Source organism: Rhamphochromis longiceps, linkage group LG18 (genome assembly GCF_057381845.1).
Source record: "Rhamphochromis longiceps isolate RC_006_pf linkage group LG18, R_longiceps_female_GT1.1, whole genome shotgun sequence".
Lineage (NCBI taxonomy): Eukaryota > Metazoa > Chordata > Actinopteri > Cichliformes > Cichlidae > Rhamphochromis > Rhamphochromis longiceps.
The window spans coordinates 25,795,291-25,867,379 of record NC_140574.1 but is presented as its reverse complement, the minus strand read 5'-3'; the positions used below and the strand labels follow the sequence as shown (position 1 = coordinate 25,867,379).

Genomic DNA, 72,089 nt, shown 5'->3' with positions numbered 1-72,089 from the left:
GTCCAGCCTTAGGTTCTAATCTGCATCACAGGCAGTGTTGCTTCAGAAAAACAAGAACAACAAAAAAACCCTCACAGCCTGTAGTAGGTTTTCCCGCTCACATTACATTCTGCCATGTAGTTTCCCCAGCTGTCACGCTGACAGGAACCTGCACCGTGTACCTGAAGAACAGCAAACATGCTGGAACAAACCCGATTTGTGATTCTGCCGCCGTTTGCATATCTCTGCTGTACAACGGCAGCGTGAAGTGTCGTACATAACGGTGTACACGGTGCAGTTGCTACTGCGAGGAACGTCAAGGCAAACCCTCGTGTGTGAGGCGACAGGGACGTGAAGGAGCCCGCGGTGGCTGATGGCAGCGCGCAGTGTGACATTTCCTCCGTGTCGCCGCGGTTTTGTTCGCAGCACCGAATTTAAATGGATATCAAGAGGATTTTTGTCAAGAGCATTTATTTCAACCTTAGGCAGCTTTTCCAAGGCTGTGCCAGTGGAGAGAGAAGAGAAAACAAAGTGAAGTAGTGTAGTGTCTCCAACTGACATGGTGGTTTAACCTGAATTTGAGTCATAACAACTGTGAACTCTGTACATAAAATAAACTGAGTGAGCTCTTCTTGTGCACGTTCATTTTAATGCAGTTATGACAAAGCTGCAGTTGCACTGAAATCGCTACCTTGGAAATCAAGTCAAAGGGTTCATTTTCTTGTTAAAAATGTCCTTTTCCATATTTAGCTGTATAGCACAGTAAATGCAGCTCCTTTTAAACAAATGTGAAAGTTAAGAGCACTCTGGGTGTTCTCTAATTGCATCTTTGCCGTGCATCTGCAACTGTGTGCGAGTTTAAGTACGTGTGTGTGGACTGTTCAATGAGCCGATGCATTAAAGAAAACAGCGGCGATGCTCTCTGTCTCTTAAATCCCAGCTGCGAGTTTGCACAGTCCCAGCAGCACACCTTCATCGCAGCGTCCACTGATGGAGACACGGTTGGAGAGGCGGCTGGAGCGTGCCCTGTTTCACACAGAGAGAAGTGGCTCCTCAGAGGCGCAGCTGCTGAGCAGAGCACGGAGAATAATGTGCACACAAAAAACAGGTTTGTGACTATTCTCAGGGCTTTGGGCTGTTTTGCACTGATTTAAATGGTTGTTCATATACAGCTGATTGTGAATGCCAGTGTACTGATAGCAAAGAGCTTAATCATGTCTTTTTTTTTCTTGTAAGACCCGATAGGACACACGGGGCTCTGGTTCCTACTTTTTAATTTTTTATGCTTTTCTTTGTTGCTTTGTTGCAATTCATTTAAACGTTGAAGGTAAAGATGAGAAGGAAGTTCAGAATTTTTGTCAACATTTTTGAAAAAGTTTTTTAACAACAGACGGGATTTTCAAAATTTCAAAATGACCAGGGTCAGTATTATTAGCCCCCTGAAAAACCATCCATTTTATTGAGCCATAGCACGAGCCACTGCTGTGCTTTTGCTTTGTAATGCTTGCAATTTCAAGTCAATTTCAAACTGTGGTTTATCTCCCAATTTACACACAGTATAAAACCTTTGGTGAGGATTTGAGCTTCACTTGAGAAAACATCACGACACATGCAAAAGACATCAATTTAAAGTTGAGAAAAAGAATTGTCGATGTTCACAAAGCAGGAAATGGATATTCAAAGTTATCACTGTGTTTCTAAGTGTCAAGAACTGGAGTGAGAAGTAGCATCGAGAAATTCAAAGAGCCAAACAGAACAGAACAAGCCCGGCAGAGGTAGGAAGTGAAAGATTTCAACGCCTCTGGAAAGAAAACTGGTGAGAGATGTGTCTGAAGACCCCAGAACAACTGCCAAGACACAAGTGCATGACTTAGCCAAGACAAACCAAGAGAAGACAATCACTGGGACCCACTTCTGGAGAAGAGGCAACTTCAAGCATCTTCATTTTGCACAACCTGGAGAATGAGTACACATACTCATGTGCTTTGAACAGATGAGATAAGACCGGAGCTTTTTGGCTGAAGAGATGCTGCTTATGTTTGAGTAAAGAACGGAGAGGCGTACAACCCGCAGGTGGAAGTTTTATGCTGTGGGGATTCTTCAGTGTGTCTGGATCTGGGATTTTCGTCAAAGTGGAGGGAATAAAGAAGAAGGGAAGATGTGTGGATACATTGAAAGAAAACCTCAAGCCATACTAAATGATGAACTTGGTCTGGGTCAACATCAGGAGGCCGAACAATTGTGTTCTCTTCTGTATTGTTGTGTTAAGCTAAAAAAAAAAAAAAAGCACATTAAGAGCAAGTTAATATCCGAGAGCTGAGGGACGCATAAAGGTTTGTAAATGCATCATCAGAAGAAGCTGAAAAATGGTTTACTGGTTTGAGTAATTATGATGTGCAGCAGTTTATGATTTCAGAGATCACTAAAGTCCCTGTTGGACGTACAGTGCGTGGGGGGCTCAGGGCAGCGGTAGAGGATTTTTCTAACCAATAACAACAACGTGCAACAGAGTCATAAGCAACAACCACAATTCATTGCGCCTCACCTACAGTCAGTTATTACAGCTGATTCAATAAAGCTGGAGGATTCACGAGAGAGAGAATTAGTCAGAATTAGTGTGGTGTAACATCATACATTTCCCCCTAATGCACGTTGATAGCATCTTTAATTAAAGTCCCTTGCCTCCTGAACTTGTTTCAAACGCATCCAGTATTAAATGCAGGCTTTCTATTAAAATGTAGAACGCTCGAGTGAAACGGCACCACGAGCGCATTGTTATGGCTCTATTTTTCAAACTTTGGAAAGCTTCTCCAGAGCTACAGAAGATATCTGTTTTTAACAGGCCAACACTCCCTGCGAGGGGTAAATTGAACATCTTTCATGAACTCAGATTGGGAATTCTGCACAATCACTCAACGCTACCGGTTTCATAGCAAACATTACCATGTTGACCCAAAAGTATTATTTATAGACTGGTAGCTACATAAGACTAGGAGGGAAGTTCCAGGGAAGTGACGAAAGCTTTCCTCTTCGTGAGATTCTCCGGGTACTGGTTTTACTGGTTTCCCTTTTCACTTCTCTCAAAGCACAGCTCACATCTGCTTACATGACGAGAAGCACTTTGTAGTGTGTAAATGTTTCATAAAGAAGGCCGCCCGGCGATCGTGAGGCTCGCTGAAAAACAGCAACAACGCGAATGCTGCACGTCAGCCCAACAACAACAATAACAGGCATATTATAAATAATGCGTCCGCTTTCAAGCTGATGGGGCTGCTCGTCTGACAGTTAAATAAATTCGCTGCTGGCTCATTAAGCTGAGAGAAACCAGCGAAGAACACGTCGGAGGAAGAACACTGCGTGACAGTGAACAGGCCGATTCCAGGCTGACCTCACGTAACCCCGGCATCGCTCAGGATAAATGCTGGAGATAAATGACTCGGTGGGGCGAGACTGGTGGTGCGGTTCAGATATCTGTCTGCGTCAACAGCTCAGAACGGTGTAATCCATAATTATGTTTATCCCCTCTTCTGCAGAGGTTGTTAGACTTTATGTCATCGCTGCTGACTTAATGGAAAGGACAGCTGCAGCACTGCCTCCCCAAACTTGGGTGTAGGCTTTTTTTTAGGCTCAGCTGCAGTTTATATACAGTTTATAGTACATAGCAATGGTGCCAGCGATATCACTGCATTGTCAAACACTCTAAGGACTGTAAAGGAATTCTTCAAAGGTCTGTCCAGGATCACTTATAAGAGAGAGACGACCGGGCCGTTTGTGGGCCTGCCCGCTCCCATCTGTGCTAGAGCGGCATCGTAAAAGCTCGGGATAAACAACAGCATGATAAACTATGTGCTGACATCATTACAAATAATCACAGTGTGGGGAACAGCCAAACACATTTCCCGTTGCCAACAGGAGAAAATTGGATAAGACAGAACTCTGGTTAATATGGTAAAATGCTACGGCTCGGGTAACTACAGGGTTAATCTACACTTTGCTCCATCATATTGCAAAAATCTTCTTTTTAGAAAAAGCTCGGCATTCTTCTGCAAACTTCTCGGATCAGGGTTCAGCAGTCTTCAAATCCAGCCATCATATAACATTACGGCTTGTTTTTGAAGCTTTATTTATTAAAGTAAAGTGAAACTCTTGAGATTAATATGTTTGCAAGAGTGTCACCACAGGTGGGAGACGATCCTTGCAAGCAGGAGGAGAACATGCAGATTCCATTTAGGACTTCTTATAAATATGGCTGCGCTTCCAGTTTCTATGGAGGAACTTTACTGACCAGACAGAGAGAAACAAACAGCAATGAAAAACAGTCAAACGAATTCAAATGCATGGGAGTGGGGTGAGGGGCTTTCACGGTGAAGTGAAGGTTTCTAAAGCTTCATTTAACACTGGAGCTTTTTGAGTATGTATCAGAACCACTGAAATGTGGCTCCTGGGGTGGGGTTTGCTACTCCATCTTTCAGAGACAGCCTCCACCCTCTGGTTTGAGTCTTTATAGAGAGATTAATACTGGAGCAGGATAATGAGTAAAGTAAATATTTCCATGAACTACTCGAGGACCAAAGAGGACCCAGGAGTGGAGACAGCCTGAGATTTTCCTCCAGAGTCTCGCGACCTCAGCGTGACTGAACATTTCTGGGGGCACTTTAAGGAAGAGGAAGACGAGCAGACTCTTTGAAACATTGTCCAATGAGATAATGTGGGTAATGAGGGTTGAATAAACTTGCAGAGTCCCTGCAGCTCGAGTGGAGCTGCCATTAAAGCAAATAAGGAGGCAAACACATACTAATATCTCCATAAATTCATGCACATTTTCCAGACACTCAAATTAAGCTGATATTTAGTGTTTGATTTGTGTCATTTTTAGGGATAATTGCATTAGTCTAAGTGTGCCAGATTTAGCCAAATGGATAATTTTCAACTGGTGTCACCTGGTCTGGTGTTTAATTAGATCTTAAAACATCAGAAAGAAAGAAAAGCAGGGGAAAGGCAAGCATATAGCCACTGGATAATAAAGTTTTGTGACTACATGCAAAGGAATGGTGAGAGTCACTGAATCTGTATATCTTTACTGAAGTATGTTCCAAAAGTGGCACGCTTTTATTGTGAAAGATCTTGAACCAAAGGATGCTTTCTTCCTCATTAAACAAATACAAGCGTCGCCTCTTTTTCTGCATGTTGATCTATCGCCAACATTTCTCTGAAACTCATTCTTTGCAATTAAAAGATTTTGCAGTAAAGGGGAAACAATCCAAAATCGAAGCATCTGCACAGGTGGCCTCCAGTTCCATTATTCCATTGTATAAATCATTTTGTGAAGACGTTTAGAAAAAATGCTGTTAGTCAGTAAGTACTCTGGCAGCACTGCTTTCTTAGCTGGACAGCAGAAATGTGGAGAGAGGACGGGAAACATGGTGAAGAGTGACATCTATAATCCCCGGCCAAGACATAATACAACAATCCTGCAGTTCCCGGTCAGCACCTCGACCCCACTGCACTCAGCTTCCCCTGAAGTTAAGTTCAACTTTTATTTTTTTTTATCGTGACTCTATACATCTTCTGCTTTCACGTCATTCTAGTGGAAAATTCTGCTTATTTTATGAGATTCGTATCTTCGTCCTGTAAAATGCCAGCCCAGTGCCGTGTTTGTGCACTTGTAGAAAGCTCACGCCTCTTTCTGTCTGTATAAATGTCTCCATTTCCAAAACTGAAACAGAAAACCCAATAAATTCAGCATCCTTCATATTAGCTGCAGGCCTGTGCTGCTGATCGTTTATGCATCGTTGCATGCGTAAAATCATATCTCTGTGACTGTTGATGAAAAAACAAACTAAACTGGAACCTTGGAAAGTCACAGTGTGACAATACTCAAAAAAATCAAGTGGGGCTTAGTATCCAAAGTTGTTATTTCATGGCAATTTTTCGACTGTGAAAAGGCTTAGCTCTGAAAGACCTGCTCAGAATAAACAGGGGTTTCTTTTTCTGTAATTGCACTTCAACTTTCGGGCACTAGGAGGCACTCACGTTCTGTGTGAATGGTCCCACCCTGAAGGCATAAGGCAGATACCTACTGGAGCATACAGCAGGTTGCATCATGATGTAATATTTTTCATGTATTCTCATGCCACATGGAATTACTGAGTCCCCAACCCAAACCTCAGTCTGTGTAGCAATGAGGTTTTCTTCCCTGCCTCTTGCTCCGTGACACCACCAGGCACGGGTGAGAAGGAGTGGAGGGGGTTGAAGGGAGGAGACGGTCACAAGTGCTCATCGTCATCACCACTACCTTTAAGTAAGACTGTTTTTTTGTGGGGGGGGGGGGGGGGGGGGGGGTTTCACTGTTACTGTTACAGTTGGAGCAGCATGCAGCCCCCCGAGGGTCTCAGCTATATGGCTCAAGCACGAGCTAAATTTGACTCCGGGCGCTCGGTTTGACTCACACACTCACAGGGCACGCAGCATCACCCTGACCTCATTATGAAAAGGTTTCTCAGAGCCTTCGACCCAAAATTGACTTTTCTGCTTTTTTTTGCTTTTTTTTGCTCCGAGCCTCATGAGGTCATGCTATGTGGGTCTTCAGGGGATAGGAGTGTCTGATGGACAGCTTCAACCATTAGAAGAGGAAGTTGGAGTATTATGTGGGAACAAACTATGTCGAAGTTTGAGAGAAAATGCAGAAAAAGACTCTTCAGTCAACAAAAAGTTTAGTTTTACAGTTTGAAATGATGAACGACATGAACAACATCTGGTATTAGATCAGGAAATGAATAAAAACAGTGCTGTAAAGACGTATCCTCTACAATTTAATGCTACTTGAGCATCAATTATAGTCTTCTATGCTTCCTTTTCAGTCAATCTCAGAGGGAGATGTTTCAATTTAATTTTCAAAAACAGGAAAAAATAGATTTCTTTTAAGTAGTAGGCTTTCAGCAGCAACGTGTTAGCAAACAGCTGCGTTTCACACTCCTGCAGTTACAGTACATCCCTGCAGTCATCCCTGCAATGTAAAACCATATTCAGTCACCTTTTGTCTCTGTTTTGGCCCTGCAACCGACTCCTGATGTCAACGGGCTTTTTCCTGAGCTAGTTGCCAACTGTGTCTGTCTTGGAGCTGGGAAGTCATCATGCAGTAGTTTGCAGTAGGAGGCTGAAACATGCAGGAAAGCATGCCAGAAAACCAAAACCAGTCACTAAAAGAACCTAAAATGCTCAGTTAGCTGCAGACTCTGTGAGACGTCTCCATGTTCTATATATATATGAAATATTCTGCACTTCAGTGTGTGTGTGCATCTAAATGCTTGTTAAGTCACTTTCGGTTGCTGTTCATTCAGGTAACGCGGAGGCGACTGAGCTGACTGCCCTGTGATTAAAATACTGAGCACAGTCCTGGAAAAAGTCTCAAGTAAACAAAACACATCCTGCTGTTGAAAGGTTCTCACTGTGTTACTGTGAGATCGTTCATCAGGAGACGGTTTTCAGCGTGAGTTTACACACAGTCACAGAAGATGAGGAAGCAGTTACACTTTCAGGTCCACTGCTCCCTGCTGTTTGTAGACCTGTGCCGATAATAAAAGTGTACAGGTGCTTAGGTAAGATCAAAGTGAAGGTCAGGTTGGAGGATGGGAATGGCTTGATCCGTTAGTACTGAGTAAGAGTGCCAGGAAAAACCAAGCTAAGGAGGCTATTTACTTCTTATTAAGAGCTTTTTAGCCTTTATTGAGGCAGAACAAGAGGAAAACACAGTAAATGGGCTTGGGTGCCCATTGGGTGCTGGGTTTAGTTACTCACTCAACCCAGCTCCCCATTAAGGGGCCCACTGCTGCATTCTTTTTAATTTGGATAGTCTCCTTTTTAACTTCCAATGTGAGGTATCATTTATCTTTTACTATGTGGCCCACAATCACATAACACGGGAGACTGAGAAATCTCCAGCACTGCAGGTGCTGTGGTCCCATCACAAGATGCTTCTCCACTTCATTTGAAATCTTGTTTGTGTGCAATATTTAGCTTTCTGCTGTGTTCTTGATCTCGCCCAAACTCCCAAGGGAAATATCAGACTCATTACTTGCTAAATACTCCGCAGTTCACCAGCTAGTATCTATGTCTGGATGTGCGGCCAGCAGGTAATGAGCAGCTTCCCTAAATACAGCTAAACGGTGCAGTAAAAATGGATGATTTAGAAACGCACAGTAATAATGATTGAGTTGAGCCTTCTCCGTACGTTAATTGGTATGAGCAACACCTTTCATATTGTCTGTCAAGGATTTTGATTATCAGTCGTTGTGATATTTTATTAATTTTACCGGAAATATTCATCAGTGCTCTCACAGTGACCAAAACAAACCCATGGGACTGATGATACTGGAAGTTTCTGGAGCATTTTGGGAGTCGACCTGTTCATCAGGTGTCCAGGATTTAGAGTAAGTAGTAGAGTTTTGCACTGGTTTCCTGCAGCAGTAAGCTGCTCAGCTCGTAGGTGATTTTCATGCTTGAGCAGAACCTGAAGAGTGGAGGATGCTGCCGCCTGACTGAAATCAGTTTGCAGTCCACGACGGGTGATGAAATGCTGTTAAAGTGTGGCCCTTTAGCTGGAATGACTGCCAAGCCAGGCAGGTTTTCTTTTTTTCCCCCCTCCAAATGAGAAGTGTAAGAAGCAAAACTGTCTGACACCAATTACTCCACCTATGGGGGCGGAGGAGCTTGCAGGAGAGTGTGGCAGACAGCGCTTACCTGGACACTTGTCAGGGAAAATCATATATGACAAAGAGGCCAAACGCCCCGAGGTTTCCTAGATCCAGAACACTGGTGTTAATAATAGATGTAGAAAAAGCCTCCGAATGTCACATTTCTTAACTTCTGTCAACTCAGGGTTGTAGTATGACCGGAAAGTTAATTTTGCGATGAAAGGGCTCTCCTTAAGGCATTTGCATTTAGTGAGTAAACGCAAAAATGGAGATTTAAAGGCCGCGAACTCACGCGGGGAACCGCCACTCTGAACAGATATCGCTGCAAATAGTGAAACCTGTTTCTCCAGCTGAAGCTATGGGGAGGGAAGAGGGGGCACAACAAAAAAAAACACCATTAAGAGCCAGCTCATGGTTAAAACTACAAATACGTTTACAAGACAGAGCAGTGATGGGAACAGCAGGCACGGCTGTCTTTCAGTCTCCTTCCTCTGTTATCTAATTTGTCTCAGTCCCGTTTGATCGTGTCCCTGCTCCATCTCAGCTGATGAAAAACAATTGTCTGTATTCATTTTCTGCCTCCGCTATTCCCCCCGTCCTCTCCTCTGCCTTCCTGTGGGAGCCCGGTTGGCTGCGCTCTAGGCTGCTGAGGGATGTGAACACAGAAAATTAGTAAGCACGCCAAAGCCAGTAATTGTTAAATTGCAGCAAATGGACCCCATGTGGACCAGACGAATAAACTCAGAAATCAACATAGCCTACCAGGACCCAGTTTATCTAAATTCCAATAGTATGCTCAGTAATGGAAAAACACTGTGGAAATGCCATTTCAAATAGACCCCAATGTAATCCCCCAGCCCACTGGGGTCCATTTAATCAATGCTACAGACATGAGCATAGAGGAGGAACAGTCTGCAAATGGAAGTGGAGTTCTGAGTCAGCTCACAGGAGATTAAAAAGTAGAGGTGGATGAATAATGGAGGAGGAGAATGGTGGGAAAATTGCCGAATGTGGCGAATCATCAATAACGCCTCCTGTGAATAATTCTGAAGGAAAAAGACTTCTGCTGAAAAACTGTCTGTACCCACTAAAATGAAATTGTTCTTAATTAGTTTTTGCTGTGTATTGCCTCACTCTCCGCGTGAGCACTCATTATTTCACAATTTCGGCGGCTTAGATTACCTGCGGTCCTGAAATCTCCCACTGAAGTTGTAGTCATTTTGAACATCCTATAAAATAACTGACAGATTTCCACTCATTATCTCGGGAAGTTCGGGAGACGGAGGGAGTGCGGCGGGCGTTTGGCAGAGCCCCGTGCCCTAACCCGGAGCAGTGACAGCTCCGAGAGTTGATTCAGGAGCTGTTTTTGTGAGACAAACACGCCAAGCGCCCCAAACAGAACACCGATTCATAATCAATCAGTGGTGCACACAACCACACGCTGACAGCAGTTTGTGAAAAGCCCAGCAGTGCTCGTGCCCTTAAGCGCCAGCTAACAGCCAGATCCCTGTCTGAACATAATCATGTATCATTACTTCTCCAATCAATGAAGCAAAATGCCCCTCCTGCTCTGTTTCATGTCTTGTTTCAGCGGTGCTCTTGAGGCCTCTGAGCTCTTTATTTTGGTCTTGTTAGCAAACAAGCTCAGACAGACAATGACAGATATTCAAATATATGCAGAATTATGTGCGATCTCTTCGGGCGAGGTCTTTTCCTGATTGTTTTCCCCCTCATTATCTGTCAGTGTCGTCTCCCAACATTTGTTGACAGATTATTTTCTGTTTTTTTCTCACATCAGCAGCCTTAAAGAAAATAGATTATCTACAGGTTTTTCGGTCCTGGGGAGAAAAAAAGTGACATTTGTGTGTTTACTCAGCGCCTTTGCAACAGTTCTGCTAATGTTTCCGCTGGGACCCGCAGACCCCAGTTGAGAAATGAAATAGAAATTGTATTTCGAGACATACTCTCTTGCCAAGAATGGGATGAGGAAAAATGGCGACCACAGCTGCCATAGCTACAGCTCTGTTAGCCTGTTAGCTTAGCTAAGTTTGAAAAAAACAAAACTAACAAAAAACAAGTTCTAGTATTACTTACCACGCAAAGCTACAACCTTTAGCTATTTAAGGACAAATGCTAAAAAAATATATGTTTTTATTATTATATTTAGTCTATTTATTGCTGGGTACTGTGACTTTCTGTTAAGCTAAGATTAAGCTAATGCTAACAGCTCTAAAACTATGCTCGTCCTTTAGGTTTTACTTTCAGAAAGCTACAGTTATATACAGTTACAGTATGTAACAGTCTTGAGCTACCGAGCTTTTCTTTATATATAGTGGCCACACTTTCTTGTAAATGTGAAGTCTTGTCCTTTTACTTGTACCTTATTTGGTAAGCCACTTAAAACTGACCTATGAATCATTCAAGCATAAAAAGGCATCTACCTCAAGGGATGGATCAGTGTTTTGCCTACACATAATAGCAAACTGCAAAAAATGCCAAAGATAACACAGTTTGACAGGAATAAAACATTTATTTTTAAACCAACAGGGTGATTCCCAGGCAGGTATTAGTCTAAAACTTGGAATATCTCAGCATGATGTGCAGTGTTCTTAAAATTTTGAGGAAACAGTACAGGCCAAAGACAAAAGAAGATGTGTAAGCCCTACAAAAGTATCTATGGTGAACGGTATCTGAAAGTCCTTAACCCTTGGAGGGTCCTTAAAAAATACAGAAAATTCCAGCAAAGATGTGATACAGAACCTGAGAGATGGATCTGCTCCTTCACTTGATCCATCTACTGTTTGGAAATTGTCTCGGTGGAAAGGTGGCTGCCAACAAGCCATTCTTAAGGAAGGGAAGCAGAGGGGAAAGGTTGATGTATGCCAAATTACACAAGAACAGGAGTGAAAATCAGTGGAAACAGGTTTGATGGAGTAATTAATCCAAATTTAAAATGTATGGTTCAATTCATTTTCAGTATGTACGGAGGAAGTCAGAAGAGAGGTACAACAGTGAGTGTCTATAGCACGGTGGAACCGCAGTCATGGTTGGCGCTCCATTTCAGCCAGTGGTGTTGGAGATCTTGTCAAAATTGTTGAAATTATAAACACAGAAAAGTCAGATTTCGTTCCACCATACAATAACATCTGGAAAGAATCTAATTGACAAAGGCTAATCCCAAACACACTGCCCATGCAGTGCGAGCATATTATTGGTAGCTATATTTATATGACAGTATTAGCACAACAGGGGCAAACTGGCTAAAAAGTCCACTCGTGACAACTATGCCCGCTCTTATGACACCGTTTAAGATGAAGGCCAGATTTAATGATTTGCTACAAGCTTAACTACACTTTAATGCTCAGCTGAGGTTTATTCTTTCCTAGTTGTAAAACAGTCTAAGCACATGGTCACTTTACTGGGCCTTCTGAAGATTACACACAATCTTCATCATTAGTTTCCATCAAGTGATTAAAAAAAAAGCATCTAGAGGGAAAAAATTATGTTTGATGACAGTTCTTTACATCTCTACAAACTCTTCAGATCAAGAGTATGAGACTAGATTAAAGCGTCCTTCAGCTACAGCCTAATGATGGCGATACCGTGGGCGTGGGTTGAGCATTTGGATCCAGGGGGCAGATTTAAGCACCGGACACATCATTTCCTGCATTTTGGTGATTTTTTTTAAATGCACCAGCTAACATCTTCATTTATTTAAATCTGACTGGCAAGAAGAAGGATAGGCAGCATTATCTGAAGATTCATTAGCATGCTGGCATCAAAAACTTACACATAACTCTGCTTTCAGAGCTCCTTCTTTTTTCCTGACTGATAACACAACACTCTGCCTGTGTGTGTGTGTGTGTGTGTGTGTGTGTGTGTGCGTGTGTGTGTGTGTGTGTGTGTGTGTGTGTGTGTGTGTGTGTGTGTGTGTCACCAGTGAAGTTCCAGTAGTTGTCTTGAAGTCAGACTTTAAATTCAGATTCCTTTTGGGATCAAAAAGAAGCCCTCCCTGCAGAAGCAGAAGAAGAAGAAGAAAAAGAAGAAGAAGATGAAGAAAACAATTGCTCCTTGCTGGGTAATGTTCTTCTTCTCCCTCGTATTTGCCGCGTGTCTGCATTCCTTGAGCATCTGTTCTGTTATGGATCGAAAAGAATGTATTGGAAGGATCCCCAAGGTTAACTTACATAAACCATTTGCTCCCCACTGTTTGATGCTATTAATTATGCATCGTAAGTATGAATATAAATCTGAGTCGTTTTTATCATTTGCATTTTTTTATTCTCATGATAGAAGAAAAAAACACACAAAAAAGCTGGAAGATAAGCGTGCAAGACATCTCAAGAATTTGCCGCATTCATGTAAATTTTATTTGGAAGCCAAAGTAAAAAAAACAAACATCTACATGTGTCTGACATAAATCCCTGAGTGCACACGAAGCTCTGTGTGCACATGCCTGTTTTGTTACACACACACACACAGAGTGAGCCGAGCTGGACAGACTCCATAATTCACGAGTAGTTCACAGGAGACAGTCTGGCTTTGTGGAGATGTTCTGTCATCCCTTCTTGTCAACTTAACACTGCTGTCCCACAGAGCTCGTTTCCATCCCCTCCTCCTCCTCCTCCATCCTCGGCTCTTCATGTCTTCACTCCATGCTCTGTAAAATATATATTTTCTCCCCTGAGTCTGAGAGCTGATTTCTCATCTGCGAGGGGATAGGAATCCTCTCCAGAGCGGCAATTCTTTACTCCACCTGCAACAAGTGAAGCACGCACAATCCAAATCCAGCCAGCGACTCTAAAGACTTTGCCTGCCAGTTCATCATGTCAGAGTGGGGAGGGAGGGCGAGAGGTTGCTCTGAAACAACACCTGAAGGTATCACGCGGATGAACTTTTTTTCCACGAGCCTTTTTTTGCAAGTCAAAGACATACAACTAGAACCGCTGCAGATTAAAAGCAAAATGGGTTTGGCACACTCTGCAATCGCCATCAGTCTTATGCGGGCTTGTCAGGATATTTCAAAATAAGAGGAAGAATGAGCACCGCGATTATATTGGATTTTTCCTGCCCGTTAATAGATTGAAATTCCTCCCCGCACTGTGTACTTTAAGATACCGTGGAGAATTCAAGGACTGTGGCAAAGCTGAATTCAAAAGCAGATTTGTAAATTTTCGTCCAAAACTCTCTCAGTCTCTTGGGAGCCTCTTAGAAAACACACACACACACACACCACAAACAAACAACAAGCAATCTGCAGCCGATGAAGGATGTCAAAAACAAGAAGAGAAATTAAAAAGAGAAGCAGCAGCAGTTAAATTCTGCACTGCCACATTTCATTATTTATATCCTCCTCTCATCATGACTCCAGTGATGCTGCCGGAAGCGACAGTGTCCTTTGTCGTCGTCATTGTCGTTTTCTTAGTTTGAATATAACTAGTTAAAAAAGGCTGTCTGTCACTGGTTTCTGTAGTGGAAGCTGACCCGAGCCTGCTGGGAACTGAACTGTAGTTAATTAGTACACAAAGCCTGAGGGACAAAGAAAGTTTAAGGGAGCTGAGGGCGGATTGGAAGTGGTGGGTGAGGATTTGGGATGGGGGAGTCTTAAGTGTGTGGCACAGAGGGACTTATTGGGGGGGGATGCTTTGTGTGTGTGGGTGTGTTCCTGTGTGGGGTACAGCAGGGGTGGGTGGAGGCGGAGGGATGAAGCAGAGGGAGCTGAGGCGCACAGACGGATGAATTGGCATCGTGAAGGGGAGCCTTGTCCCTAAGCTGAGAGCTTCTGCGAGCCAGCACACAGACACACACACACACACTCTCCCTGCTGGAGCCCGTCAAGAAACAAAAGGCCGGGTGGGTCTGGTGGGAAAGGACCTAAAAGGAGAGACTGCAAGACAGAGACTGCAAAAGGTCAAAGTATGGCATGAACTAATGAGGGCAGGCAGTTTGTCACGACGCCGCTTTGCTCTGGAGATGACACTTTGATGAGCGGTAAACTGTATCGTCTTTCTGAAAGCCTCACAGGGAAACAATTATATGTCCCAGCAGTATTTCCCAAGAGGCCTCAGTAACTCTCCCTGCACAGCCCCACTTTTATAGTAGGATTGATCAATTGATGCATTAGGTAAAGATGAACTGGGCTGATGGGACCAAGTAAAACTGTCTCATGCAGCTCAAATCACTTCTGGTTATTATTGCAGTGTATCAGCCTCAAAGGCTGCTCAATAACCCACGAGAGGCGCTCTCTATCCATTGTTATCAAAGCTCATATTGACGTCCTCCAACCAGTACGACCACAGTACACTTAATGCCACAATTGATCGCCACTTAACGGCAATGAGCGGGGAGTCCGGGCTGGTATTACCTGCTGCCAGCGCGGACAAACACTTTGGGCCAGTGGCTGCTGGCAAACCAGCTTCCTCCTCCTCCTCCATCTCCTCCCACCTCCTCCCTCCAACCCGCCAGCTGCGTTAAACCACACGAAAACGTCCAGGTGAAAAACGGAAATGTGGATGTTTTGCCTTCAAAATAAAAGGCCCCATAGGTAAAACGCCAGTAAAGCAGGAGCTAACGCTGATCTAGCCTGTGCAGTGGTTAATTTAGCTGATGTCACTTATTAATGTTTATACCGAGAATAAAAATAATTAAACAACAACAACAACAAAAAAGCGGCCCCTTATTTACAAAAAGGATGTCCACAATACAGAAATGGATCAGCATATTTAATTTAACATAAATTTTACATTAGATACAACCCCTCCCACTTACCCAAGCATTACTGGGAGTACTGTGTCCACTGAGGTCGGGTTCATCCCTCCTTTCAGTCTTGAACCGGTGACAGTGATATATAAGGAAACTGTAATAAGTACTAGACCACGGAGGAATAGAAGTGGCTTAAATAAATAAAGTTTTGTGAACACAGGTTGTTGTAACTACATGATATAAAATAAACTACAAATTCAAGAATTTCTATTAGTAATAACACACTACATCACAGCTTTTGCTGCTTCTTTGACAATAATAACAAAAACAAAAATAATAATTTATTTTGTGCTATTCATTTATTATTTATTGTAGAGTGTAGTATTTTAATTATTTATCCTGCTGCTGCTGCTTTGGGATTAATAAGGTATCTATCTATCTATTTATCGATTCATCGATTTTTATGTCTATCCAGTTGTCTTTAAAGACATGCTCTTGTTTTGAAAGTGCCTACCAGAAGCTGAGGGTTCACGGAGTCTGCCTTGACGCCACCTTGAGCTCCCAGCCCCCCTCTGTGTGTGTGTCTGTGTGTGTGTCTGTGCCCCTGTGTTGCCATTCCGACGCACATCTCTCGCAGAGGAGCAACAGCCGCACGGAGTTGGTCAGAGCGGACTTCACAGATTCCTCTGCGGGCGGAGAGCGCTTCACACTCCGGGCTTCCACCCTCTTCTCCCGCGGGGGGCAGCAGCACAGAGATGCGCCCCTGGACCGAGGCTCCGTATCGGTAAAGTCAGAGAAAGAGAATGAGACTGAGAAAAGGGCGCAGCGTAGCGGTCCTGTAAGCACCGCATCCACAACTACACTCCGGGGAGGATCTGGGGAGCTGGGTGAATGCAAACATACAGACGCGCTCGGCTACCTCTTGTTCTTTTGAGGATTTGGGTTGAATGGGGCGGCGAGAGCCCTCATCACAGCTGAAGACATGAGAATGTGGAGGGGAACAAAAAGCTCGGCTGCGGTGCTCCGTGGTTGAGTCTCCATCCATCCATCCATCCACTCCACTCCACTCCAGGTCTACACACCTTTATTCATGTTGCAAAAGCCTGGTTTATGACAATGGATTACTTGCTGTGGGTGTGCAGCCTCGTTGTCCCTGTGGTCCTGGCTGTAGAAGGTAGGTCGTTTGATATTTTTCATCACTACTTTTTTGCTCCCCGCGGATGAACAATGGGCTGTTTGTAGGCGCTATAAACTGACAGCGAACCATGTTATTGTCAGGCAGAGGGATACAAAAATCAAAAACATACAATTACACACACTGTGCCTCCTTTTCATGACAGTGTGAATCACGCTGAGGTCAGTTTGAACACCACATCAGTGATGCACGCTGTCTACACCGGAGAGATTACATGCAACACGGCATCCGTGTGTTCCGTAATTACGGCTGTAAATATAAGGCGGGCTCCTGGGCTGAGCGTCAGTCTGCAATTCATGCACACATGCATCAGAACGCCCCAGTCCGTGTGTGTGTGTGTGTGTGTGTGTGTGTGTGTGTGTGTGTGTGTGTGTGTGTGTGTGTATGATTACTCCCCTGTGTTTCCATTGCGGCTGAAGGACTGCCCTGTTGCTATTGTCCTTGTTGTCACACCCACGAGCCCGGTGAGGATGCCCCCCTTCCCCACCTTTCTTCCCCCCCCACAGCTCCACAGAGGTTAGAGACGGACTCCACGGAGGAGAAAAAGAAAGGGCTCCTCCTGTGATGCGTGCGAGAGGTGCAGACATGCTGTGGGTCCTGTTAAGCGGGGCTGCTTTAACAAGTCCCGGTGTGGCTCAATCTCTGGCCCCCGGACAATGCCGCTGGGACGCTCATGTGAAACGTTTTCAGATGACAAGTGTGAGTTAAAGGTCAGCGGCTTAACAAGTGCGCTGCGAGCCCACCCCGGAGCCCCACCTCCCCCGGGGGGAGAAGCCCACCATCGCCCACATCCCTTGCTCCCTCGCCCGTGGGCTCTTCTCTCCGAGCTGTAGCTACATTTCTCTGCTCTGCCTCGCCTCCCTCTCTCCCCTCCCCGTCCAATCTGCCTCTCCTGGACCGTGGCCAGCCCCTGATCCCTCATCAATTCTGGTGTCAGCAAGTAAATCAATGCAGCGGCAGCAGCACTCCCCGAGTCCCAGTGGGCTCTGACGCCAAAGGTGATCAGCCCCGCTTTCCCCCCTCAGCCCGACCACTAAGTGTTACTCAAAGCACGGGGGTTAACTAATGTTTGTCCTCTGAGGGTAAACATGAAGGGCAGATCATCACTCGGGTTTAAATGAGAAGTCGTGGTGATGATGGTGTGGGCGGGATTACATGTGCCTTGAACAGTGGGGTCTCTTGTTGTTGTTGGATCCACCTTGGCAACTTGAAAGTGTGCGCTTTAATTGCCAAAGTGATCAGGATGACTTATCTCCGGTTCGCGCCAGCAGATTGCAGTAAAAGCCTGGGCCAGCTGTGACGTTTTTACGTTCTAATGCTCTCATTTACAGTCGGCGTTTACTGTACTCTTTTTAAAAAAAACTCGTAAACGAGATGGATGAGCGCTCAGAAAGCGTTTTACAAACGCGCCCTGCAAGACTGCGGTGCAAAACGCTCGAAGGGAGGACCGGGGGGGGGGGGGGGATTTTCATATTAAAAGCGAGCCTCATTCACATTTGTTTTTCCTTCCCTACTTCCTACACACACGAATGTCAACAAGAATCGTTATTTGTTGACCTGTAAAAGCAGCTGCATGTGTTTAAATTAGGTCAGCAGCACAAAAAGGTGCTCATCATCAGGCGTCAAACTGAGCGTCGCACTCAGCTGTGAGCCTGTAGAGAGAGAGAGAGAGAGAGAGAGAGAGGTGCACTGTGAGTGAAGTTCTTATTATTAACACCTGCAGCATTTACAGATCTTCACGGCGACGACGACGATGATGATGTTTTGGGCTTTTAATATTTCATGTGTTTGCTTGTCGGCAGTGTCTTGTGTAGTACAAGGGGGAGGGGGGGGGGGTCTCTTTCATGATGCGGCCGTTCGTACAAAGTGAATAAAACATCAGCGTGTGTGAGCTCCCAGAGCGCAGAGCTGTGTGGCATTTTGGCGATTATAAAAAATACAAAAAAAGGGAGAAAGAAAGAGCCTCAAATGCCACGGGGGTGGTGGTGCTCTAAAGTTCCCACTGCAGAGCATTGTTTTTTTACCCCTGGGGGCAGAACGACTCCACTGCTGCTGTAGTTTTATGGGAGAGGTGGTGGTAACGGTGGTGGAGGGGAAGAGATTTCTGGATTTGAGTTATAGCAGTTAGGGGATCTCAGAGGCATTGTAAATTTAACGGGAGAAGGGGTGGGGTGAGGAGGGGGAAGAGGTGTGGAACAAATGGGATCTTTTTCAGCGGGTTTCTGGGAGTCAGTGGTTTGATGATGAGGAGGAGGAGGAGGACGTTGACACACTCCGGTGAGGAACGAAAACCGTGTTCACGCTGCAGCTTTACTGTTTCGAGCAGCACGTGAGCCCAGACTGCACAGGAGTCCACGTCTTTAAGATCTCGGTAGACATATTGTCTTCCTCCTGCTCCGCATGGAGGTCAAAGGTCCACCCACTCCCCTCTTAACCCCCCCTCCCTCACATCAGCTGGGTGCAGTCCTTGCCTTCACAGAGGGGGTTTTTACAGATATGAGCTGGTCACCTTGCTGCCCCTGCTTGTTGCGCCGTGTGAGGTGAAGCCTGTTTTAAAGAGGCATGAGCTCGAGGCTGTGGTTAGCTGAGGCTGAGCGGATCTGTCTCCTGTTGCCTCTGGGTACAGGGGATAGAGGGAAGGGGAGGTGTGGGGGGTGGATCAGACACTCTGGAGACGGGCCTGCATCCACGGATCAGCAGCGAGCCGTCCAGTGCTCACTTGGCTGTGCGCCGCGAGGGCCCGCGTGTAGCCAAGCAAAGACAACAGGCGCTGATTTCACTGATTAGTCCCTCCTCTCTCTGGCTCGAGTCGTGCTAATCAGTAAAACAACCTTGTACACGAACGTGCATTCGGGCTCGACAAGTGAAGTTATTAACCGCTGTCGCTCATGCCCTTTCGCACGTAAAGCTCAGAAAACTGAGAATGCATTTGCCCTCTGCGCAAATGTTACCTATTAATTATCATGCCCAGGTAAATGGGATTTCTATTGTCAACACGCAGACACACAAAAATGGAAGCAGCCACTTATTCCTCCTTAAATTAAATGATTTTTTCTTTATTGCAGAACCACTCGTATGCTTATTCCAACCTAGCAGCCTACTTTTCATTTCTGAATGTACTGTACATTAAATAAATTCTGCTTAAGCACAAATCCCACACTTAAATGTGGCCTATTATGCTAATTTCCCGCACTTTGATTTTTATTCTTGGACTGGGTTGGAGTACCTCCTAGCTTTAAAAAATCCTAATTTTCCTCTTTCTGGGTCTTGGTCCAGCTCCTTATTTTCTCAGTCTGAAACAACATGCTTTAGCTCCTTGTCCTTTAAGCCAGCATGCCTCTGATTGGCTGCCTCTGGTATACAGAAGGTTTAATAACAAGGGGGTGGGGCTTTAGTGCTAACCATATTAGGGATATTCCTTCTTGCTGACATCACACAGAGCCAAGAACCAAAAAAAGCTATCTAAGTGATTGGTTCATATAGCTCAGAGGGATTTCCTGCACATGCTCACCTCACTGAACTTTGACCGTGCTTAATGTGAGCATCTACCACTGTAACAGAATATAAAATTTAAAAAGGGTGTAAAGGAAAACATTTTAGTTCTTCTTCAGCTAATGCACGACTCCTCTTGCTCTCCATTATTTCAAAATTATCAAGTCATTATGAGTTTATGTGATTAGTGAATGCCTAATTAACCATCGTTTAGCGACGGCTAATGCACAGTTACGTCTTACATGTACACGGCTAGATTAGCTGGATCCCAGTCAGAAAGGGAAAAGCTGCTCCCATAAGTGTCTAAAATGCTGCTACGTGTCCCGAGGATCACAGATGGCGACTGATCAGTCAGGGAGCATAAACTCATTACATAAACTCTTAGTGGCTGGATCCGATCACACGGGTGACCTACAGGAAATCGTGATGCATGGTTGCACTGAATCATCATGAATCATGCTTTAGATCAAACTGAGACACAGCACACCCACCCCGGTTTCAAGCTTTATGTTAAACTTGCGTGCTTCATCTTCACTGACTTTTTGCAGTCTCAAGCATTTTATTAGTGAAGCCTTATAGGATTTAACTCTCAGTTTATCGCTGCACATCAAGCGGCTGTTATCATTTACACACACATCCAACGTTACCTAGCATAAAAACGCCACATCGGGATGTCTGTTTGCTTCCCTTTAACCACGATGTGAACGTAACTGTATGAAAGAGATCAGTGCAGGGGCGGATCTACAGGGGGGGCAAGGGGGGGCAAGTGTCCCCCTGCTGTGGAGCCTTCTATTAGTCCTGTACAGTAATTTAAGTTGTTTTCTGTATTTATTTATTTATGTATTTATACTGGAGAACCTTTTTGCGTCTCATTTATTGTCTCTTTGTTTTCTTAGAAGAGATAATGATACAAAAGTAGTTTTAAAGCGTTTTTTGTTGGCTTCATTAACATATAGGGGATTTTCAAATACCTTTTTAAAGAGAAATGTGCCACCCTGCCTAAACCCCCACCCCCAGGTAAAATTTCCTATATCCACCAATCACTGTGTGTCTTTCATTCTGAAGTTAGAATGAAAACTAGTGTAATCTTGCATCTCCACTGGCACACTATTGACCACCACTGAAAAGTAATCCATCCCCGTGCATGTATAGATCTATGTCCATTATCTCCCATGCTCTGAAAAAGAAGAAGAAGAAGAAGAAAAGCCGCTGTGGTTTTGCCTGAATAACACACATCGCTCATATCAGCAGCCACAGATGGACAACCGATTTAGACACCCAAATGCAACTTATTTTAGTTAGTGACACTCAAAAGCCAAGGACACACTGTGGTGTAACCACTGTCTTCAGCGGGCTCCACCGGAACAAAGCCACCAAGTGCTACTGTTGCTCCACACAGGACACGCTATTTGTTTTAGCCTCTCACACCCTTCTCCGGCGCTGTTATCAACAACTTGTGAGCAAATGGTGCACAGCGGGAGTTGTGTCATTGAGTCTCCGTGAAGAAAAGTGTAATTGTTTCAGTAATTAGCAGCAGGGGAACAATGGGAGCCTGCACGGCCACACAGCTGTAAGAGTGAGTGAGGTATCAGATGAACTCAGCAGATCACCCCCACTCAGGTAAACGTGTGATTGACAGCCAGACGACAGAGCTCATTGATCCTGCTGTTTATTCTCAACTTCTCCTCCCCCCCCCCCCCCCCCCCCTAAAAGATTGTCGACTTGGCTCTCACCAAAGTTGTAAACAGCCAGGTGACGTAAGCATCTGCTCACCTGAGAGAGGTCACAGTTTTTTGTGTTTTTGCCTCAGAGAACAATATATTCCTGCTCATGTGACCCCCCCCCCTTCAATTCCCCTGGGATATTTCCCCTCTGACGAAAACCCTGAACAGGCTTTGTTCTTTTAGTCCACAAGTGAATATTTGAAAGAAGTGCATCTGTGAGTGCCAAACGCAGAGAAAGCCTTAATTAGGCAGCAGCACAGATATGCCACGATTGTCAGAGCTTTCAAAAAACTGAACGCATGTGGGTGGAGGTTATGGAGCGAGGGGTGTGTGTGTCATTTTTACCTGCATCCGTTTCTGGAGAACAGAGAACTGTGTGTGTGTGTGTGTGTGTGGTCTTTAAAGTGTTGCAACACTTTTTGTTTTGTTTTTATCCTTCTTCACACCATTTAATTCCCAGTTTGTGAACCTTACTCCTACTCTTAATTTGCAGAAACCCTTATGGACAGTCGGTGGGCTACCACAGAGCTGGCTTGGACCACATTCCCAGAGAGTGGGGTGAGTTTGCGCATGTGTTTAGCTTAGTTGTGTTTTTTTCTCCTGGCTTTTTAACAGCATTTGTTCCATTTGCTTGTTAATAGAGCCCAGTCTGACTTGAACAGCACACCTCCTGCTGCTTTATGGCTTTGTTTTTGCAGTGTATGTTTGCTTTCTCGGATTCTATAAAGCAAATGAGAAGCACACTGTGAGACATTGTGTGGAGGATATCAAAGATTTTCAGACCACATGAAAAGATCAGCAAAGGAATATCTTTTTTGTGCTTTTTGTGCATATTGCACTTTAAACATACTAATGAGCAAGCGCACAAACAGGAGTCAAATCCCCGCCACGTTTAAGGACTATTAGCTAGACTTTACCTTGAATGTCTCCCTAGGATAGAGTAGCCTGATAACTGAAAGCATGTGTCTTTTATAATGTGGGTCCAAGAGCGCATTACAGACAGAAATTAAGGTTTTCAGCTGATACCCCCTATAGGAATTGTGAGAAAATAAAACAACATGAATTTGACCCCAGGGCTAACAGCCTGACAGACCTCCCCCACACTCGGCCAGTGTAATTTGTCTTCGCTACATGAGCGCAAAGTCAGTCAATGGAAATGGTGGGTTTCCATGGAAACGATCTCCGGCAGCCCCGGCTCCCTTCTTCCCCCCCCAACCAAACAAGGGCCGGCTCTGAAATGTCCCAGCATCCATGAAGTCATATGTCACGACTGGCGAGGCAGCCCCTCTCCTCACGCCTGACAAGCCCATACGTTCAAGGAGGCCCGGCAATTATCATATTTGTCAGGTAGTGCATCAGCGGGGTTGCCGGTGATTTACGACGCCTAATGCTGACTCTTGGGCTCATCGTTTGGGGATAAATTGCACGCGGGGAGCTCAGAGACGTGAGATGAGTTATGCATTATTTTCCTCCGGTTGAAATAATCAATTTCTGGAACGCTCATTTGTTATGGAAACGAAGCATTCAGTCCGACGTGGAATTAGAGGGTGGGGCGGCGGTGGTGGGGAATCAAAACAATTGACTTCTCACAAGGTTATTTCCTAATGGACTAAATTTATTGACCCACCGATACATTTATCATAGCTGCTAATGTTAGTTACCATATAGAGACGCAACTGTTAACAACACATAAAGCCATAGTTGGTGCCCGTGTCACACCGGGCCCCTAAATCACTATTTCTACAGCAAGACATCAGACTCGCAGGGACACAAACCGAAGCAGATGCAAATATGTGCTCCTGTATTGTGTGTGTAGGCATAAGAGGATATATATAAGAGTCCATGTAACCTGAAATGCTCCAGAGTGCTGCCATAGTGCAATCACACTGAAAGCATTGCATTTAGATGGCCGTTTTAATAAATAACTCACTGTTTGCATTATACATATATGGAGGAGAGGAGGTGGTGGTGGTGGGGGGGGGTTACAGAAACCGAGTCTTCCTTCGGGGCTGTTTCGATTGCAGCGCAACAGACATCGATGCGAGCGCTGCCTTCTATAGGTGTGTCTGCACCTTGTTTAATAGCTACTGAAGTTGAGCTTTGACGGAGCCCCACAAGTGACTGATTTGCTGATGATGATCTGAGCTGCGACACACGATCGGTATCAGAACTCGTCAAACAGCCATAATGTGTGAAATTTGTTTTAATGGGAAAATGTTTTCTATTGAAAGTCCATAATAATTAGAATTTTCTGAATGATTCATAAGATAAGATAAGATAAGATAACCTTTATTAGTCCCACACGTGGGAAATTTGTTTTGTCACAGCAGGAAGTGGACAGTGCAAAAGTTATGACGCAAAAATTAGAATACAATAAGAATAGATACAGTACACAGCTGTACAGAATAGAATAAAATAATATACTATATACAGTAGAATAAAATAAAATAAATATACAATAAGATAAAAATAGAATACGAATGCTATATACAACTGAGTAAAAATACAACGATGCCAGAAAAGATTATTGCACTTAGTGTTATTGCACATGTGTGGATGTGTGTGTTTGTTCAGTTAAAGTCTTTGTTGTGGAGTCTGACAGCAGTGGGGAGGAAAGACCTGCGAAATCTCTCCGTCCCACACCGTGGGTGCCGCAGTCTCCCACTGAAGGAGCTGCTCAGTGCTGTCACAGTCTGCTGCATGGGGTGGGAGACGTTGTCCAACAGGGATGACAGCTTAGCCGCCATTCTCCTGTCACTCACCACCTCCACTGGGTCCAGAGGGCATCCTAGAACAGAGCTGGCCCTTCGGATCACCCTGTTCAGTCTCTTCCTGTCCCCAGCAGAGATGCTGCCGCCCCAGCAGACCACACCATAAAAGATAGCAGAAGCCACCACAGAGTCATAGAAGGTCTTCAGGAGTGGGCCCTCCACTCCAAACGACCTGAGTCTCCGCAGCAGGTACAGCCTGCTCTGCCCTTTCCTGTAGAGGGCGTCTGAGTTATGAGTCCAGTCCAGTCTGTTGTTCAGATGAACACCAAGGTACCTGTAGCTGTCCACAGCCTCAATGTCCATACCCTGGATGTTCAGTGGTTGCAGTGGAGAATGCTTGTGCCTGCAGAAGTCTACCACCAGCTCCTTGGTTTTACTGGCGTTGATCTGCAATTAGAAGCTTTTTAGCTGCAAATTATTCTGCACAGGCCACATGTACGCGCACACGCACGTCGTGGGAATGTGTGTTGGTGTGCACGTGTTGTATATTCGTGCAACCATGTTTATGCCAGACATCACTTAGCTGTTTTCAACATTCTCTATGGGTGAACAGTTTGCATTAGGATGCACTGCATTTAACACTATTTAATATTAATTATCAGCGTATTAAAAATTGAGCTTCTGCCGCAGCTCGGTCGGTGCTGAGCGAGAAATGGAACTGTTTTTGTGTTGAGAGAAAGCATTAGATAATCACGGGGATTTTTTTCTCCTCATTTAATTCTTAAAGCCGTTCTGCTCCTTTCTGCACAGTATTTACAGTCATTACCTCCCCTCATCGCAGTGTCTCCGTGTTGTCTCCACAGTGGGAGGAGGTCAGCGGATACGATGACTCCATGAGCCCAATCAGAACCTACCAGGTGTGCAATGTCAAACAGCCCAGCCAGAACAACTGGCTGAGGACGGACTATATACCCCGCAAGGGCGTGCTTCGCGTCTACGTGGAGCTCAAGTTCTCCGTCCGCGATTGTGCAAGCATCCCCAACATCCCAGGCTCCTGCAAAGAGACCTTTAATCTGTTTTACTATGAGTCAGATGGGGACATGGCCACGGACACCAGCCCTCTGTGGAGGGAGAACCCCTACGTGAAGGTGGATACTATTGCCCCAGATGAGAGTTTCTCTCTGCTGGAAGCGGGAAGGATCAACACCAAAGTGCGCAGCTTTGGCCCCCTCTCCAAGGCAGGCTTCTACCTGGCCTTCCAGGACCTGGGAGCCTGCATGTCTCTAATCTCAGTCAGGGTTTTCTTCAAGAAGTGCTCCACCACCATTGCCAACTTTGCCGTCTTCCCCGAGACCGCTACGGGAGCAGAAGCCACCTCCTTGGTGATTGCCCCGGGGGCCTGCGTGAACAACGCCATGGAGCTGTCCGTGCCGCTGAAGCTGTACTGCAACGGGGACGGCGAGTGGATGGTTCCCGTGGGCTCGTGCACCTGCAACGCCGGCTTTGAACCTTCCGCAGACAGCACTCAGTGCCAGGGTACGTGTATTTAACAGACATTTCGACTTTTATTTAACCAAAGCTCCTTTATATGCTCGGCGCAAGTCACCTCAGTCTGTGCCCTCTTCCCTGCATTTATTGTGTGGCTCCTGAAAGAGGGGGTGGGTGAAGGAGGGTGGAGGAGAGTATGAATTAATGAGCTGTTGTAGAGAGGAGCCGCATACAAATATTGTGCGGGCAGGACAGGAGGGAGAGAAAGATAGCGGGAAGGCACAGAAACAGAAAGGCAAGGAAAATGCGCATAATAGAGGCGGAGAGATATTAACAGAGAAAAGGGAGATAGCACGATGTACAGTAAAAAGGGTTGAATGTGCCCAAAAAAAGAAAACGGGACAGAAAATGAAAAGGGAGGGAAGGTGCAGAGAAGTCAAAGACAGACAAGCAAGGCTTCCTCTCACCTGGGTGTGAGAAATGTTGTCTAACATTGGCTGAGAGCTCATTCGTTGCCATTTGGCTGCTCAAGGTTAAAAGCTTGCCGCCAGCGCCTGATAAAAAGCTCTCCAGGGCCTCAGCCAGCGGTTGTGATGAGGAAGTGTAATTTCCTCCGCGGCCTCCTGTTAGTTAATCTACAGGCGGCCACACTCATTAACACCATTCAGACCAACGTGAGCCAACACTGCCACGCTAACATTAATCACTCAGACATTTCATTTCTTACCTCAGTCTTGCCTCTCGCTCACAGCCAAACACGGGATGAGATGGAGAGGAGGGGGAGGCGAAGAAGAGAAAAGAAGAGGGGGATGAGGCACAATAAGAGCGGGGAGAGGGAAACATTAAGTGTATCAAAAACTGGAAAATCATGGTGCCCTCCAAAGAGGTTAATGGATTGGAGAAAAGAGCGCCGGGTGATTCAGCACCCTCTCGAAAAGGAGTGGGGGAAAACAAACAAATAAGAGAAGATGACAATGCAGCCCTTAACACGAAAAAGAATAAATCAGATCACAGACTGTAGAGCCTTAAGGTCTCTTCGGATTGTGAAAGTGTAAAAAAAACACACATTTTCGTCTCATCTTTGGCTTTTTATTGCACAGCGCCGTTGCGGTGTCATTAGCTGCGCTGATTTTTCCTAAAAGTGTCATTGTTGGGGAATTAGGGTGGAACTTGAGTTCAAAACGAGAGACCACTTAACCCAACTAGTTAATCACAGACTCTCCCTCCTGTCGGAGCCCTCATGCTGACACGACAGATGTTTGCCAGAGACCGCCACTTTTACAGCACCGGTTAGGAATGTGGCAAACAGTAAAACAAGGGGGGCTGATATATCCGGACCTTTTGCTGCTAATCCCCTTTATCTGAATCCTTCTTTAGTCTCGGCTTATGCTGGTTTTATCCTTAAGACTTGATATCACGCAACCTTCAGCGTGACGCTCTGGAATTCAAACGAATCGCTTTGGACACATCGTGTGAGATAACCGTACTTTTCGTATGCTTTCCTAATAACTCCGCTCGGCTAATTCGCGTCTGCTCTGATCATTCGGATTGATTTATTGGCTTATTACGGAGCCGTTCCACATGCGCGTGGAGGCCTTGTTTGTATTCCGCGGCGCGGATTCGGAGAACCGAGGACTGAGCAGACACTGATTGATGGGTTTAGGGTGTATCCCTTTTCTCAGAAGCATTCTCCATCCCTGTTTGTCTGACAACAGCAATCTCCTGTCAGCAGTCGGTCTTCATCTTTATCCTCCTTTTTCCTTCTCTTCAACATGAAACTTTGCTGTCATCCCGACTCTCTTTTTAGGGAGATTAATGTCACCTAGCCGAGAGAGTGAAAATGAAAGAGCAGATGCAAATGTATAGATAAGCCCTCGTGCTTAAGTGTTCGTCATTTCTCACGTACGTATCAGCGCTTCCTCCATAAATATTGAGCTTTGCTGCTACTTCACAGGTACTTTGTTCTCTGACAGATGTGACAGCCCCTGGTCTTGTAGATAAGTGACAGCCCAGCATGTTTTTTTTGTTCCTTTATTTACTTATTTAGATAGATCTATATATATTTTTTTGCTTTTGTTCTTATTGTCCTTTTCATTTTTCTCGCCCACTCATCCAGCGTGCATCCCCGGGACCTTCAAATCCAAATTCGGAGAGGGATTTTGCGCTCCCTGCCCAGCCAACAGTCGCACCAGTGCACGAGGAGCCAGTATCTGTCCGTGCCAGAATGGCTTCTACCGCGCTGACAGTGACCCCCCTGACTCCGCCTGCACCAGTAAGTCACTCTCCGCTGCACAGACTGGAAAAATAGTCTGAATTTGGAATATCTTTGGTGCTCGTTGTGACTTGTTTGTAGGGGCTTCATTTTAATCTGTTCATACCAAAAAGAGAAGTAGTGATTGTGCCCAATACACTAGTGCTCCCTGTGGGGTGTAAATCTTTCACTCTGATGAAAGTGTCACTTCATCGGAACAATGTATGTAAATAGGCTTAAAGCCAGCTTGGGGGAAAATGCTAGGATGTTGCCGTTTTCGCTGCTGTGTGCTTCTGCACACTCTGTCACTTTTTAGATTGATGCTGCTTGAAATGATTACATTTTTGGGTTCTGTTTTAGCAGAACGGCACACGAAACTGCACAGCTTGTCTGCACACTTCAGTGTCGATTTGTCATGATTGTAGGAGTGGACTATGTTAACATGTTTTTTTCTCAAATCACGTGATTGTGTTTGGTTTTAGTTGGTGGTTATCACCACAGCAGAAAGAGAAATGGTGAAGCCAGTTAAAGGTTTTGCCAGTTTCCTGCAGCCAAACCTGATCAAGCTGCAGGTTGTTTGCAGACAACTCGGGGTCTCCCATGATAACCACTTCCGGTTGCAGCACTGGTTTCACTTAGCAGCAGCCAGCAACCTCCAGCAAACACTTTGGCAACCTGTCGGGTTGCATTTTTCCTTAACCGAACCGCCTCTATCACCCAGTGCTAGGGCTTGTTCTGCCTTCACGACAAATCCCAGTGCTGGGTTTCAAACATGATTACATCAAGAGACCCAGTTACAGCACAACACCCTGCTTTGTGACAAGATTTTTAAAAATCTGAGAAACATATTCTTTGTTTTTTAAATCTTCCACTGGCATGGAAAGAGGACTTTAATTGCTGCTGAACTGCAGTGTGTTCAGATTTCTCGTGACGCAGGAGTTGTCCACTGTGCTGTGCACGATACAACCACCAGTCAGGAGAAGAAAAACGTATATTTAATGACCGATAGTGAAGTGGTTTCTGGATGCTGCTGGCAGTCGATGAGTAAAATTGCAAGTTGCAAACATTGATGCTGCACCAAAAACCTCCTTATGCTTGCTGAAGTCAGTCGCCAGCAGCTCGCTCCTAGTTTACATGGAAGGCATTGAAAAGTTCAGTGTTAACCAGAAACAGAAGAACGTTCATCATCATCATCAAAGTAAAAGTTGTGCTCAGCGTTGCAGCTGAGGCCTTTTAAAAGGTGCAACTTTTACTTTGAAGGTAAACAGCTTCTGTTTCACGTTGCATTTGTCACCGTTTTAAATGCTGCTTTGGAAATAGGAGACAAGTTGGCGTCCTCTATGCAAACTAAAGGTGACTGCAGCAGTCTGCTAGTGACCAAAGCATTCGCCTAGAGGTTTTCGCCAGCTGCTTGAGGAAGACATTTTTCCTAGTGATCAATGGTTCAGGGGGTCATTGAACAGTCTCTAATCCCGTGTGACTGAGACGTTATCAGTTTCACAGCGCCTTCCAGCAACCATTCGCCAAGATGGTTGCTGGTTTAATAGGAATGTTAGACTGGGTTTTTCACATGTCTTAAATGGCAGATGATTTATCGCATGGTTAGCAGTCATGTGACCACAAAGTCTTCATAGTTGGAGTGGGAACATAAGGGCGGAGCCATTGGGGGAAACACAAATGGAACAAGAGCTGGGTTACTTTTGGGGCTCTTCTTTATGCACCAGGCAAGCAATATGTATTCAAGTTAGTGGGGATGATCTTTATTCAGTTCTCCCTCAATAAAATTGAAATAGTAACAGGACCAACTCACTTTCTGAGTGGAAAGTAGCAGCAGGTGGGCCTACCTTGGTAGGGATGTAGTAGAATAGTAAAGCAACATAATGTTACGTGCTGAAATTATGAAAAAAGAATGTGTCAACAACGTACAGGTCGATAAAAAGCTCCACTTGGTAACGCGTCAGTAAAATCGTCAGGGCTCTCAAATGTCAAACATTTTCTCTTTCTAGGCTCTGAAGCCGAATACACAATGCTCAAAACTCAGTTTGACATTAAAATGGCAAACACGCGTCTGTCAGCGTTTCAAATTTAACGGTAGTTTGGTGGTAAGTAATCGGGTCTGGTGCTGACCGCGGTGTCGGTGCCTGTTCTGCATGGAAGGGCCTCGGAGAGGAGCCGCAGCCCCAGTCGTGCTAATGGAGAGCGACATGTGCTGCCTTGACCGTGTAAAGTCAGGCCCCAGGGGCCTTTCGCTACGTTAAGTGACACACACGGCTCGCAACTGTCTCCCCCAGATCCTCGTCACAGGAACACTGTGGACTCTGACACCGACCAGTGTGTGCAGACAGGCGGGCAGGGACACAAACACCGCCTTCGACTAAACATGCAAACACACACAAACACACAGGCCTGACAGTTCTGTCCCTGCGGTCTGTCAGGGCTTGTGCCAGGCAGCCTGCGCTTTGTGTTGGAAGCTGTGTGCGTTGCACAAGAGAGGCTCAGCCAGTCAATGGCCGGCAGCTTGGACTCAGCGTGTGTTTTAGATGGGTGTCCAATTAAAAGAGCCTCCACTCTGAACTGTGCCTGCCTAATTAGAAAGGACAGGGTGAGTGAAACCCAGCTCAGGGCGAGCTGGCTGAGCTGAAGTCCGTGAACAGGCGGTTTCAGAGCTGATAGCTTGAGAGAGCCCCCCCCCCCCCCCTTCGCTCTCTTTCTGCTGTGAGACAGGTTAGACTTTCTTCTGCTGGAAGCTTAGAGGCAGAGAGCTTCTCTTCTCTCCCTGTAACAGGATGAAAAGCACGTCTGTTGAACCAATCTGTGTTGCCTCCCTCCTAGTTTATCATACTTTATCCAGGTTTTAAAGGCTCTTGACTCAAAAACGTAGCACTGCTTATTGAATTGCGGTGGCCTTGGGTCATACTGGCACGAGAACATGAATTTCTATCAAGAGTAGATTAGCTAAGTTCCATAAGCACCGAGAGTGTGGTTATACATAGGAATGGACTACAGGGCTGCTGGTTTTCTGTTTGTGTTCTCTTAACATGTTGTCTGTTTCAGTACACTTAGCAGCACATCTTCTTCCTGAGATATTAAAGGATTTTTACACCACTGGGGAGGATAATGCCAGCATTGCATAGGGAGCATGACTAAAGCCTCACTGTGTGTTTTTATTCTCTGCCTGCCCACCTGTTTTAACACCTACGTGCGCGTCTGTGTTTGTGCAGCGATCCCCTCGGCGCCTCGCAACGTCATATCCAGCGTGAACGAGACCTCTCTGTCCTTGGAGTGGGAGGAGCCCGAGGACACGGGTGGGCGGAGTGACCTCGTCTATAACGTCGTGTGCAAGAAATGCCTCCGAGACCGGAGCCCGTGCACGCGCTGCGATGACAACGTGGACATCGCTCCACGCCGGCTGGGGCTGAGGCAGAGGAAGGTGGTGGTGAGGAACCTGCAGGCTCACACCCGCTACAGCTTCGAGGTGCAAGCTGTCAACGGGGTTTCCGGGAAAAACACAACCCCACCCAGATACTCCATAGTCAACATCACCACCAACCAAGCCGGTTAGTAGAACATCTGTCAGTGACACTGGATGTTTCCACAAGTTCATTCATAGAGTAGCTCCAATCAATACCACTTAGCATCACGATGAAACAGGCTGGTTAGTGAATCCCACGTTCAGTCAATGTCTATGAGTGTCTTAATGAGCTTTTAGGATACAGAGCGGTGCTAACACCAAGAGTAAACATTGCTGAACAAGCTCATTGAAAGCGACAGATGGACAGACTGAGCAGGAGCTCAGCCTTTCTGAGGGGGTTACAGGAAAAGGCAGATAAAATGTAAAATGTACACTATATCGCCAGTGTCAGCATTCAGCCCACTGTCAACCAGGCGTCTTACGTTACATCACTGCCAATGTCACCTTTCAGCATCTCCACTTAATATTTGCAGTGTCATCATCAACCAAACTGCTGAGCGCTTTTCACACGCTGTAATTACTTTCCCAGTTAACCTGCGCTTAATCCACCTTACTGCAGTTTATGGGCCCAGGACAATGGCTGTCAGTTGAGTCTTCTTCAGGCCTCACAAATCAATAAACTGCAGAGCGGTGAAGGTGAATTGCGTCCCACTGTTCTTTAACCGTTCAGGTTGAAGAATTTTGAATAATAATTATCTTACTTGGATGGTTTGTGACTTCAGAAGAGGAAAAATCTTGGCAACTTACTGTGAGGACCCGCCAACTTGGATATGAACACACTTTCCAGTACCAGTGTAATAATATACTGTTCTCTCTGATGTCCACCCACAGCACCTTCAGCAGTGCCAACTGTCCATCTAATGCGCTCCACCTCAGACACGCTCAGCCTGTCGTGGCTGCCCCCGGAGAAACCCAATGGAGTCATCCTGGACTATGAGATTAAATACCACGAGAGGGTAAGCTCTGCCTTTATAGCTGCTGCCTTATGTAGGTCATAGTGGGTGTCTTATTTACTCTGACCAAGATTATATTTTGGACACTGGTGTAATGCTGCGATGGAGGTGGACGTTTATATTATAAGCGTTTATGCAAACTCAGCAACTGGTTGTGGAGATGCTGCATCGCTTGCATTGATCAAATTCCCTAGGGCCATTTTATAAACTCGGATGGCTAAACATCCGAGTATACTGCCACCCCTATATTAAAAGAATAAAGCTCTGCAATGGCTCTGCTAAGTCCAGCGTTTGGTACCAGGCCCATTATTTTTTAAAGCTTTACAGGCAAAAACACCACGGAGCGTTTCTAAGCCTGACAGGGAGAATTTCATGAATATTTCACAGCAGCATCATCTCTCTGTCGTTTAAACCTCCATCTCTGCAATTGTCATGCAAATGTTAGAATTACTCCATTCATGTACACAAAGTGATTTGCATGCATTTGATTAGCTTTGCTGGATGACTTCACATTCAATTGTGGGAAAAGTTGAGGCAGGTCCAATATTTTTCTGGACGGCTCTGAATGTAGAAATGATTGAGCTTCAGAACTTTAATATGCATAGGAATAAATCTTTAGTTAAAAAAAGGATCCAGTAGGTGCTAGGAGTGTTAGCCATAGTTAGCATATTACTTAGTGAGCCGCTGTGCATCAATAAACTAAATCTGTGATTTAAAAGTGTCATTTCTAAAGTGCAGCTTTTATTTTTTTTTCTGTGCTAATGCTGAACACTGCCTTCGCCCTTCAGTTAGAGTAAATACTAAACTGTATTGTAACAGAAGCTCAGTTAGAGCTGTGAACTTCATCTGTGGCGTTTGCTAGCAATAGCTAGTTTGCTAATAGTAGCACCATTAGCCACAGTAGCAGGTTTTTTTGGTTAAACTGGAAAATTTCAAACAATGAATTAAAGATGTGTGCTGCCTGTTATTTTTTGTTCAGCAAGATAATCTGTATAAATGAACACACCTTTTATTATTTTTTTAAGCAAAAATTGAATTAGTTAATGTTATAAACATACTACCACTAATCTCCTGTGTTAAAACATTTCGAGTTTCACTTGTTGGTAGATGTTTACTCTCAGATATGTCATGGGTGTAGCACCGTGATGTTACTTGTTTGTCTTGTGCTCCACTACAGGTTACAGAATACATGCCCCAGAATGTATTTTGTAACGTATTCCGTTACGTTCCTCAATGAAAGTAACGTATTCTGAATACTTTGGATTACTTTATATATTATCAAACTTTTTACAACTACATGAATGTACTATTGCTGTGTGATTTATTACTATTACTGAAGGTTACTTGCCATACCAATACCAACTAGATTTTTAAATCGTGATATAAAATGAGTAACAGTAGGGTGGACATTAGGTAAGGCTGCACTTTTTGCTGCGATCTTGTATTGAAAACTATTCCACGCGTATATAAAAAAGGTCCGCGGCTCCGAACCGTAGTAAAGGCACCTCTGGCTAATACTTCGGATTCCGTGTCGGGCTCGTAGCCGAGAAATAGCTTTACTTTGTTGTCCGGATATACTTTCTAGCAAGAGAGAGGCGTTGCAAGGCTGCTCCAACGGAATTTATTGTTTCGCAGAAAAACACGAACACAGTGTACATTCGAGTCTTAATAGCTTACTTACAACTGGGTTACACTGCCCATGAGGCTACATTCTTTAGGGCTATGCCTGTAACACTCTGCCTATTGCCTTCATGTTAAATAATTTTTTGAACAATAATTTTTAAAAATATTTTTTTTAACATCATTATGCGGGCTGCAAGTAGAGGTGACATGTGCTGCGAGATTGAGACCCAGGCATTAGAGCCTCTGCGTGTTTTGTTTGGGTTTTCACCGGCGTGAAATGACCAGAAATAGAGAGAGGGGACAAAAACAGAGAGAGGACAGCCTAACATATGAAACAAGAAAAGACCGCAGTTTAATCCATTTACTTCAACAAAGTAACTGTATTCTGAATACCACCTTTTTAAACGGTAACTGTAACGGAATACAGTTACTCATATTTTGTATTATACTTTATGCCGGTACATGTATTCCGTTGTTGGGGTAGTAGTGTATTACTCATGACTCATTACATTTCTTAAAAGTAATGCTTTGTGCTATCTAATTACTTGTTGGAGAAAGTAATTTGTTACACTACTTAAACCTGCTACATTAATCCATGTAATAACTTAAAATGCATTATCACATAATTACCACATAAAAACCCGAGGCTACACCTCCATACAGCAACACAAATCCCCATCCTAATGAAGAGACATTAACTTTCTATTAGTTTTTATGCATGAACAAGAAACTAACACCACAAAGCAAAGTTGAAACCTAACCCTAAGAGACTTTAAAGGGATCTCCACAATTGCTACTTTAGAATTATCTATAAGGAGATATCAAGGCTAGAGTGCTGGAAACCCGAATGCTCATCACCGCCTTTGTTACCTGTTGAAGTTCAGGGTCTGGCTGCTGGGCTGTGATCAGCACTTACTCAGCTTTAACATCATTATGGGTTCTTGGCTAGCTTTGTGTTAGCTTACTCTCTGTGCACACACTTCCAAGGAGTCGATGTTGTGTTAGCGTTTGTTGCTGTCTGGGTTACAGTTTGCATTTCACCATCACGATGTTGTCGCTTCATGCAATAAAAAATTTAATTAAAAAATTAATGCCCATACAGGGAGTGCAGAATTATTAGGCAAGTTGTATTTTTGAGGAATAATTTTATTATTGAACAACAACCATGTTCTCAATGAACCCAAAAAACTCATTAATATCAAAGCTGAATGTTTTTGGAAGTAGTTTTTAGTTTGTTTTTAATTTTAGCTATTTTAGGGGGATATCTGTGTGTGCAGGTGACTATTACTGTGCATAATTATTAGGCAACTTAACAAAAAACAAATATATACCCATTTCAATTATTTATTTTTACCAGTGACACCAATATAACATCTCCACATTCACAAATATACATTTCTGACATTCAAAAACAAATCAGCGACCAATATAGCCACCTTTCTTTGCAAGGACACTCAAAAGCCTGCCATCCATGGATTCTGTCAGTGTTTTGATCTGTTCACCATCAACATTGCGTGCAGCAGCAACCACAGCCTCCCAGACACTGTTCAGAGAGGTGTACTGTTTTCCCTCCTTGTAAATCTCACATTTGATGATGGACCACAGGTTCTCAATGGGGTTCAGATCAGGTGAACAAGGAGGCCATGTCATTAGTTTTTCTTCTTTTATACCCTTTCTTGCCAGCCACGCTGTGGAGTACTTGGACGCGTGTGATGGAGCATTGTCCTGCATGAAAATCATGTTTTTCTTGAAGGATGCAGACTTCTTCCTGTAACACTGCTTGAAGAAGGTGTCTTCCAGAAACTGGCAGTAGGACTGGGAGTTGAGCTTGACTCCATCCTCAACCCGAAAAGGCCCCACAAGCTCATCTTTGATGATACCAGCCCAAACCAGTACTCCACCTCCACCTTGCTGGCGTCTGAGTCGGACTGGAGCTCTCTGCCCTTTACCAATCCAGCCACGGGCCCATCCATCTGGCCCATCAAGACTCACTCTCATTTCATCAGTCCATAAAACCTTAGAAAAACCAGTCTTGAGATATTTCTTGGCCCAGTCTTGACGTTTCAGCTTGTGTGTCTTGTTCAGTGGTGGTCGTCTTTCAGCCTTTCTTACCTTGGCCATGTCTCTGAGTATTGCACACCTTGTGCTTTTGGGCACTCCAGTGATGTTGCAGCTCTGAAATATGGCCAAACTGGTGGCAAGTGGCATCTTGGCAGCTGCACGCTTGACTTTTCTCAGTTCATGGGCAGTTATTTTGCGCCTTGGTTTTTCCACACGCTTCTTGCGACCCTGTTGACTATTTTGAATAAAACACTTGATTGGTCGATGATCACGCTTCAGAAGCTTTGCAATTTTGAGACTGCTGCATCCCTCTGCAAGATATCTCACTATTTTTGACTTTTCTGAGCCTGTCAAGTCCTTCTTTTGACCCATTTTGCCAAAGGAAAGGACGTTGCCTAATAATTATGCACACCTGATATAGGGTGTTGATGTCATTAGACCACACCCCTTCTCATTACAGAGATGCACATCACCTAATATGCTTAATTGGTAGTAGGCTTTCGAGCCTATACAGCTTGGAGTAAGACAACATGCATGAAGAGGATGATGTGGACAAAATACTAATTTGCCTAATAATTCTGCACTCCCTGTATGTTCAGTCCTCAAAAGCTGTAAACCGCTAGTTACCTCTTCTCTTAACAGTAACTGACGTAGATTTCTTACTGAAACATAGTCTTTCCGGGCAGCTTTGACCTGCCATGTAGTTAAATTTCTTGGGAGAAAAGATATGTGGAAGGTTAAGTGTTAAGAGGGACTTCCAGTCATGTTGTAAGATAGGATGAAGATTTCCCACAGAAGTCTAAATCAAGCTTAAAGTATTACTTTCCAATGCGTCACACCCAAACCCTGGATGTGATACAACAACCAAAAAAATATATGGAAAAATATGCCAGGGCCTTCCTGGACAGACAGGAGAATTGTGGGGGGATGACCAGTGCCCCCCCTGAAACCACCCTTGGTGGCGCCCCTGTCCTGAAGGTTGAAATCGATTGAAAAGAAGATACTTCACAAAAATTTTTCTAGCAATTGCTTTAATCATTAACAGCAGCAGTAAAACAAGAAAAGTCACGATGCAAATCACAAAACATTTTTCACTTTTTAGGTAAAAGCTTCATCAGTGCAGCCTGCAATTTGCATTTTTTGCTGTCTATATGTTGTGTTGCTCTTTTCACAGTCTCACTACAGCTCAGAGTGTAGTTGGACAGTGTTTTTACACATGTCTGTCGCTTCAATTTCTAACTACGACTGCAGCAACATAGTAGTGGCCAAAGAAATCGCAAGGAGGCTTTTTCCACCCAGTCATACACAAGTGTTTGTCATTGACCAGCCTGTAGGCCTGCGTGACTGGAACTTGTTCGCTTGACCCTGCATTGTCCAAATGACAGTCAGGTTAGTCAAGTAGTTAGAGGTCATGTGTCTCCAAAATCTCACTATTTTGATGCCATAGTTCGAACAGTGCTAACAGTGCAAACACTAACAAGCTTGTTCAGCAGCTGCTTCTATAAACTGTATTAATGCAACTCCAGTATTCGGTGGATACAGTTATAACAAAGAGGGAAACTATCCACAGAGGCCCAAACTGTTTTGTTTTTTTAATGCCAGGCTGTAAACGTGTTTTTAATGCTGTAAAGTTGGACATTTTGACATGGGTGTCTATGGAGATTGAGTCACTTTTAGAGCAAGCCTCAAGTGGCCATTAAAGAAGCTGTAGTTTTTTTGGCTCCTCTGTGTTGGCTTGGGTTGGTTACAGTTTCAGAATACACAAGAGGGGTATTAACTTGGATTTTTCTATGTTGTAGTACAAAACGTGACTACCACTAAAGCTTGCATTAACTGCAGACCGTATTTCAGTCGTCTCACAGAAAAAGCCCAATAAAAAAAAAAATCTGCTGACTTTCAGATAAAGGAGCCAGGGGAGGAAAATGCTAAGTCATTTTAAAATTTTAAGACCTACTCCTGCTACACTGAATATCAGCACAGGTTTGATTCTTTCTTTATGAGTTCATCTTCAGCTGTATTTGTTTTAAAGAACACTTATCGTCTGAATTTAAAACATAACAGCAATTTTTGTTAAACACCAAGTACTGTGGTCACAAGTGACACTTCCAGGATAATGTTATATACTAAAAAGAACTACAGACTCTTTTACTGCCTACGTAATCACTGTTTACAAACTGTAAAAGGGTCTATAACACTAAAGCTAGAAGAAAATTGCCAATCTTCAGCTAGCAATGGCTCATTTATTAGTAATAAAAAACCAGCTGGTCAGACCAGGGATGTCAAACTCATTTAAGTCCACAGTGTGTATGTCCTCCTTCACATTCTCCAGCGGACCGGATGAGAGTCTTCGCCAGGCCAATTCTGGCCCCCGTGCCGTATGTTTGCCACGCCTGTAATAGACTAAAGAAAGCAGCAAGAGCAAAACTTATTAGTCTGTTAGAATAAAAAGAAGGACTGGCACATCCACGAATAATGAATTCATCCTTTAATCCCTAAGAAGAAGATTATGACACGACATTTTTTCAAAGTATGATATTAGTTTGTGAAGCTAAGCGAGGATAGAAAGATGGAGACACATAACCCTGCTGCACTAATATTTAATATTTATGTTTTTCCTTCAGGGCCAGGCAATGTCACACACTGTAACTTCCCAGCACAGCTCAGCCAAGGTGGAGGGGCTGCGGGCTGCCACGCCCTACGTGGTGCAGGTCAGAGCACGCACCGTTGCTGGGTATGGACGCTACAGCAACCCCATGGACTTCAGCACCAGCCTCCACAGTACGGACTCGTTCTCTCCCACTTTACCGTCTGTTCCTGATGATCTGCTGCAGCGGTTCTCTTAATGAGGGTTCAGACTTGATAGTTTTTATGGCTGCCCTAATTGGTAGCCATTATGCATGCAGCGCGAGCCACCCTTTAATCTCTCTGCTGTTATGCATTCATTTGTGTGTCTCCGTGGCCCAGGTGACCCTCAGAAGTCCGTGCAGGACCAGCTGCCTCTCATCATCGGCTCGGCGTCCGCGGGTCTGGTGGTCATTGTTGCCTTGGTGGTTATCGCTGTTGTCTGCCTTAAGTAAGTGTTTGATTTTCATTACCGACAGGCTGAACTACATGTTTTCACTTTGTCCGTTAGACTTTGAACAAAGACGCTCATTAAATTTTAACATGCTCTCAGAGGATGTAAACTGTTAGCCGCTACAAATCAGCTCCAAAAGAGGGGAAACAAAGAAAGGAAAAAGCAGATGTGCTGCCAGGAGTTTCGTCCTCAGCCTGTGATTATCTGATAGCGCAGTTAGACGTTAGCTTGATTCACTGTACCTGGAAAGCTGGCCAGGGCTGATTATGTCAATGTGACTTTTCTCATGTGCTTCTTGTTTACAGGAAGCAGCGCAGCGGGTCAGAGCTGGAGTACACTGAGAAACTGCAGCAATACAGTAAGTTTATGTGCTGAGCTTGGAAACCGTCTCCTCTGTGCTACTTTTGCTCATGCCAGCACAGTTAGCCCACTGATTCAATCAATTATCCAATCACCTGTTTGAGGCAGGAAAACATTTCCCTGTTGTCTCGGAGGAGGTCCGAGCACACAGATCATCTGAGTTGAAGTAGATACGTGCGCAGCGGGAAATAATTCCACACTGGACGAGGAGGGGCTGCCCACACACTGAAATGTAAAATATTTGTTAATGCAACATTTTTCCGAGGTCTTTGCTTGATGAAATTTCAGTCTGCGGAAAGTCATTTGTTTGGTTTCTATTTTTTCCCCCTGAAACACACATGGCATGAATTGCAAGCTCCCCAATGTCATTCAAGTTCTCCACTTTTCTGTCTGCCTGTGGACGGGATGCTGTCATTTGAAGGCCAAAAATAAAGCAAAATGAATTGTTTGTTAACTATATTTTGTTTTGATAGGTTTGATAGATTCTAATGCAAAACATCAGCCTCGCTGCACAGATCTTAATCAAGGCGCTATCAGTAGGAGAACAGGACTAAGAATCTACTGCTGTGCTGTGAGTCTCTGTCTGAGCACAATAGTGTCACTTGCAGTTATTATAAACTAAACTCAGTGATTCAATTTTACCAAATCACAACAGCAGTCGCCTCAAGGTGCTTTATATTATAAATTAAAGACCCCCCAAATCATACGATGCCCTATGAGCCAGCACTTGGCAACTGCGGGAAGGGAAAACTCCCTTTTAAAAGGAAGAAAATGTCCGGCATACATCTGCCATGACCAGTTGGGAATGAGTGGAGGAAAACAGGATAAAAGACACGCTGTGGAAGAGAGCCAGAGATGAATAACAGCTAATTATTAAATGCTGAGTGGTGGATGCGGTGGCGGTGGCTCTGCCTCCCAGTCTTCTTTTAAATACCGTAGGAACCACAAGCAAACCTTCAGTCTGAGAGAGAAGTGCTCCCAGGATGGCACTATAAGGTCTCTGAAAATAACATGTGGTGTGATTATTAAAACCTTGTATGTGTCGAGAAGGAAATTACACGATTAGGCCTTAAATTTTGACCTGATCCTGGGATTAACTCACATGTGGGCAGATGCCTACAATTTCCTACATCAGTGTAAATGTTCATGTAGGAATTAAGTGGATTTTTCCGTGTTTTATATCTTATGTTCTGTTTTTGTATGTTAGAAATCTTCTCACTGCAGCCATATTTCGATTCACTTATTCAATATGTGGCCACTCTGTAAAAAATGTCCACTCGTGCATCAGAAGAAAAGTCAGACCGATCTTTAGGATTAGGATTTATCCTTTTCATTACACGAATGCTGAATCTCATAGCAGTTCGCCACAAAGTTGTTGAGATGAATCAGTGTGGATTCATCGTCTGGCTTTGCTATCCGTGGATCAAACACAGCATAGCTAGGAACATGTCTTATTTATACTGCAGCATTGATTTCACTCATATTATTCAGCCGTTGCCGTATTCAAAGCTTTGCTTTTAACAGATGAACTCATATGAACGACATTAAAGATGCAGATTTTTTCCATTTTTCTCTATTTTTTAGTTTCTCCGGGGGTCAAAGTGTACATCGACCCTTTCACCTACGAGGACCCCAATGACGCAGTCCACGAGTTTGCCAAAGAAATAGACATCTCCTGTGTAAAAATAGAAGAAGTCATCGGCGCAGGTAAAGAACCCTGATGTTTTTTGTCCAAGTGGACAGAATAATTTACCTTTATTAAACATTTATTTGAGCAAGAGTATGCCATCAAGGCCGGGCGCTGCTCTGTTAGAGAGTCCTCTGTGGGAGAGCAAGGTTAGGATTCAGAGTGCACATGAGAGCTGTGGGTGGGAAGGACTTCTCTGTAGCTCTCCGCCCCTCCTTCCTTTATTTCTTTCTTTCTTGTCTTTCCAGCAGCATGTTGTGTCCTAACTTCACCTCAAATGACAGTCTGCTCCCGCTCGTTCAACCTTCCTGTCTTCTCTGTCTTTCCTTCCCTTGTAAACATTCGTACTCAGGCACCAAATGCAAAACCCTCAAGTACCTCGCCCACCCTCTGTCTCCCTGCACCCCTCCCAGGTTGCACACTCGATCTATACCAGTCACTCCCTCTCTCCCCAACATCTTCGACCCCTGACCCCACTAGCGACCCCCGTCTTCTCTTTTCTAATTCTCTCCCACAGTCGAAGTCGACCCTCAACTCACTCCCGAGTCCGACCAGTAACGCTTCCTCTCCCCGCACTCTCCCTGACGCTCTCTTTCCCGCCACCCCTCCTCCCCGTTCATTCCTCTGCTCACTCAACCCCTGCCCACCTCCATCACCCCCCACCCCTCCTCTCGCCACCTCGTTCTCCTCGCTCCAGGTGAATTTGGCGAGGTGTGCCGCGGGCGTCTCAAGCAGGCCGGGCGCAGGGAGATGGTGGTGGCGATCAAGACGCTGAAAGCCGGCTACACCGAGCGTCAGAGGCGGGACTTCCTCGCCGAGGCCTCCATCATGGGTCAGTTCGACCACCCCAACGTGATCCGTCTGGAGGGCGTCCTGACGCGAAGCTGCCCCGTCCTCATCATCACCGAATTCATGGAGAACGGAGCGCTCGATTCCTTCCTCAGGGTAAGCTTGGCGGGAGGCGTGCGCCGCCCAACACCTCTGACAGAAAAAAGATTGCTTTCTGTTTGCATCAAAGCTGAGAGGAACACACACACACACACACACACAGTCATTCACGATACCTCTGGGTTATCAGAATGTTTTACTCTCTGTAAAACACCCCGAGGCTCTTTACTTGCTGAGTGATAGAGATTAAATGCGCAATATAACGCCGGGAGACAAGCATAGTGTCTCTGCTTGACGTGACTGAGTGATGCTGACAGGCTCTTCCCGTGCACAAACTCCTGGTGGAAAACTGTCACACACGCAGACCTTTGGATAGGTTTGCTTCAGTGTATTAGAGAGTCTTTGTACCACCGCAGAATACATTAGTGATCAGAGTTTTTGGTTCAGACCACCTACACAAAACGCTGAACAAAGGCGGGATGAGAAATGAGGTGTCACAAGGTACATTTCCAGCTGCGTGGGGACTATTACATGTCATTTACATCCAATAAAATGTGTTTTCTTGCGTGGCTGTACTGTGAAGAAGACTACTGCAGCTTTTTGACTAAATGACAATTCTTCATGCTTGCGATGAATAAATGCTCTGATGCTGGTATTAATAGCAGTTTTCGGGGGATATTGTTAATGATATTGAAGAAAGGCGACACTGACCAGCTTGTCGAGCTGGTTTCGGTGGGTTTGATGCCTGGTGTGATGTCGGTTCTCTCTTAAAGAGAATTCGTCACACAGTTTAAAAAAGTATTGCTCAGTACTTTGTTGAAGCTGCTCAAGGCCACTCTTGGCTGTGTGCTCAGGGTTGTTGTTGTGTTGGAACATGAGCCTTTGCTCCACGCTAAGATCCAGAGCGCTCTGGAGCAGGTTATCATCTAGGCTGCATATCTCTGCATTCATCTTACCCTTGATCCTAACTAGTTTGCCACTTCCTGCTTCTGAAAACCTTCCCTACAGCACGCCACCATGCTTCACTGTAGGGATGGTATTAGCCAGGTGATGCTTAGTTTCCTCCAGATGTGATGCTTGGCATTCAAGCCAGGGGTTCGATGTTTGATTCATCAGACCAGAGTATTTTGATTCTCATGGTCTTAAAGCCCTTCGGGTAACCTTCAGTCTCGCCACTCTACCAAACAGGCCTGATTGGTGGAGTGCTGCAGAAAAGGTCCTTCTACCCCAATCGCTCGGACTGGTCAAGTGGCCAGATCTAAGAAGAATTTCAAACTTCTCAATACTTATCAATGCAGTACTTTTAATACTTATGTACATGTTAATATTGTGCATTTCAAACAAAATAAAATAATCAAAAATTTCACTTTTTTCAGTTTTCAGGATGTTAATTGTTAAGCACAATTTGATCTCTTTTTAAAATCGTTCTCAATTCAAAGCCTTTTGGACTTTAGAGTGCTAATATATTTGTTTTAAAAAGAAGCGGTTTGACGTGGTCCTCTCTGACTCTGTGAAAGATCTATCGGAGTTTACAAGGATTCATTAATTACCTGAAAACCAGCTGATTTATCAGCAATAAGAATAATAGCTGCAGCTCCACACGAGAGCCCTCACTTCCTTTTCTCGATCAGCGGGGAATTAATCAGTTTTGATAATTATTTGTCGAGATGGAATAAATGATAAATATTCATCAGTCGTAGCTTCTGAGATTTAATCACTCAAAATCTTGTTCCTTTTTTACGTTTAGTCGCTGTGTAACTAATTAATAACATTTATAAATGTTGTCTGAATAAGTAGCTTTACAGAAACCGCTGACATGAGGGGCAAGTTTACCGTCGTATTGGCGATGAACGGCTGGCTCTAGTTGATTTCCACGCTTTTCTCCAACCAGTCGGTAGAGACCGACTTATTCATCTGAACTTAATATGTTTGGTGACACTTTAACGGTTCTTTAAGAGTGGGTTACTGAGCTCAGCTAACCTCGGCAGTGCCAGAAATTAGCGAGCGGGGGCTAGCTGGTTTACATTTCGATACAGGGAAGGGGGCATTGGGCGGTGACAGCCACACTCCAATATGATTGTGACACCACGAATGCTATCAGACCAGAGTGCTGTTAAGCTTGCATTACCCAACATCTAGATCGGACTGATAACACTGATATGATATAAATATGCTGATTTTAGATTGTAAATCTACTAATATATGATGCTGTGTTATTATATATAAAGCATTTCAGCAGGGTATCGGTGATTAAACTCCTGTCCAGCTGCCACATTAAACCGATGTGCACATTAATGAGTCAATAATTTAGGCAAATCATTAAAATACTTTAGATTTACTTTGTGCAGCAGCACTTTTTAAGTACATGAACCTGAAAATAGTGACAAATATCTTCTAAACCTCTTGATGCATGCTCAATCATCCAGGAAAGTAAATCTCCAAAAAGTTGATTCTGTTCATCTGGACGTAGCGTTTTGTGGGAGAAACGTTTCATCACTCATCTGAGTGACTTCTTCAGTCTCAGCTGACTGCAGGTTTCCCCAATCTTATAAACAGTACATTTGCATAATGACTGAAACCAGTCCACTGAAGGAACAATGGGCTGGGAGGTCAGTTCCTTGATCTTAATTATGCAAATTCTCATGACCATTGATCAACAACCACTGATCAGTGGTCATGAGTACCATTCACAGAGAGTTGGGGAATTAAGGAACTGACCTCCCAGCCCATTGTTCCTCAGTGGGCTGTTTATAAGATTGGAGAAACCTGCAGTCAGCTGAGACTGAAGAAGTCACTCAGATGAGTGACGAAACGTTTCTCCCACAAAACGCTACGTCCAGATGAACAGAATCAACTTTTTGGAGATCTTCTAAACCTGTTCTTTACAGTCTGTTTTTCAGAATCAAAGGCTCTGATTTCTTTTCTTTCTCTCAGTTGCTCAGTTAAAATAACATTTGTTGGTTCTAATCTTAGTTATCAAGTAATCATCTGTATCATTACTGCGGACGATTTCAGATGTTTTTATGTATAAAATCTTTGGGTTTTAGGATATATGTTTTTATTGTATTTCGTCATTTTTATTCGTTTGTCAATCATCAAGCCAACTCGCCGTCTCCTTTCTAAGCATTTTGGACACTTTCACAATTTTCAAGTTAATTTTCAATTTATAAATAATGAACTGATAACGCCAACTTTTTTTTTCCCTCCTTCTCACCCACTCCTCTCAGCCAGCTGTCCTACAGATAACAGAAAAAGTGCCTGCTCTGTGCTCTCCTCACCCCCGCTCTCTCGCCAGTGTCACACTGCCTGTGACTCAGAGGAACTCAGAGTCCTGCTCTAACAAGGAAACTATTGAGTTAATGCACACACACACATGTGCACGCACACATGCACAAACTGTCCAAGCGTGTCACCCGCAGTGGAGCTTCAGACTCCCCCCCGGACATGTGGACATATGCACATGTAGAAAACTTTATAGAAACACAGAAATAACACACATGCACTCATGCCACCGTGGCTTTGAAGGCCTGCTATGAATCACGGCTGTTTACACATCCATCCATCCCGGCTTGTTTGCCTGTCAGACTTCATTGGAGTGTGCAGACTACAAGGCAGGATGTTTATGGGTTTGCGATGGCACGTCCTGTGTTCTTTGCTTTCTCATCGCGGAGCCAAAGAAGGAATTGATTATGTCGAGAAAAAAATTCTTATTTTCCCCACCCCTGTGACTCCCTTCGCTCGGATTAGATATTCAGGTCATGAGAGAAAACCTCCCACCGTAGCTTCGTTCAATTTTGCAGAAATTTCAGATCATTTTTTAACTGGTTAATTGATTAGTTTTAGTTCAGCTCCCACACATCAGGGTACACGCGCCTTCGCGAGTCAGGAGCGCTGATTTATTGCGATCTCGAGTATGTGACACGCGTCACAAATGCGGAGAATTGTAAATTAAACCCTGAAAGCCCTCATCTAAGATTACTTTCATGCTTCTCAAATGTTGCACGAGAGGGCAAATCTCTGCTTCTCGAGGACTTTGCCCTTTTTACAAATGATCTTTGAGCAACATGACATAGTGATTTTGTTGACGAGCTGATTTTATTCTCATGTCAACAGGAAGAAGAAAAAGCAAAGCCATGTTCAGCCTTTAACTGCTACTAGTTTGTCAGTCAGTGAATGAGGGGAAAATACCTGCAGTAGTCTGGTTTTGATTGCAGTGTTTTGGCTCCCATTATTATATTGTTTTGTTGAGTCAATGGCGAGCCATACCAGCTTTAGTATGACAGTAAAGACTCTAATTAATCAGCTAATTGGACAGCATGCATGAAAAGGTCAGCTGTCAGTGACTGTCAGCGGGAGCCATGAAGCACTATGACAGATGTCATGTTTACGTGGCCTCGGTGACTGATCTCCTGCCTCTGGTTCTCCTCTTATCTCCCGTACTCGCCCCTATCATCTGTTTCAACACATCTTTTCTCTTTCTCATTTTCCACTCCCTGTTCATTAACCGCCTCCTCTGCTGCACCCTCCCCGCTTCTCCCCCTCTATCTCTGACTGTGTGCATGTGTGTTTTTTTTTCCTTGCTTGCAGCTGAACGACGGGCGCTTCACAATGACACAGCTGGTCGGGATGCTGCGCGGCATCGCTGCAGGCATGAAGTATCTGTCAGACATGAACTATGTTCACCGAGACCTCGCCGCCCGAAATATCCTGGTCAACAGCAACTTGGTCTGCAAGGTCTCCGACTTTGGCCTGTCGCGCTTTCTGGACGACACCTCCGCTGACCCCACTTACACAAGCTCTCTGGTTGGTCAAATACGCGTGAATGTGTGTGCCGCTGTGCGTTTGTGTACACTGTGCTTGTTTAATTGGGCGTCTTAATTCGATCCCCACTCACTTGTTTCACATGTACACATAAATGCATGTGTGACTGTTCACGTGTGCCAATATTTACGTTGGCGCACGACACCATCTGTGAAATTTGCATTTGCTGTTTTTTTTTTTTGCATTTGTGTGCTGCTGCTTGTGCCTGCGCTTATAGGATTGGAGTATCTTTCAGAGTGCTGATACCATCCCCCTCTGTCTGTGTGTGCAGGGCGGTAAGATTCCCATTCGGTGGACAGCACCAGAGGCCATTGCCTTCAGGAAGTTCACCTCTGCCAGTGACGTATGGAGCTACGGCATCGTCATGTGGGAGGTGGTCTCCTATGGAGAGCGGCCATACTGGGACATGAGCAACCAGGATGTAAGTCAGCACAAGAGTCTCACGAGAAAACGTATATCTATAGCCTGAAAGCTCATGGAAGGAGTTTCATGTCTAAGTTTAGGGCCGGCTGAGAGTTTCTCCAGGCTGCTGTGGCTTTGATTTCCAGCGTGACATGTTGGACTCGGGCCTGTTCTGCTGTCTTTATCTCCTCACTGCAGATGCTGGTTGCAGCTGCGTGCCTATGTTCTAGTTTTTACCACCTTATTTACGGCCCTGGCCTGCCCACCCCCCTACAAATCCATACTGCAAAGCCTCCCTCCTCACACTTACAAAGGCATACTCAGGATTGGCTTTTTCTCTCCTTCTTCTTTACGTGTGTTGGTACCTGTAGGCTATCTGCACTGCACAGACATTGTAACTGCAGCAGTGAGCTCGAAGGAAAGAAAAAATAAATCTCTTGGTTCCTCCTCCCTGAACAAAGTACTGAAGCAATGTGTACACCTCCACTTCACTCTCTGAGGAATATCTGCTCTGTACTGAGCTTCAAAAAAGCGACTTATAACGCTGATACCAATAAAGCAAAGGAGAAAAAAAAGGATCAGAAATGAAAAATGGCAGTAATGTATGTATAACTTTCACAACAGAACCCACATGCAGTAATGAAAGCATCAAAGTAGAAGCCCACTATTGTTCCCAATAGCCTTTGTGCCACAGTCATCGCTCAATAAGCAACAGAGTCAACAAATACGAGATATAAACAGAAGTACTCGCAGACTAGAAGCACGACATAAAAATCAAAGAACAAGCGGCGGGAGACGAGAAGCGCTGCAGAAATGTTTTATTGTTCCCAAATGGAATTTTTTTATTGTTGTGGGGAGTTAAAACCCATACGCAGCTTACGGAGGCAAATGCAGTTGCTAGGCGAACTCGCATCCGTGAGCCAACGTGTTCTTCCTCCAGTTTATTGTTTCTCCCATCAATCATGCCAGTTCTGAAGTGACAAATTTGAGAATATTGTTTTTATAGTTTTGTTAAGACGCTGAAAGAAAGATTGGAATGTGTGACAGCACGAGCTGAGGAACTGTCTAATGCAGGAGATAATACAGGAACTGCCGATTATTCTCACACCACAACAACAAAGGCCAAACAGAATGAGCATAATACGAATGATTCAGAGCCAAATGGTAACACTCTGTAGAGGCGCCACATGAAATTTGCCTAAATCCTTATGCACAGTCTTCTGGGTTGATATTTATTTAGCATAGCAAATTTCAAATGTAATCTTCATTTGAATGTGTTTGTGGCGGAAATGATTATGGACCAGAGTGAGACAGGTTTACAATTATCAGAAAGCTTGCCATAAAATGTGTCCAAATGTATTGGTGTTCTTTGTCTTCAAAGGAAATTTAATGATTTCAGAGACCCCTCAACTTTATCCCTTAATGCAATAATTTCTGAAAACTCTAAGATACGTTTCCATTAAAATTTCATACAAGTATACAAAGGATGAAGAGTAATAGCTGAAACAAGTTTCAGATTTCTTTAGCAAATGATCAAAAACTTGCAAAACAAATGGTATTCTCCTCTTAAAATGCTAACAGCCTAAACATTTTAAACATTATTATGGTGTATTCTTTCAGTTATCTCTTGTAGCACACTTCTGCATAGTACAAAATACTTTTTGCATAGTACATGAACAGGGTAGTGTTGTTTCAAATCCAAAGACGGCTAGTAATGCGCTTGTTGAAAATGGCGATTGTAGCTAATGACCATTATCAACATTAGCTGCTTCATTTTGCAGAACTTTACAACTCGTCAAGCCTCCGACCCTTTTTTACATCAAAGACCTAATCAAGACACTTCAGCATCCACAAACATCAAATCATGCCACAAGTATAACATTAATACCTGACAAAAACAAAAACAAACCAATGTTAGCTAGCTTGCTAGCTAGCGTTGGCACTAACTAGCTAGCTAACTTTAGCGATGTCGGTGTACCCTCCCACTGGCTGAAAACTGGTTGATGGTCACATTTCTCCTACCTTGGAGACAGCTTGGCAAGCACTGAGGATGAAACATGTTTACACCTTAGTTTTTTACACCATCTTACACTTGTAATAAAACCCTTGTCAGTGTTGACATCAAATATACTATATTATTGCTTTTAGCTTCATTCAGTATTTAGTGGAGACTCAAACAAAATTACCTTACAGATACAAATTTTTGTGACCGTTAAGTTACGTGCACGGTTAAAATTATTTAAGTGCCAGACTTAGACAGACAATTCCAGTATAAACTTTTCTCAACTTAGAGCTGAGTGATTGAAGCGACTACCAATGAGAGTGCAGCATACTGGATATTGTAAATAAATGAGAGGATTACCATTCATCAGTCAGGAGTAAACTGTCAGCTTCAAACTCCCAACTCCCAACTCTTGATCGTGGCTCAAGAGTTGGGAGTTCGCCTTGTAATCGGAAGGTTGCCGGTTCGAGCCCCGGCTTGGACAGTCTCGGTCGTTGTGTCCTTGGGCAAGACACTTCACCCGTTGCCTACTGGTGGTGGTCAGAGGGCCCGGTGGCGCCAGTGTCCGGCAGCCTCGCCTCTGTCAGTGCGCCCCAGGGCAGCTGTGGCTACAATGTAGCTTGCCATCACCAGTGTGTGAATGTGTGTGTGAATGGGTGGATGACTGGATATGTAAAGCGCTTTGGGGTCCTTAGGGACTAGTAAAGCGCTATATAAATACAGGCCATTTACCAAAGTGATGCACAACAAGTGAAACACTCCCTGTGTGGACAAGCCAGTTGTTAAGATTGACTTCCTTTGCCTTCAGGTGATGACAGCAGTAGAGCAGGACTACCGGCTGCCCCCACCCATGGACTGTCCCATGGTGCTGCACCAGCTGATGTTGGAGTGCTGGATGAAGGAGAGAAACCTGAGGCCCAAATTCTCCCGAATCGTCAGCACTTTGGACAAGCTGCTTCGCAACGCCGCAAGCCTCAAGGTGGTGACCAGCACCTACTCAGGGTGAGTCTACAGTTAGGTCCTTGATTTGTTGCAGTGCATATTAAGTTGCATATTAAGGCAAACAGTCAATTCATCTTGGTTTGATTTGTCCAAAGATTTTTTTTTCAGAACTGTGCAGGTTGTTTTAGATTTTTCCCTTACAAAGTTTAATCTGGCCTTCTTGTTTCTTGTGTGTAACCAGTGGTTTGCACTTTGTGAATCCTCTATAGTGATTGAAAAAACTAGTTCAAGGTTGTTGTTTTTTTTTCCTTTTTTCTTTTTGATTTGTTTAGATGTTTTGAAGATGTTTCTGTTAACCATGTAAATAACTCTGCGATCATCCACTTTAGTTCACTTTTGGTCTTGCTGAGCTGACAGTACCAGATTGTTTTTCAGTGAACTGATGGCTTCCCTCTCTTCCCTCTTAATGAACTTTGTTTATTATGTTTTCTTCATTTACCATGAAATAACAAGGAGGGAACCGGTCTCACCCGCCTATTAAAACTGATTGCCAGTCAAACGTCCAATTAAAAATGTGGGGCTATGTATAAAAATGGCTGCAATTCCTGAACAGTTCATTCAAATATTTAGTAAACACCTCTTGAATTAAATCTGAAAGTTTGCTCTTCAAATCTAACTGTATATGCAGGATAAATTTAAAGTAGATGTCCATGTGACATGTCAGAGTCGGGCTGATTTCAGTATGGTTTTTCTGTCGGTTATAGGAAGACAAGTAAGTTCGGTTAAATTTTCTCTTCCATCCAGAGATGGTATAGATCTGTTAGAATCACAGACTTTGATTACCTTGTTGGAAGGCTGGAGGTTTCAGACACTTTCCCACCACCCAGCAAGCACTTTGAGACAGAGTTTTCTCTTTTTCTAGCTAAAGATCAATGTTGAAGTTGAAGTTAATGTTAAAGTAGATGAAGAGAAGTTGCAAAGTGGATGGAGAGTGTTGCTTTTAGAAAAGTGTTGCGTCTCAGTCCTTTGTGGAAAGAGCAAAGCGCTTCACTGTCACCACCTTGGCAAGTTTTCCGCGAGATTTAGCAACTCTTCAGAGAAACTCGCTGAATTTACTTTTCTTGGTAGCTGCTACAGAAAAAATAAATAAAATATCAGTGGATTTCCATGCACAGGAAGTTCTAAACGAGTGTTTGGGGCTGCAAATTTAGAATCCAGCTCGTGTCCGTTTTGAGGATTCCTGGGTCACAGCAGCAGCAGCCAGAGTTTACAGTAAATGCAGAAGCATGGACTCTAATTAGAAATAATACCAGCTGTGTTGTGGCAGACTTGGCACCTGATGTATAACCGAGGCATAAAATGCTTTTGAGGTCTTTCTGCAATAAGAGCAGAAATAGTGCAAACACAAGGAAGCAGTGATGCAATTCCTTCTCTTTCACCTTGTGCGAAATTGTCCTCTGTATTGCATATGATGGCTGTGAAGTGCAGGATGAAGACTGGTGCAGGGACGAGCAGCGCCGCGCCTCTGGGTTGTGGGAATGAGATGTCACAGTAAAGAAAATTATGGCTGGCCTAAGGAAAGGCACAACAGGGTTCATGCTTGTTGGCTTCGGTTTTGTTTTATGCTTTTGGGGGACTTGGAGGATGCCTCTTTGAGCTGAAGGCCTTTGCGAGCAAACAGCGGACTCTGACATTTCCCGTGGACGTGTAAAGATTTCGCTTACTCGTAGGCGCCCGTCTTCGATTTCGAGCTTGTTCTCACTGTTGAATTTTAATGATTAGTACTTCTTTTAAGACGTACCAGATCCCTACATCTTAACCGATGCGTAACGAAACGAGCACACGTCCTCGAGCCCCTGCCTCTGACGTCGGCGATGGCACCCTGTTTCAGAGTCACATGAGGCAGAAATTGTACGCAGAGGATCCGGGTCTGATGCCAGCTTCTTGGCTCACAATTTCACTCTAACACTGAGCCCCAAGGGCGATTCTTATGCCAGGATTTGGGCTCGGCGAAGCTAATTGTGTGTGGAAATGTAATGGCTGACCTCAGTTTAATTCCCCCTATACTTGGCTGGATGCTGGAATGTAGGTGATAGGACAGACAGCAGCCAGAGCTGCTGATGTGGAAAAGCAGGAGGTGATGAAGTGTGAGTAATAAGGGAGATTGAGGAGAAGCTAAAAGAGAGGAATGTGTTTAATTAGGTTGCTAATGAGCTTTTTAATGCATCAGGGGAGGGTGCACCCAATGCTGTGATGAGCAAATAGGAAGGCAATGGGTGTGTGTGTGTGTGTGTATGCATGTTGTGCTGTTGTTGTGTTCCGATGACATGCCAATGATTAATTTATGGCCTCATCTGTATGCAGCAGCTAGAGATATAGATGGAGAAGGAGCAGGAGGAAGAGGAGGAGAGGGAACGGATCATGTTGTCAGAGCATGATTTAGAGAGCGTCTCCCGTGTTTGCGCGTGCGCGCGCGAGCCGTCGGAACGCTCGCTGCTGCTCACCTGCCATTGGCTGCTCAGTGATGTCGGGGCAGATAACGGAGGGAGAGAGAGGATATGAGATGCAGCGCTATCTGTGGAGTATCTTGTGCCACGAGGGCCTTAAAAACAAGGACACTGGCCGAGGAACAAAGGACACTCGGAGGCTCGCGGGGCTTTTTCCAAGATAGCCGAGAAATGTGTTGAACTTTTATTAAAACTGGAAATGCGATGAATAGATTCAGGCTTGGCATTTGAGTTGGATGCTGTTTATAGCAGATGAATCTCCGGATCAGCAATTTTGAGCTCATTCTCCTGGCGCTGTATTTTTTCATTGTCCATAACCAGGAGATTTAAGTGTATAGACTCTGCAGAATTTAGCTACGCTTGACACCAAGATGGATTAGGCCTTTATCCACCTTCAGCGAGAGCACTTAGTGGCGCGATAATGAGTTGCACCTTTTGTTTAAAGTGGCCGTGAACTTGGCGCTGACCTGTGTGGCTTTGTGTTGGCAGGGACCTGCTGCGGCTGGGAGGAACGCTGCCGGGACACAACAGGAAGAGTCCGGACAACAGTCAGGAAATCATTCGGCAACAGATGAGCCAAACTCTCCCGATCAGGGTGTGAGCTGGAAGGACTAGCTAAAAACTACCTAAAAACTCTTGAGACGAAGAACTGATGTAAAATAAATTTAAAAAAAGAAGAAGAAGTAAATGAAAAGGATGGAAGCTCCGGCGACACAGCGAAAGAGGACCAATCTGGAGATTTCTTTCCCACTGGAGACTCAGTGTCTGTTTAAAGAGAACTCTCCATTCCAGTGTGTGTGTTCATTACTTGACACTTGTGGATTTGTGACTGTTGACATAAAGCCAGACTTCTTATTGCTCCCTCTCAGGTTGTGTTTGCATGTCTGCATGTGTTTTCTGCTGGTTGGGGAATCAGTCTTTTCCTTCTCTTCACCCTCCGACTGAGGACAGGGCGGGCAATTTCACGCAGATGATGCAACAGTGCCAAGATAAAGCAATCGTTTGCTTAAAACCAGCTCAAAGACAGCTGTGGACCATCTCTCCAATCAGCGATTCCTTTTCTTTTTAAAAGAAAAAAAACCCAACCAAATATGTTCATTCATTTTGCAAATTTTATTATTCTTATTTTTTCCTGTAAAACAAGAAAAAAGAACTACACACTTTTCATCCGCTTCCTCTTAAAAACCGTCTTCCGTGTGTAACGGGAGACGTTACAAAACCTGTACAAAGCATCCGAGTCTTCACACCGTCTCTCTCTCGGTCCGAGGGGAGGCGTAGCTGACACTGTGCGGGACACGTCATGTGCATGCCAAAGTGGAAACGTCTTCACGAGAAAAGGATGAATAACGGTCCTCCTTAACTGTTGCTTTGTCGGCATCTTGCTGGATGGGCTTTAATGTCCACGTTTTTTCTTAATCTTGTTTGACTCACGGACGCATTGTTTTGAATGCTAACTTATTATCTGGCGAAGAGGTGATTCCTACCTGGACTTACCTTCTTTTTTTTTAATCACTTGTTTTCTGACATAAACAAAGCAGACAGACATGAATGGGTGAATTAGGAATCAATAGTTCTGCTCACACAGAGTACATTACCTTTAAACCCACTGAGCAGACATGTTCAAGGGCCTGTCTTTTCATTTTGTTTTTGGTTGTTGTTGGATTTGGGGATTTTTTTTTCCTCAAATTAAAAGCGCCTGTGGTAATGCTGTGTTGTACATTAAACTCTGGTGTTGCAGGTCAGTGTGAATCTAAAAGGTCGTTATCCAGATGATAGCTTGGTGACCTTAATAGCGACCAGACCTACAAACACGGATGTAAAATCGACCGCTCGCTGGTTCATCTCTCCTCACGTGTTTTCTCCAGCACGCCGGCTCTCAGCGCAGTTTCCTATTAAAACGACTGCCTGTATATAACACTATATTTGTATTAGACCAACCTGCTCGGCATTTACAACTATCTGACCTGACTTTGGCCTCTCTATGACCCTCGTTTATATGCTTGTTTGTTTAATGTTGAGGAGCAGACAAATAGAGGAAAATTACAGTTAAATGGTCATTAAATATCTGAAACTATATGTCACGCTGAAAGAAAATGTGTCTGTTAGGGCAGACTCTTTTTTTTTTTTTCCTGTGCAAGTAAAGGTGTATTAGATTGTAAAGAAGAAAAAAATTTGCCAGAAAAACTAGAACAAAAATAAGCATTTCTCTTTCAGTATTTTTACGATAATCATATGCAAATAAATTATTAAATGGATCTCTGGTATTCTCTTTGATTTCTCCGTGGGTTCACTAGGCCGAAGTTCCCGGCCTCCTCTCATCCAGCCGTGGGATGAAACTAGGCGAGAAGCGAGCGTGTTTTACCTCCTCGGTCGGAATATCACAGCGGCTTTGGATGAATTAAGATTTAAGATTAATCAAAGCCCCGTCCGCACAGCTCGCCAATTAGCGAGACCACAGGACTATTCTGGGGATTTTGCAGTCTCTGTTGCTGCTGGAGAGGCTTCAAGGAGGCAAAGTTAATCTGGCTTCACACCAAATGTCAGCGTTATTTGGCTTTAATCTGTCTGCCAGGACACAAACCAGGTCCCTGCGTACTGCCGCGGTTGAGTGAAGCTGTCACCCACTGTTTTTATTGACTGAGAGGAAGCTCGACTGTCGGGGGGTTCATACTTAACCATCTCTGACTCACAGCTCAGGCTGCTGCTGTATGATCAGCCACCAAAGGGAAGACTGCTGCCGTGTTCTCCACATGTTCTCTAATCATCTCTGCAGCTCCCACAGGATGTGCACACAGCAGTCAACACACAGCCCCGTGGCATTTATCAAGTGTGTCAGATTCTCAGGTAGATAAGGTAGATAGATGCTTTGTGGTGGGGTTTTTATGGATACATCAAAAAAGGAAAACAAAGAAATAGAAATGCCCGACCTTGGGGAGCAGTGTTCTGCACACGGGCCTGCAGAGGAGGAAGTCTGTCGGGGGGAAGCTGCATTTGGGGGGGGCCTTGCTTTTAATCACGGTCTCTTGGTTTTCACCGCTACATCTGAGATCTGACACGGTGTCAAAAGTGAGAATTTGCATCCTGTTTATCATCAAAACCTTTGAAGCGTTTCCAGTTTTTGCAGGCCGCTTCAGCCTGCTGCTCACTATAAACCAGCCTTCACGTCCCTTCCAATCACAGCAGAGCTGCTGCGGGGCCCTGATAGACGACGCAGGACGGCAGCAAACCTAAAGGAAAATATCTGGATTTGTTGTACCATCAGCTGAAACGCTTCCTCACAGAGATTTTAATGAGCGTGCTCCGTGGAGGGGAGGGGGGGGGAGCTGAGGAAGCGGTGGCAGGATGACAGGCAGGTTTTTATTTCGCAGGCTGCTCGCTGCTCATCGCTAACCCCGACCGTCTGCGGTTCAACATCAAATCGCTGCGTCGCCGCAGCGATCCCAACGATTACTGAAAGATTAACACCAGCCCAGCCGTTATACTGGATGTATATAATCACACGAGAACACCAGCCAAGACAGGACCCACAGAAGACATGAAAATAACACACACACACACAAACACACAGGCTCACTACAAACACGCCCGCGTCGCTCACGCTCAGATCTGCTGGATTGGCAGCGATTAGTCAGATTTAGCTGCATCTACTGCTGTAGCCCTTCTGAATGCAGCAGTCAGTTCTCTTCCAAGCTCAAAGCACTCATTTGCCATCCTGTCCAAAGCAAGTTTAATGCCTCCAATTACAGGGGGTCTGCAAGCAGGCAGATTTGGAGCGAGGCGGCTTGGCAGGAGTGTTTGCTACGCATCAGGGCCTTTTAACAGAGCAGTGATTTGCTGTTGCTTGCTGCTGCTGCTGCTGCTGCTGCTGGTGGTGGTGAAGCCGCCTGCGCCGGCTCATCAATGGAAAACTACCCTCTTTATGGTGAAGCGCATGCAGCACTAAGCCAAAACTGTGAGGAGACACACACACGCACACAAAGGACAAAAAAAGAAGACGAAATCTCGGGCTTTTTAACGAGTTGTTGCTGGCTGTTTCTTCACACTCTCTGCGTGGAGGAATTTCTGCATCTCTGCACCGCAAGCACAAACGGAAATCAAAGTCTTTTCAGCAGCCATTTGGATGTAAAACGGGCTCTATTTTAATTGATACTGTACAGCAGAGTGTCAAGGGTGTAAAGCGAGCGAAATGAAGGAATGGGTGCAAGAGGATAAGATAGTTGGCGTAAGACTGACACGAAGCACGGGATGTGCTGCATTAATTATATATGATAGTCAAGGAAAAAAAGAACTTTTCATCTCCCCAAAATTTATATATATATATTCTTTATACTAAAACTGGCTTTGATTTGATTTTTTCAAATTATATAGTTAAACGGATTAGCTATATCCTGTTTGTATGTACATATATATATCATGCAGTAGTAGATTTGACTAATCCATGTCCATATTATTAATGTGCACCACCATCTGCAATAAAAAATTCAAGGGGGCCTATTATGAAGAGCTTTACATGATTTACAGAGCAAAATCTCATATCTCTTATCTCACACTGAGTCTTGGTGACTTTCAGACTTGCCTCTGATTGACTGCTCCTAGTAAACAAAACAGAACTGGAGGTGGGCGGGGCTTCTGATATGACCATATAAGGGATATGTGCTCTTACTGACATCATACAGATCCAAAAGTAGAAAAAAATGTCTGAGATGGCACAATTAGAGCTTTCATTCACAGCGATTACTTGTACACATGCTAAGATCATTATGTCAAGCTCTGGATATTTTTATCATGAACATCAACTATTCTAAGATTATAGCAGCCATGTGAAAAGGGAAGTTTTCACAGCAGCAGTTTTTTTTGTATTACTTTCTTAGTGTCACACATCTTTGGAATTTGCATTTATTCATGCACTGCTCTCTTAAAGTTCCACTGCAGCATTTCAGACAGGTTAAAGTCTGGAGTTTGACTGGGCTGTTGCAGATTTGCTGCTGTGCTTGGGACTATTGTCCTGATGCATGACCCACTTGCAGTCAAGCTTTATCTGTCGAGCAGATGGCCTCACATACTTTGGTATTGAAGTTTCTCACGTTACGTCATGCGCTCGTTGCTCAAGAGTCATCACCCATACTAGACGTAATACAAGGACCGGTTGCTAGGGAAAAATATGTATTTCCCGACTTCCTGGCGGTGGTTTCTTGAGGTTTCTGACTGTCGGTGAGTGAAATTGGTTGCAAAAAAAGGTGCTGCACTAAAAACCTCCTGCTTATTGACTTGGTTGCTAGCAGTTTGCAATGGCTGCCTGTAATATCCCTGTAATTTGTCATGATTGTCTGCAAATGCTTGCTAACTACTAGCCGAGCAATAGCAAAGCTTGAAAAACCCCAACACAGACCAGAAATTGAGGTTTGTCTTTAAAGTGTTTTAAAAATGTGTTGAAGGCAAATGCTCTCCACAGTTTCACTGCACCTCGAAGAGCAGCTGGATGTTTGTAGATAAGACTCACTACCATTCAAACTATGACCACAGCAATATGCTAGCAACTAAACCCAAGACAGATTTTACCACCCAGCTGGAGAATACATATTTTTTTCCCAGCAACATGTGGTTGCCAGATAGTCATGGACTGGTCACAAGGCCTGCGTGACAGAAGTTAGTCTCATGTGGTTAGTAGGGTTGCCAACTCCCTGAAGAATAAATAAGGGACACCTCGTGGCCAGGGCCGGGCAACCCAGTTGTCTTCACCCTTCCCAGTGTGGTAGCTCTTTTTTTTGTGTGTGAAATTATTTTTTAACCATTTGACTTGAATTTGATTTAAGCAGATGCATATTCTTTGTGATATGACCATATGGGAAACAAATGATCATTTAGCCATTTATTTTTAGCTCAAAATGACAACTCTAACACAGTAAAACAGGTCTCTTTCTTAAACAGAAGCCTGTCATGCTTAACTTTTGAGAATATAAGTAAATCTTTCTTTAAAAGAACTCTGTCCTGCTTAACTTAAAATTATATAAATTAATAGAAAACAATAGAACAAAATCATTCTTGTAACTGTGCACATTTAGTGCATTTAGTACAACTGGCTTCAGTTGAGGTATTATTTCAGCTTTTCTAAAGCTAATCAGGTTTGTAAACCCACTTGTTCCCATGATTACGCATCATAACTCATCATCATTATTCATCTATGTATTACTTTTATGTATTAGTGATCTATTTGTTGTAATCATCTATCCTTGCAGTTGTTTATTACACAAAATAAGTTATATTATCACACTTCTGGCCACATAGCGCTGATATTCACTGCACATGCCCATATTAACCTTAACCAGAGGGTTTAAACAACAAACCAGTGTTTACATACCATATCTGCTTCTGCCGTGGCCTGGTGGACAAGAAATTGGTTAAGGGTTCCCCGAGCTTTCACACCCCTCATGTTCTTCATGTGCCCACCACTAGAAGCATGCCTATGGAAAAAGTGCGCCGGCACACAGTGCAGTGCGCTTTAAAGGTGTTATGGTGTATTTTCCCAGCCAGGTGTTTCCCTTTTCCCATTCCTCCCAGTACTTTTGCAGCCTATTTTTCTTTCTCTGAGCGAACAAACATTGCTGCTCTAATGCTGGGCTTACACTGTGCGATTTTTGGCCCATTTTGAGCCGATTTTTGAGTCGTGCGACCGATTTGGTGATCGGCCAGATTTTGGCCTTCATCGTGCATCGTGTAGTATACGTGGGGTAACGAGAAGCGATTAACACCTCGAGCAGCTCCCGATCATCAATCGCTCGTGAGCCGCTCACACTGCTCACGCGCAAACACGTAAACGTTGGTGAAAAAGACGGAGCAGCACAGCTGTGCAGCGTGTGATCTGGACACAAGCGATGGAGGCACAACTTGTAGAACTTTGGAAAGCTCATCCGAGCCTTTTCGATGTGGCATCACAAAATTATCACGACCACAACAACCGTGAAAATAGTTGGATTTACACTGCTGCTCATTCACAGCTGCCTGATCATGTTTTTCATTAGCAATTTAGCAAAGTTGATGGTGGTGGTGTGTCTGTGTGAGTGAAAGACAGAGAGGGAGAGTGACAGATTTTCTGTTATAACCTTCATGTTATGGAGGCACAGTGTGAGCACTCAGGTCGCATCAGAGCATCGGGCGGTATAGTGTGAGACCTGCATCGTGACCTACCAACTTCTAACCCCTGCGAGTCAATCGTGCAGTTTGAGCAGGAGCTGAATAACGTGACTGAAAAAATCGCACAGTGTTTGCCCAGCTTTAGGTGTACTGTCGTCCGAGACTTGCACCGCCGTGTCGGCGTTTGTTTCCCTGTTGGCCATGCTTCTTGTTGTGGTCATCTGTTGTCTTCCGGTATTTTCTCCGTAAGCGACCTTTCATCGACCAATGAGATGAGCGGTAATCTGAATTGTCATACTCGAATTGTCATAAGTGTGCTGTCAGCTCATTGGTCACAAAGCAGGAGAGGGGCTGGGAATTATGCTTTCCAACAAAGCGTTAATTCCATTAACATTTATAGACTACTTTTGATTCTCACTGTATTACGGGACAAAGTGCGTCCCTTATTAGCTCAATACGGGACGTGTACTTTTGTTTCGAAATACGGGACGATTCCGTATTTTAAGGGACGGTTGGCAACCCTAGTGGTTAGCAGCCACGTGTCTGCAAAACATCAGCACAGAGGAGTGCATGCAATTGCTGCAAGGTGCCCATGTCCTGTGGCTGCAAGACAAACTCCATCACTCCTCCCCCACCGTGCATGATAGTTGGCATGAGACCATTGTGCTGATATGATGTGTTTGGCTTTCTCTAAATATGGTGCTATACATACAAATGGTGCTATGGTGCTATACATATCTCCACTTTGGTCTTCTCTGTCTGAAAGATATTCTTTCAGAAGTCTTGTGGGGGGGTTTTCAGATGTGACTTTGCAAACCTAAGCTGTGCTGCCATGTTCTTTTAGAGACAAGATGTTTTTTCCTGGCAGCCTTTTCAAACAAGCTGTACACATTCAGCGTTTTTCTAATTGTACTGTCATGAACTTTAACATTCAACATGCTAACTGAGGCCTGGAAAGTCTGAGATGTTACTCTGGGTTTTGCTGGGAATTTGCTGGGATGTCTGCTCCGGCAAAGATTGTGACCTTACAAACCTGAATGCTCCAGACCACACAACTTTTGCTTTTATTGAGGTGTTCACAGTAGCAGCACCTGGCTGCTACTTACCATCTTAATTCCTATGAAAGCAGTCGGGTGTAGTTAGTTTTTCACTTCATAGAGTCTTGTGAAGGACTTTCTTTTTCACTTGACTGTGTATGACAGAAAATAAGAAAAATCCTTAAAGGTCTGTTTGATAGCTGCAGTTATATTTTATTATTAAAATGAAAAAATGCCTCGGCAACACATTCCGTATTTCAACAGTATTACTAGGCATGAAATTTTCCGTACTGATAGACACTAATTCATCATTAAGAACCTTTAGAAAATGAACAGAATTTCCCAATCTGCCCACAATTTAACACTGAAATCTGAAACTCATTATAAAGCTATAAAGTTATGTGACATTCGTCTTCTTTTAATCCAAATTAATGGATTACGTTTAACATTTCTTGTAACCAGATTATTGTAATCTTGTTAAAGATAATCCCTCACCCTGGTCTTCAAGTAGCCCATTATATCTGAACATTTCTGCAAAGCAGCTGGCGCTAAATGCAACTGTAATCTGAGCTGCAGCCTCGCACCTAATGAAAAATATATGGGGAGCTGCAGAATATCTCATTACAGAAATATTCAATTTTCCCCTCAAATGATTTGTTCACATTTAATTAAAAAAGAGCTACACAGAAACTCTCACACGTACACACACATGCACATCTGGGATAGTAAATAATGCTTTCCAATTTCGCCTTTACCTCCCAGCACTTTCCCTATAAAAGCCCTCAGTGTTGCAGGGACGGGTGATTAGCATGACAGTGCATTTTGTGCACAGAAAGGCTTCCCCACCTCTGCCAGTCTCTGGCTCTATCTCTGCAGTGTGAGCCATTAAATGGCCTCTGAAGCCCCAGCCATTGATTAACGGGTGTCAGTACCCTGTTGGGTTTGAAGGACGGGATGCATGTGCATTAGAAAAGTGCCTGCTAGCTGCTAACCCCCCCTCCCATTCTCTCGCCACCTCCACAATCACCACCCCCGTTCCACTACTGTTGCTGCCAGGGCTGCTGATCTCTGGGCCACAGCCGCCACAGTTTGAAGGGAATCAGAGCTGGCGAACGAGGTCAGGAGGAGGAAGGGAGTGAGGGAAGACTTAGGAGCGGAGGAAATGTAAAGGATGAGGAGGGATTGGGGATAAATCGCTGCAGTTTAAAGCTGCGCCGTATTAAACATTTTCAGACTCACGCTTATTCACTCTCTAGCAGAAAGTTGATTGTGTCTGTTACGTGTGACGCTTTATTCACCCTAGCTTGGCAGGAAAACTAGATACTTCAATTGCCACACAATATTCTGCATGCACAGTAAAAAACGAGTGCATGCTGTTTTAAGTGCAGCTACATGTTGAAGTCAAGTATCTTTTCCATCTGGCAAGATAAACAAATAAGGCTCCTATTATGTTACTTATTTCTTCGTAAGCCCGGAAGGTTACCATTATGTGTGCATGTGCAGAGGAGGGATAGTGGACATACTGGGGAAAGGATGTTGAAGCTGCCGGGCATACTAGAAATTGGAAAGTAAAAGACAGAACCATGCTTTATCATTTTTTAAAGACTTTCAAAATAAATGTTAAATTACAGGTGACATATAGGTTCTAAAACCTAAAAATAACACAACTTTAACTGCGTTTAACTGTAAAAGTAAAGGTTCCTGTTACATTACATGAATAAAAATATAATCAGTAGATGTTTTATGACTTTTTGATATACTTTATATAAGACATTGACAATACAATGCCACTGTAATATAACCCACTTGGTTTTAGAGTCCACAAGCTAGCAGGCTAAAGTGATTCATCCACTCATAATGCAACACAATAACTGTTGTGTTCACTTAACAACACTCCCTGCCCAGTATTATTGCAGCTCTCTTGGATTGGTTTCTTCCTGTTTAAAGGGAGTTTTTCCTTCCCACTGTTGCCAAGTGCTTTCTGATAAGGAGTAGTATCTGGGTTTTCTCTGTATAATTGTTGGGTCTTTACCTTACAATATAAAGTGACTGTTGTGAATTGGCGCTATACGAAATGAATTGAACTGAACAGCAAAGTCGTGCGGCTTCCCAGCTTGAGAGAGCCTTCTAGCTAAAAGAAAATCTGACTTGGAACTCAAGATTTCCGACTTCCCACTTCAAAAGGAACACGGCATGTTGACAATTTTAACCCTCCATTTTTTGGACTGGGCTGTAAACATGTTTTTTAATGCTGCTAACTTGTAAATGGGACTCACTTCTAGAGGAAGTGCAGCAAAACTCTGGGACTTAATTTTTTAGCTCCAGGCGTTGCTGCTTGGTTTTTATGCAGGCCTACATGGATGACAAGCTTCTCCATCTAAGCACAAAAACAAATAACTGTATTTCCTAAATTGTTAGCTGCTATCTGTGATGGATAAGGATCTAACATTTAACAGCTCAGTTGTGTGTTTGACTGAGAGGCCGTGACTGCGCTGTCACGTTGCCATGAGATGAAACATCACAGGGAACACTGTAACAAATCTCCATTGTCCAGCATAAAGAAAACAAAAACACAAACAAAACCAAGCCCGATGCAGCATGTGAAAGACCACATCTGACTGCCAGGGCGTGTGTGTTTCAAAGCCCTGAAGCAGTGAGCTCTGTGTGAAAAGAGAGGCCAGCAGAGATCATTAGCATGCATGTGAATGGATGGAAAGAAAGAGCAGATTATGCATTTGTATGTTTGCCGATGAGATAGAGGGGTTTAGGTCCCTTAACCCAGTTTGAATCACAAATCCCCCACCAGGGGAGGAGAGGGGCTATGGATAGAGAGAGCAGGAAGAGACCGACTTTAGGCTTTTGAGTAAACGTAGAGGGGGTGTGCAGTGCTGTGGTCTCAGAGCAGATGTCCCAAATTGGCAAAGAAAAGAAAAGAAGACCAAAAGGGATTGGTGGTTCCCGAGCTTAACTCCTATCTCAGTGAATCTGCAAAGTGTCTGCGCGGAGCATCAGGGCGGATCGCATCACCAGGCTGCCAGTCAAAGTTTTGAGAGCTTGTTTTCAGAGCTGCTTTTGTTGTGGCCTGTGGGGCGTGTTAGCAACAAGGCCGAGAGTGAGAAGGCCGAGAGGCCGACTGGCTCCGGGGACTCTTCCCCCTACATGTGGACGACTTTACAGTTCGCTGCAAAGATGAGGAGAGACAAGGAGCAAAAACACTTCCTCGCAATCCGCGCAGAGAGCGGCGACGAGCCAGTGCGTCACACTGTCTCGTCCCGTTACCGGGGTCAGCGGTGCCGATGCTGACAGTGATGGGTGTCACTGCGGGTTTGTAATTAAATGGCAAGAGGCTGTTTGAAATTCAGTGCCATTTCTTTCTTCTTCTTTTTTTGCCTATATCACAAAGAGACACAAACACACACACACACACACAGGCTGATTCTTATCGCCCGAAACTACCTGTATATTCGAAATAAATGGCCTGCCAAGCAGTTGATGGGTTGGCTAGAAATCCCAAATGCTTATACTGCCTTGGCTGCTTTCAAGTAATCATCCCCATGGTAACACCTGACACCAGCTATTCATCATGCAGCCCATATAAACTCCAGCATATTCACAACAACAAGTCAGAGTCAACTTTTTATACCAGCCGCTGACAAGTAGCCACACAAAACATGTCAGCGCATGATGACGCGTTCAAAATCTAACGATCTGCCGCGCACGCGTGTCGCCTTGCATCATGCTCTTCCCTCGGCATTAATTGTCAGTCGTTAGAGCTAACGTGACAGGGGGAAAGTGAATTTGTTAAGATGGAGCTGACTCTCATGTGCCGCCACGGTTCACATCAGTCAGCGGGGGATACCGAGGAAGCAGGCCTTCATTTAGCATTTATACAAACAGAAATGGAAATTCTTTGGCTTTAAATTAAACAGGATGAGGATGCGCGCACGGCACAAATAGTCAGACTGTATGAAGATGTTATTTTTTTTCCCTCCCTCACTCTTGCTGTGCTTCTACCATCTGTCAGAGATATTGATGTTTCTCACAAAGGGCTAAGGGGTGCGGGATGAAGGAAAGGAGCGAGCGTGAGGAAATATTTGTGGGATGTAGACATACACATCTTCTCGTCACTCCTGGGGACAGATGTAGAGACCTGGAGGGTTTATGTCGACGCTGGACCGCGCTCGCTCAGTTTTAGTCAGCGGTGAATTGATCTGATACCAAGTAATTATACGTCCAGTTTTGCAGATACTTTCAACTAAAAGGCAGCTTATGTAGGGGAGAGCAGTGTGTCATGATTTATGAGATGACTTTGCAATTTCCACAATAATTACTTAATACGACATAAAACACCTTTCAGCTTTTCATGTATTTTGAAACATGGGTGTTATTAGAGACCTGGAGGGCAAAAATGTGCCTGTCTGTAAAGAATTTTGGGTCAACTTCTGTGGTTTGAAAGTGCTGTAGGCTATAAATTAAAATAGAGGTGACAGTCAACACAAAAGGGTTCAGACGTTTTTCATTATGCATGCTTGAGGTATATCGTTTCATTTCCAAAAAATAATTTATTTTAAAGGGTTCAGTGGGCTGTATGCTGAAGCTTGGAGGATAGAAACAAAGTATCGATCATATCGCCCTAGTAACAATCCAATATTAGTACCAGTGTCGGTATCGATCAGCCCTCCTATAGTTCCTGCATAAGAGCAGAGGAGTTTGTGCAGACGTGTCTCCCTTCTGATGAACAGGAACAGCATATTGAAGCCGATACCAATACCAACGATGCATCGATACTATCCATACTTGGATCGATCCGCCCACCCCTCGTCATGGGTGTTGCGTGTTAATTTCCACTCCTCGTTAGCATTGCAAGCGGTGCAGTTTTAAGAAATATGCAATGCCTGCCTTCGGTCAACCACTTTGGTTCGGGCTGAAATATATAAACACTAAACATGTGGACAGGGGATCAAGCCGTTTCAGTCAACAAAGCCTCAGCTCACCCGCACTGCAGCATCCGCAAACACAGATTTTTCTCCATCCATGGCGGCACATAGATGCTCCTTGTGGTTCAGATCTCGTTTCTGGCCTAAATCCCATAGCTAAGGCTCGAATTTCTCTCGGAAGGGAAAATATTCTTTCAGCGTGTGGCTGCTATCCTTAAACACTTCAGAGTTTATGCTTCCATCTATAAATACAAGTTCACCTAAACCGCTGTAAGAAAAACAGCACCAGACTTTGTTGTTCCCACCTTCTTCCACCACTATACCCTTAGTGCAGGCTGGTTGGAGCTCGCGCTTCACAGAAACTTTCTGCCTACAGATCAGTCTAGGTGGGATTTGGTCTCATCTCAAAATAACTCATGTTCACATGCTGCTATTGTGCAGTTTTTGTGTTTTTGTGCTTATGAAATAGGCTTCCTTTGCTAATAGCTTTAACTGTCCATCTATGTTTTTTGGGGGGAGAAACAAATGATCTTATAGTGGAGAAATGGATGAGTTTCAGCTCTGTTTGATGCAGATATTCATGTTCCTCTAAGGGTGTTTTCACACCAGTCCCATTTAATCTGTTTAAGTCAAACTCTGGTTTGTTTTCCCCCTTGGTGCAGTTCATTTGTGCAGATGCTTGGACCAGAGGAAATGGACTATTGGTGTGAAAATACCCTAAAGGTGAGCTATCATTAATTGCTGGTTCAATCCCCGGCCTCTTTCACATACTGAAATGGAGGAGAATGACACTGAACCCAAAGTTGCTGCTTCTTTGCCGTGCCATTTCTGCCACCATTGTCATGAGAACATACACTGTATATAAAATATGGGCATAATCACCACTGTCTGAAAGCAGACGTCACTGGCTTGAGACTCAGGCTCGGGGAGAATGTGCTCCGCGCAGAAAATCTATTTAATCTATTTAATATGAGGCAACAGTGTTTGAACAAGTACATGATGAAGTTATCTCTCAGCTCTCTGTTGTAGAGTTAACTAGCACATTAACACATCATCTAAATCAAAGATGGGTCATTAATTTTCCAAATGGGGCACAATTAGTGCCTGGCTGTGCTGTCTTCTGTTACCGGTAGCAGTTTATAAAGAGATTAAATTAATATTGAAGAAAGTTGAGTTCAGCTTATTGGTGCAGTTCTGGTTCAAACCAGTTCTAGTTTCTCACGTGGCCTCCTTGGTAAAATTAATTTCCCACCCTGCTCTGAGTCCAACATGTAAACACAATCATTTTGCACATGTTAGCATGGATGCTAATAATAGCATTAAATAGTAAACGGACTGAGTCTTATAGCGCTTTTCTACTCGACTACTACAGTACAGCTTCCCTCATTCACCCAGATGTACAAGCACTTTTTAACCATCTTCACCCTCCGATGGATGCACCAGAGTTCAACTTGGGGTCAGTATCTTGCCCAAGGATATTTGGCATGCAGACTGGAGCAGCCCGGGATCGAACTACCAACCTTCCCACTCTGCCTCCTGAGCTGCAGCCACACATATTAGCAGTTCATCATCAGATGGCGAGTGCAAAGATCTGCGTGGACAGTTGCTTGCCTTCCAGTTTTTTGCGGCCGTGCAGACTCCTCCGCAAGGTCACATCATCAGGAGGGAACCAGGAGTGGGCGAACACACCACTTTCTCACTTTCCTCACTTCAGCTTTTTTTTTGTTGTTGTTGTTTGTTTGTTTGGGCCAAATACAAGAAACAAAGCGGCTCTTCTTTCTCGTGCATGGATGTCGCCAACTGACCCGAGAAGCAGACAATGACAGCGGTGAGCAAGGTTGGAGGTTTTATTTACAAAAGCAGAAACTTTAGAAATCAAGGTAGAGGGAACGGAGCAGGAACTAAAATCTAGGCTGGTGGTCGGGGAGGGTCTGTGGAGATGGGAGAGACATGGTTAGAGAGGGTGGATGGACAGGGGCCATATGGATAGGTGTGGGTTGAGTGGATGTCTTACTTGCAGTCCAGGAAAAGGTACTTGAGAGAGGGGTGGTCAGAGGGCAGGCTGTTATCCGGTGGTACCTTGGAATGAGCAGGCAGGTTATAATCCAGAGAGAGGTGTTTACCAGAGTGAGGTGGCTGGCTGGGTGGACGAGTGGAGTTGGATCCATCTCAGCATAGAAACCAGAAAAAACCCACAGCCTGCCCGGACCCTGACAAAATCCTTTGCTTGGACTTTTGCAGGTCTTTGTGACTGCGTCCATGTAATTGTTCCTTTATGCTGCAGACTCTTAGTATTGTGTAGCTAATAGATATTCATTGTTCAGTCAGTGAATATACAGACAAGCTTTAAATGTTATCATACTCTGGCTGATGATAAAGTACCTGCAAAAATGACTTTCCAGTCAATCTCAGCTAAACTTTAGTGTTAGTGCGCAGCAATTAGCAAGCAAGCCTTTAACTCAAAGAGCCCCACAGCCTCGTCAAGCTGCTAGCGTGGCTTCAAACTCTTTAGCCCTTTTTCCATCTGGATATATTTTTTTTCCTTTTCATAGCCTGCAAAGTATTTTAAATAAATTATTTGGCACAAAAGAGAGCTTTCTTTGCACGGAGTTCGTCAGGCTGAAATTGTGGAGTTCATTGTTTTGGGTTTTTTTCCTTTTTTTTTTTTTTTGCTCTAGCTTCAAAGAGCGGAGCAGAAGAAAGCCGGGCTTCTAACTGCTAGAGGTTCCCTATCTGTGGACTGCAGATAATGAGGTGGTTGGTATCTGTTAGCTTGAAGAGAGCAGCCTAGCCGGACCGGAGCATCTGTCCGCAGAGAATTGACTTCTCGTCCGGTCACAACGGTAGCGCGAGGTTTTGTTAGGTATATCCTGAATTCCTCCAGGTTTAATGTCTCCATCAAAAGGAGATCAAAAGGATGGGATTAGAGCTGCATAACAGAGGTAAGTGCGGAGAGGAGTCTTCACTAAACTCCGGCGCGCTTTTGATACCACTCATCCCTGCCAAAACCGTAGCCATGGCAACAGTGGAGAGGGAAAGTGTGCAGCATTGATAAGAGTGCGACAGGGGATGAAGGGGTTGACAGATCATTTTGGAGGAGTCTGACCCTTCCGCGGAAGGACCGTCGTCTTGTCTGGGAAATTAATACCATACGCAGATGGTGTGTAGAGATTGACAGTCTTGGACCCAGTTCTCTCTGTGAGAGCAATTTAACACATATCATACTACAAAGTGTTAACTTCAGACACTAGTGAGGGTATTTTCACACTGTAAATGCCTGTGACTGTGGGTCTCTTCTTCAAGTCCTTTAGGATTTATCTGCTGTGCCGAGCTTACTCTGCCTCTCATTGTTAGGAAAATATGCACATAACTCCGCTGCCATGCCTTTAGCTGGGCTTTAGCACGCTGCCACGGTAACGAACGTCACGCGGAAACGGATGTTCGGCTTCTAGTTTAAACGGGATCAGGTAAAGAGACAAATTAAACATCAACGCTTTTTCCTTTCACCTAATTTTTTTTCCTTTTAAACTTACTAAGTTTGAGTTTGTGTCAACAAGGCCGGTACATGTATATGTGTATGTACCAGCTCTGGAAAACCGCGGGGAATTCTTCATTTCTTCTCTTCTTCTCTGAACACATGAAGACAGATAAAAAAGAAAAAACAAGAAGAAGAGAAAGAGCAATGTACAGTATAAGGGCCTCCAGCCTGCCTCAGGGGCAGCAAGCCGGATACAGCCTATGATTTGACAAACAACGTTTTTGCACCACTGATTCAGACGGAGTGTACTTAATTAGCAAAAATGGACACTAATTGAGCCCCAGCTGTATGTGTGGGGGGAGAAAAAGGAAAAAAAAAAGATGTGAATCTCTAAGCACACACCAACCCAAGAGCTCCAAGTCTCTCTGATCCTCTTCTCCCCCCCTGAGCTCCGTCTGTTCACTCACTGAGCGTAGCGGCTTGTTAGCACACTGGGAGATTTGTAAGGATAATGAAAAGTCGAGAGAAAAGCATGAAGAAGAGGGACTTCAGGATTTGTTCTTTGCTAAACAACACCTTGTCCTGCAAGTCTTGACGAAGCGCTAAAGAAAGAAAGAAAGAAAGAAAGAAAGAAAGAAAGAAAGAAAGAAAGAAAGAAAGAAAGAAAGCCTTCATTTTTCACTACCACTCTAGTGGATGATTTAATCCCAAATGTTTAGCCCTTTATATTGCAATAAAGCGTGGTATTGCATTGAGCATTTCATAACACGCGCAGAGATTGTTTTGCTGCATCATTTGCACAATTTTTTTTCCTCTGTGAAGGAGTGTCCGACTGTAAATGCGATTCCCGAATCTCAGCCAGACTGACTCGGGCGCTGCGGATAAATGAACGAGCACAACAAACTCAAAAGCAGACTTCACTAAAACATGTAAATGAGCTTTTCACTATGCTAATGAATATGTAAATTTCCCACCCTTAAAAAATAAACTATACAGCCAGAAGACAAAGTGGAAAGAGTAAAATACAATAAATTTGTCCTTCTTCTTCTTGGGAATCCACAGGGGCAGGATTCATGTTTTTACACAAATCCCTGGAAATTATTTAAATCAGCTCCTGCTTCGCTCTAGCATGTAGTGCATGTTTGTTTTCACTTGACAGTGGGCTATACGTTTTAGGCTGGCAGATGTCGTCATGTTCACGCAGACTAATCATGATGATCTTTGCATTTGTGCCACAGCTGCTTGGTATTTTTCAGTCTTCTGTTTGTTGTGATCATGCACTACATAGCCTTATGTGTCCCTTTAGAGGCACAAACCAACAAGCAAATATATTATTACAGCATACACTTTGGACCAGGAAGAAAATACCAACAATACGACCAGTTCAAGACGTTTTGAGCCACCATTCATTTCTCCATATTTTCCTGCCAAGGAGCCAGACTTTCTTGTCTTGAGCAGTAGTTCTCCAGGATGCCTGAAGGTCTTTCAATGTTATTATTTGGACATTGGCTGCTTTTTCACTCATTTTCAGTGCACTCCTTCTGCCTGACCATGTTAAGAGGAATGTTTCGATATTTTTTAACCTATTTAACTCTGACCTATCACTCATCCAAGCATAAAAAGGCACCTAACTAAAAGTTTGAACCAGTTTTATGTACACACTTGGCAAAGAACCCGTTTTAAATAGTATCTTTAGGTGCTTTCTTAGCAGCCTGTTGTAAAAAGAAGTATTAAGGGACAAGAAGTATTAATAACATGGAGGAGATAGTAAATGGCTTTAATGAATTCTTCGTAAACATAGGGCCGAAACTGGCAGAAGAAATAAAGGTTGATGGAATAGAAAGGGACACTGGTGAAAATATTGAAAGGAATAGTAGCTCAATGTTTTTAAGAGCAGTGGAAGAGAAAGAGATTTATGACATGGTTAGAGGACTTAAGAACAAAACCAGTACAGACTGGAATGATATTGATATGGTAACGGTAAAGACAGTTATTGATGGTATCGTAAAACCATTAAAATATATATTCAACTTGTCGTTTCAAAAAGGAGTTTTTCCACAAAAAATGAAAGTTGCTAAAGTTATTCCCATTTACAAAACCGGTGAAAGACATCATTTTACAAACTATAGACCAGTGTCAATACTCTCCCAGTTCTCTAAGATACTGGAAAAACTCTTCATAAAAAGATTTGACAGTTTTGTGGAAAAATATGAATTAATGACAGATAGTCAGTATGGGTTCAGAAACAACAGATCAACAGCTTTGGCACTGATAGATCTAATGGAAAAGATAACGGAATGTATGGATAATAAGAGGTATGCGCTCGGAGTTTTCTTAGATCTAAAGAAGGCGTTTGATACTGTTAATCATGAAATTCTATTAAAAAAACTAGAAAAGTACGGGTTTAGGGGAGTGGTTTTGGAATGGTTAAAAAGCTATGTAGGGAATAGGCAACAATATGTACAAATAAATGAATA

General features: G+C 44.1%; 1 protein-coding gene across 1 annotated transcript; it reads left to right on the top strand.

The window, feature by feature from the left end:
• The first annotated feature begins 15,979 nt into the window (after window positions 1–15,979).
• Window positions 15,980–55,284, top strand: ephb3a (eph receptor B3a). Its single transcript, XM_085390214.1, has 15 exons — window positions 15,980–16,548; window positions 22,279–22,343; window positions 25,360–26,032; window positions 28,101–28,256; window positions 31,457–31,792; window positions 32,539–32,663; window positions 38,966–39,122; window positions 39,309–39,417; window positions 39,726–39,778; window positions 41,365–41,487; window positions 42,165–42,412; window positions 46,943–47,158; window positions 47,448–47,597; window positions 50,389–50,582; window positions 53,519–55,284. The coding sequence occupies exons 1-15, from the start codon at window positions 16,485–16,487 to the stop codon at window positions 53,628–53,630; spliced, it is 2,781 nt and encodes a 926-aa protein (XP_085246340.1). The 5' UTR covers window positions 15,980–16,484; the 3' UTR covers window positions 53,631–55,284.
• The last annotated feature ends 16,805 nt before the right edge of the window (window positions 55,285–72,089 follow it).

What these genes read in the sequence shown, in the direction of transcription:
- ephb3a (XM_085390214.1), top strand. Translation starts at nt 16,485, where the DNA reads ATGACAATGGATTACTTGCTGTGGGTGTGCAGCCTCGTTGTCCCTGTG. An exon ending in CATCACCACCAACCAAGCCG is followed by an intron (nt 31,793 to 32,538) that starts GTTAGTAGAACA and finishes GTCCACCCACAG; the next exon opens with CACCTTCAGCAGTGCCAACT. An exon ending in CCACTTACACAAGCTCTCTG is followed by an intron (nt 47,159 to 47,447) that starts GTTGGTCAAATA and finishes CTGTGTGTGCAG; the next exon opens with GGCGGTAAGATTCCCATTCG.